Here is a 72,089-nt window from a genome sequence, read left to right on the forward strand (position 1 = left end):
AGAAGGCTTACACAAGGCTTGTGTAAGATACTTACAGAACGCGAAGAAGGCTTACACAAGGCTTGTGTAAGATACTTACAGAACGCGAAGAAGGCTTACACAAGGCTTGTGTAAGATACTTACCGAACGCGTAAGAAAGCTTACACAAGGCTTGTGTAAGATACTTATTTACAGAGGGCTTGTGTAAGAGTCTAACAAAACGCCGAAGAAGGCTTACAGAAGGCTTGTGTACAAGTCTTTACACAAGGCTTGCTACAGAAGGCTTATTTGAGATTTTTACCGAAGACTTGTATAAGAGTCATTACTGGCGGTTTATGTAAGAAAGGCTTGTGAATCGCTTAGGGTGTTCTTTAAAGACTTGTGTAAGACTCGTTATACCATGTACAAACGCCTTCGGTATCCGTCTTTAAAACCGTTTTTCTACGCCATTAAAGTCATCGATATTGGGGTTCTTTGCGATTGTAGTGATAAATGCCACTTGCAGAGCAGGGAGCTGTTGGCGATCATTTGTCAACGATGATTGTTCGCTCCGTCTGGAGGAGTTTTCCTTTTCTTCCTTGACTTTTTTGAGAACCTCCCAAGATAATGATGATTTTGTCGTTTTTAATCCTCCCATGCTACCCACAACATTAATGATACGTTTATCTGAGTTCATCTATGAGACTTTTTTTTAAAACTTCTACAAACAAAAAATAGCAGTAAAAAAAATTGTCAATAATCGGTGAAGGATTTTGCCCAAGCTGCATGCACGGCTTTTCCATATTTATTGAGTTTAATTTTTGTCTGTAACTATAAAGCTTCGGTATCTAAAAAATCACGTAAACGGTAATAAATGTTTCCCTTTCCACACTCGTACCTGACTGATTTGTCGTTTATTCAAATTTTCATCTTCTACATAAAAATAATGTTGGCACATCGATAAATTCAATTTCAACAGAAATCTAATCTAAGACTCATCAATAAGCATTCCAACTGTCTGTGAGTAACATACTGATATCAGCAATTAACTACAAATTTGAGCATACAATTCAAATCAATGATATAGACAAAGAGCACCTTTAATCAGCCCATGCTATGATTTTCTACTATCATTCTGAGTATTTTCTATCCATAATTTTTTGGCTGCCAAGGTGACCCTTCTTTTTATGTCTTTGCTGCAAATTTTTACAATTTAAACCATTGAAAACTTAGGCATTCATCTTTTATCAATTATCGGATGAGGTTTTTGTGATGTCTGGAATAATCAAGGCCGCGGTAAGGGTTATCAGCCGAACCGAAGGCCGGGGCTAATAACACTTACCGAGAGCTTGATTATTTAGGATATCACAAAAACCGAACCTAGTGATTATTGTACTTTGTGTTGAAGAAAATAACAACAAACACATCGTTACAAGGAACATGAATTGATATCGTTTTTGGAAATCTGGCACGCAGCGTAGACCCCTGAGGCACCCAACGCAACAACGGTCGCTTTGATGACATGCCCTCTTCTACCTTAACAAACTGTTGGCGGGAGGGTTAAACCAGGCCAATACAGTTCCGTTCACCCCAAAACGGTTAGAGAGTCGAGATATTAGTATTGCATGATCTTCCGTGTCAAATGCTGCAGAAAGGTCTAATAAAAGTAATATGGTCGTCTTGTTATGATCCAAAGAACACAAGATGTGATTTTGTACTCTAAGTAGTGCTGTTTCAGTTGAGTGAAATTCTTTGTATGCTGACTGAAACGTCTAGTCAAGATGGTTGGTCATAACATGTTTCGTCAGTTGAACTGCAACAGACTTTTCAGCCAGCTCAGAAATAAACTTTAAATTTGAGATAGACCGAAAATTTGGGAACTGCTTGAAGTCAGCAGTTGGTTTCTTTAATGCCGGTGAAAGCGAAGCAATCTTAAGGGCATCAGGCATAAAACCAGTTGTCAATGACAAATTAACCATCCTGGTAATAGTAGGTAGGAGTACAGAGAAGCAATCCTTAAGTACTGATGGCTGTAGAGGATCAAGACAACAGGACTTGCTTAAAGGCTTATAAGCAAATTCCTTGACGTCTTCTTGACTGACCTCATGAAAATTATTTAATTCAGCAGCGTTGGTAGGCAATTCAATGTCATCCGCTAGCAATAGATCTATGTTTCATGCCCTTGATTAAAATCTTTTCAACTTTGACAGTGAAAAAGCCAGCAGATGAATCAGCAAGTAAAGCATTCGTAAGAGAAGGTGGATATCGCGTATCATGAGATTTTTGCATAAGCTTGTTTACAGTTCTAAACAGCACCCTTTGATCTGGGGAATGCTCTTTAATTATTGATGTATAATAACTAGATTTCAATGAACTAATCAAATCGTTAGCAGCGCAATACTGATACTTATCAATCTTTCTTTTGCCTACAGCGGTAGTGAAACGTTGATAGAATAAACACTAAGGCTCTAGTTCAGAACGGATCAAAGCACCTCTCTCTTTAAGAGGTGCAAAATGTGAACGTTTTGATAGACGTTATCGAGCAATGGTCAGTGAAGCGGTTCCTGAGTTCTGCTGAACAAATATTATCCTTAAAGAATATTGCATTTGAATCAAAGATCTATTTATTTGGAACTTTTTTCAATTTCTGTAACGGGGGCGAAGCTGCACCTTGCAGATCTCGAAAGGGAGGGTCACATATCGGATAAGTTCTGTTACCACACTTTCGATGCAGTGTGAACAGGTATTCGGACCATAGCGGGAGTCAATAATTAGGAACGAGGACTGGAACGCACTGAGTATTCAGGATTGAAGATTGGGATTGAGAGCAACAAATTCTCCTCCTCTCGTCCAAATCGCTCCAGCACACATGCGATGGGTGTGCCGAACGACTTATTCCAGTACCAAGCCGTTGCTTTTCATACTTTGCCCGGTTTGCTTTTCTTGTGGACACGAAGCTATCCGCTATAGTTTAGACATTGCTTTATTTTGCGCTGCGACTGTACAAATGTACGTGACTGATCGGCCGTTTGAGATGCAATAAAGAATAAATAATCGAGAAATGTATATCTGTTAAAATGCATTCTTGTAATGAGGTTACGGATATAATCTTTATGAAAATTCGACCAGACTTAAAACATGATCAATGACGCCACCTTCGGTTACGGTTACGTTTTCCTGTAAATCCCTGCAATCGCATCACGAACAAGACGCTGTGGGAGCGTATATTTGGGTGTCGATGTACTAGGCGTGTGTGAAGGTTTTTAAATGTGTATTAGGAATGTGCGAGTGGTGCAGTAGCGTTGCATATTTTAGGGGTTGGTTGAGAGGCGTGAAGTGGAAGGCGTGGAGTTGTATTGGACGTGAATTGGTAAGATAATAGCCATAGTTTGTTAATCATTGAAACTTGTTTTTCGTAGAGTTTAATACATGTATGAAGTAACAAAAATAATTATTTTGGGAGGCAAAAGTCATTTTAGGTGTTGCAGTGAGGTAGTTGTGGAAGTGCTAATTTGGTTATGAAGTGTAGGTACATGTAGGTACAGTGTGTTGAAATGAAGTGGTGGTTTTGAAAAGTCTTCTCAATAGTCGAAAGAGAAGAGGGTACGAAGATGTTGAGGGAGGAAAGCTGAAATTTTGTGTGTGTGCTCGAGAGCTTTGAAAAATCGGCGTAAAAGCCGGCCCTGGTTACATGAGCCGGGCTGGCTCGCTTTGCAGAAAACCCGGCATCTTAGTTAAATACGCAACAAAAATCAACTTTGCGATTATATGACAACCGAACCAGCCCGGTTAGCCGGGATCCCAGTATTGTGATGCAGGGATCCCGGGTGAAATTTTCCAAGTAAACACGCTGCCGGGCGGCCCGGCGAATGAACTAAGCGAAAAACAGGACAGCGGGGGTGCTTACCATTTGACAGAAAATGTCGGAAATTCCGGATGGAAGCTAAATGGTAAGATCACTTTTCGGAAATTCCAACCGAAAATTGAGGAGTACGTTTTGAGGTAGTCCCTTCATTCCGGTTGGTACGAACCAAACGGAATGTTGCTTACCATTAACCAATTTCTTGTTCCTTCTCAGTTCCTGACTCACGCTACACAAATTTGCCCTTTTTTTTGAATTCAAACCCTAATGTGGCATTTCTACGGTAAACTGGTAAATCGCTTACCATTATGCTTTCGACACCCCAACCGGATTTTTCTGTCAAATGGTAAGCACCCCGGGTAACATACTGTTTGTGCGCATTGCGTCCCCGGCTCGTGTAATCAGGGGCCCGTTAACTAGAAAGTCCCGATAATTAACGGTCCGTAAAGCTGTTATTGTTTACATGTAAGATAGAGGTTAGAATAGTTTTGCATCTAACTTGATAAAACTATCAGTTAATGAAACAAAATGGAGTAGTTTGCTAGCCAGGATTCGTGCTCTTATTCTTTATATTTCGGTTTGAATATTTGATTTCGGGCCCGAAACGTTACCGGGACTTTCGAGAAACGGGTCCCAGGTCCTTACTCTGAGTTATATTGTCACGCAGTTTGCTTGTGAAAGCTTTGGAATTAGCTGCTTTCGTGGTTCGTGTATGAGAGAATACGACTTAATCTTACTATAACCAACCGGTTGTAAAAATAGAAGGCAGTTTGCACGTGAAGATGTTGGTCTCTGCCCCATTTACGGTTCGACCGTGAAAGAATACAACTTCTTTACGAGGTCATCTTGCTCAATAAGATTTTAAGAAGTCACCTCCTTCCAAAAATATGCAATGAAGTTATGTATCATTCAAAGTTAACCTTAATTATCTCATGCACGAGATCATGGAATTTTGCCTGACATCTTTGGCGCTCGACAACTGAGAGCAAAAATATTGTCAAACTCTTGGCAATAACCAAACCATTCACACCTTGTGCTACGAGGACGATTATTTTAGAAAGGGAAAATTTAAATTATCTAATAGTTTGTTTCACTAAGTGTACCTTGTCCAAAAAGTTTGTTTTCTATTGCAAATTTGTTTGCCGTGCGTTATCTGTGGGACGTATGAAACGAAGATAGAAGCTGTTTTGTGACACAGCGTGCGGCAGATATTCGCGTCGCTTGGCTTGTTTATTTTCGAACGTATTGCGTGCAAATTAAATTGCAACTTTGAATCAAAGCAAACGAACTCGATTACTCTATTTGGGCGACGCCCAAATAATAACATATTTCCTTTGCTCTCCGTGCTTGGAATAATCAAATAATATGTGGATTTAGCTAGGACTAAGAGGAAGCTCTCGTTAATATTAATTGTTTACGCAAACAAAATATAAAATCGTGTAATTCTAAGTGGCGACCGGGCAACAAAAGCGGCAAAAAAATCAGTAGGTATAATTAGCAAAAAAAAGAAAGAAACAAACAAAAACAAAACCAATTATGCCCATGAGGCACACTTTTTTGCAAATTTCTTTGTCGTTGTTTTGCAAGACTACAACGAGAAACTTCCAAAAGCTTCTTAGTTACAATTTTTGTGGAGGAAATCTCGTATGTGTTCCTGTTTACTTAATTTTTCACGACGGCTCGCTTTCACTTTGGTGGCCGCTGTAAAATTTACGTGTTTTTCTTTCAAAGAATCTCACCCTAGCTCTTTCTCTGTTATCCTCCTCAATGTAGACTTAAAAATTAAGTCGAAAGAAAGACTCAGCTTTGTTGCTGTTTTTTTCTTTCTTTCCAAAAGTCCAGGTGGCCGTGCGATTTCCCGCCGAAACGCGCAGGTGCTTGAAATGCGAAATTTCAACCTGGCTTACATGAATAGGTGGACGCACGTACGAACGATTTTTTCTTAAATGCATAGATGACCAAATTTTCTTACTTATGGTGCTCCGCTGCTAGATAGCGCTTCGAAAATTCTCTCTCCCGCCATAAAATGAAATAGATAAGTTACTTCGCAGCCCTAAAAAAAATTAAAATTAAAAGAACAACAGTCTAAATACTGAATATAAGGACGGTGTAATTTTGGCTATCGATTATAATTACGTTTTTTAAGTAGTTTCATTTTCAAAAGCATACATTGAAAACAATTTGTTGTCTAAAGGCAACGGCTCTCCCAGATTGTCGCCAATTTTGGACCAAATGATCCAATGACGTATCGTATTGTATCCATATTCAGTTAGTCAGCTTCCATTTCCGAGTATGACGCTAGTCGTACGGCGTTTGGCTCTCATGGGGAACGATGCGGCCACGCCTCTATGGGGTGTCTTTTTTCCCAATTTATGACGCGTCCTCGCGACCTAATTAAGTTGCTGCGTTTACCTTGTTAATGACATGATCGAGCCAAATCACAAGAAAAACTTTACATTGAAATAATAGTTCCAGTACTATAATTAAGATACGAATAAAAAAGATGCCTACAATTGGGCCAATTATGAACCCTTCATTAATCCTTTGCAAAATGTTTGTTTTTTTCTTTTTTCACAGGTACGGACCATGAAGAGCATTTTCGTTTGGGCCTTCCTGATAACTGTTCTTTTTCAGCATGGTGTGTCAGATATATACTTGCATTGTCCACCAGGATCCAACAATCGACTGAGCGGTGAAGGTGCAGCAGTCACGAATGCCAACAGACTGTTTGATTCACAGGTAGATGGAACTGCACTGTTTATCCGCATGATGCTGCGAATAACTTGAAGCGATTTCTTGTTACTCGCCCTCCGCGCTGAGGGTCACTCATCCTCTAACAGGCAATTTATGTACGGTTTCGCTGGTTTGCCTCTCCCTTAGTCTCCCTCGCAGCCGTTTTTAGTATCGTCACGCAACGCTCCTCCCCACAAACGGCTGCTCACATTCAAACAACATTCCTTTCCCTTTGTAGTCTTTGCGCCAATCAGATCACTGACATAGTTTAGTATGCGACCAATCAAATCACAGAATATTGTAAACAACGTGGTTTTTCCCGCGTTCTCAAATTCTCACGTTCTCGAGAAATGCCCACATTCTAAAAAGATCGGAGTTTTTTTCAATGGGGGATACGCCAAAGAAAGTGTTGCAAAGCGATCGTTGCTTCATTCGTTCCAAGGAAATTCCAAAAAAAGAAAAATTAAATATTTGGTAAAAGCTCTTTCGATTTTCCAGACATAGTAAGTTCCTGTCTGGATGTTAATGTGAGCTGCTATTCAGCGACCAGCGAATTGGCAGTTTGTAAAGCGTGCTATAGGCGACTTATCAAGTTCAAAAAGGCCTCTGATCACCTTGAAGAGTTGAAAATTGAACTAAAACAAATCTACAAGGATCGTGAACTTCCGAGAGCGAAGCGCTTACTTCGCGTTGAGGACGACAGTGGAGAATCCCCAGCCTCGTGCCGTGGGAAATCCTCGAAACGTTTATTTCCCATCGCTACCACTTCTACTTCTTGTCATGCTTCAGCCAATTTTACCGCGACTAGCCAGCCTATAGGTGTATCTCCGATTCGCAGTCATCCTTACGGACTTGTGCTGCAAGCTTTCCCTGGTCAAATTTTGACAGCAACACCTCCGCCTTTGCCGATGTTTACTTCGACTCCAGTCGCGTTAAAAGGTTCTTCCAATCCTCGTGATAAATCAAGTGAAGCTACAAAGACTGTACTGACCGTCCAGTACCCGAGTAAAACTTTGAACAAAACCCTGAGTGGAAGTTATCAGGCCATTGGAAAGGCTTTAGCGCATGGGGTTCCTTCGCAAATCGCAAATGCGGTAATGAAAAATCCGACGATCAAGAATCACATCATTGAAAATACGTTAAAAACCCTGTCAAAAGAGGTAGAGTCATTATGTTCGAGAAATAATCCTTCGCTTTTGAGAAAGTCAAGCAAAGAGGATCTGGCCAAGTTCGACTTCCAACTTCTATGCAACGAGTGGAGACAGAGAGCACCACTGTTCTTCTCGTTCTTGATGACTTCGGCAGTGAACAAAAGGACTAAAGAGTATTCATGGTTCTCAAGCGTAGCCATAGCGGGATCAGTACTTCTAAAACAGAGGAGTGAGAAAATGGATGTCACTGAAGTCTTATGGAAGCTTATATACAGGGTCGTAACGAGGTATATTTTCTCCCACCTGATCCCACATTTCGACTTTAAATTTTGATCCCTGATCCCAAAATTGCTGCAAATCTTGATCCCTGACCCCATGAAAATTTTTTGATCCCTGGATTCAATCCGGGGTTGGATTAGCTGCATATCATAGAAAAACTAACGCCTCTAGTCGTACATCACCATCTAACTATCCTTGTAGACTACTCATACTAATGTGCGTAGCTTCAGGGGCGTAGCTCGAGATCTTGAAGTTGTACGATGCGCGGTGATGAAGATTTGCAGCACCGAAGGCGGCCCAGCCTAGGGAAGTCAGGAAGCATGCTCCCCTTTTGGGAAGGAGCGTTGCGTGACGATACTAAAAACGGCTGCGAGGGAGACTATTGTACCACGTGACCAAGTTTTTCCTTAACTTGTGCTTTACTGTTCATTACTTCTACCCCACAATTAGTAGCTTCACGTTGCGTTTGTCTATAACAATTGTTTTTGACTGGCTTTAGCTGCACGTTTTCTATTTTGAGAAATTCTCAATGAACTTGAATCTGAAGTTTGCCGTTTGCCGTAAACGTCACTCTAAATCTCTCAAATAGCAAGGGCTAATCTATGGCGAGACATGTTTACGGAGCGAATTACAATAGTGAAAGAAGAAAAAGAAAAATTATAAAGCCGGGAAATTTTTAGAGAAAACAAAACCCATGTAATGACTTTACCTAAACATTGAACAATGATGTAAATCTTATCATTTTCATTTCCTTTACGTAGAATAATGGCAACGCTGGATACAACGTTGGGGACAAGCTGGGTAGTAAGAAAACTCCCCTTCCAGAGACTGATCAACTACCACAGGTAAGTTCATTTCTATCACTGGGAAGAAAATCGCGTGTATATTAATAAAGCTACTCAACAGTTTTCATACACATAGATACAAATGCGATCATAACGTATCATAAATGTGATTCTTCTTTCATTTTGGGTTCGAATTTAAATTAAGGGCTTATTTGATTGCTGATCGTTTACGTGTTTAGTGTTTTTTAGTGTGGTTATTACTTATTCTTTAAATTAAATGGGCTTAAAAGATATTTTTTTCCAACACTACCGCAGGAAAGCATCTTTTTCGTAGTTTTTATTTGACTGGTCATACTCAAGGTGTAAAGTGCAATTTTAAAGTGCGAGAACTCCTTATGAACTTGACCACTTGTTGTTTCGTTCCAAATCGAATTGAAATTTGGAGTACCCTGAGAAAAACGTCAGCCATTCCTTTTTCATTTTGCTAGCAGCGAGGAACGAGGGGAAACGGCTGCATTCGTGGGCTAGGCACCGAGACATACAGCACGTTGCCGTATCAATTTTTAACTTCACATGTGAAATTAAAACTTTTAATTAATTTAACGCTGAAATTTCACGCCAAAATTAAGGATGTATTTGTCACCCATACATACATTTTTTGTCAACATGAAATTCAAAGTTTTGTCGTTTTACTTAAATTTATGATCGAGTCATACGACTTTAGCTTTTCTTTGAACATGTGAATAATGTCTGAGTGGCCCTTCATTGTTTCAATTAACAGGAGTTTTACATGAGTGGGTTTAATGACAAAGCTAAAACTGAAGTTGAAATCATGTGGACAAACCAACACGGGACCGGAAAAAAGGCAGATCACTTTGTAGAGTCACAAGTGATTCTACAGTATATGTGTCAAGAATTTCCTGATGGAGAGGTGCCTTTAGCGAATATCAACACACAGTTTGAGTACCACACTATTCGTAATGGGGGAACTTCTAGCACGCAAACATTTAGAGCCAACCAAAAAGAAAGTTCTGATGTTAAGCTGACCCTTGGACTTCACGAACCGTACAATTATTACCAGTCGTATCTCCGCCGCGAGCGAAACAAAGGTAGGACGTTCTATATACGTCTGGAGGGTACTCAACAAAGCCTTACCCCTTACCCTTTTACCTGTATATACGCTTTTGATAGAAGAGTAGCCTGTTCCAGGCTCTCAGATAGTGGGGGAAGACGCGAAAGAAAAAGGCGCGCGAAAAGTTGGCGGGGCGGGAAAAAGGAAAAGGCCGCCCCTTCTCTCCCCAGTTTCCTCCCGTTTTATTTTCGTGTTTGCGCTTTCTCAATGCAGCGGACCCGACTATCTCGGAGCCTGGAACAGGCTAACAGAAAAGGTCCTCCTTATCGTCTATTGGAAAATGGTAGCCCTTTCCCATACCTAGCAGGGCTTTCAATAAGCACCGACAACCGACGAAACGCGTCGGCTACTTTACTCAGAGCAGTCGGCTACTTTTCTACCCGAAAAGAAGCAATTAGTTTTAAAAATATCGTGAACAAAAATAAATCAGTAAATCTGAATTAAAACGTAAGTTAATTATGATATGCTTTCAAGGTCCACTGATATGAATGAATGAAACGTGAATGAAAGCTATATTTTCTTGAATGAGAAACACAGTGTTTTGTTCTCAATTTAGTTCCCGTAACACTGGAAATCACTTTTCAGCGCTCTGAAACTTTCCAAACATTTTCTGGGGAGCACGTCCCCAGACGCCCTCAGAAGAAGGGGACTACGGCCCCCTCGTTGATACAGTCGGTTACTCTATTCAAACCTGCTGGCTACTTCAATTATTATTGAAACCCCTACCTAGTTTAAAACTTTTCATCCTTTTTAAGTAAATGAACTGCCTCTTAAATATGAATAAATTCCCCCAAAACACGAGCATTTCTGTTAGCCCTTTTGGGATAAAATGAAAGATTTCCCTACCATCAACTAGTTAAATTCTCAACCTTTCATAAAGCTGAAGTCTTAAAAGAGGGTATATGCACTCAGAATTGTGGGTGTTGAAACACTTGTAGTCTTCGCTAAGGCTCGTTTGCATAAAGCTTTTTTTATGAAGCGCACGAATTTTCTACAACAGTTGCTGTCTCCTTTGTGCCAAGTCTGAGGAACTTTCTATGGTCGCCTTGGGTTTTCAGTACCTGTTTATCGGCATTTGGCATATGTCATTTGGTGTAGCTCATTTGGACCATAATGCGTTTTGTTCCACAGGTTTGTTTACCGCTGACCAAAAGCTTGCCGGTGATTCACCAATTTACACGCGGCAAAATAAAGCCGGAACAAGGAGGGGATATGAGGTTCCTGAGGAGCGTGATTACTATCCATACTGGGGCCCCAGTCCTTGGAAGGACATTGCCATCATGGTCAGCGATGTGAAGACTTTTGATTTGATGAAGAGGCATGTTAACAGCTCTCAATACGGCTACAAATGTGAGTGTATTCTAGTTAAGATTCTGTTTAGAAATATCACGGGAGGATTCATTAAGAGTTGGAACTACAGCCTATGAATCTCTCTCTACAACGGACAAAAACCTTGCAGAGAGTTGTCCGTGACATGACGGCGAAGGTAGCGAAAACGTCTCTGATAAATCTAATGTTCACTTGAGTTTTAGCTGATCCAATAACGGTACCCTATCTAAAGAGCATACCGGGAACACAACGTCAACAATTAAGGGCTAAAACGATACCCTATTTAAGGATGGAGGCCCTGAAAAAACTATACCCTATCGGGCGGCACATACCTATCCAGCCCATATTTGGGAGTACTCCCCAGCGTACCTAGAATACATCCACAACATTGTGTGTTTCTTTTCTTTGTTTCAAATTACGTTATACAGATCTGTGCATCATGCGGGGCAAATCAAGTGATCAATGCCCCAAAAAGAATGATGGCCTCCCTGGAGAAAAATGCGTTGCTAAATATCTCACCGCAGAGGCTTGTAAGAAGGCTGGTGGGAAGTGGACACGATTCATCACAAACGTTATGGAGAGAACGCGTGGCGTCCTAAGTACGTGCCATGGAATCGACGGAATGAAGCTGAAGAGAGGCGTTCCGTATGAACCACATAAGGTCGCACAGGGTGGAGATCTACTGCAGCAGTATGTCCTTGTTCAGAAGCCACCCGAAGTTTTGTATGCGCCTTCCACTTATATCAACCACAATGGAGTAGGCCGCGATGGGAAGTTTACGTCATACAAATGGAAAGTCCCCTTATTTCCTTCCAACGTAACACAACGTTGCGTGTTACGTATAAGGTTAGATTCAGTAAAATCATAGTGATGGGATTTGTCTAAACTCTGAAATAGAGCCAAATTCTGTATGACAACAAGTAGTCGTTTATGTTGTTGAGACATGACGCAGCGACAAATTTGCGTTCAGTAGATACACAGGAACATGACGATCCACACAATCATGTCCAATATACACAAACGGATACGATTCGTCAAACCGATTGTCCATTGGTACCAATGGTACGATTGGTACCAATAGAAAATGATGTCAGTCCAATGGTTCTATTGGTGAATATGCATCTCATGATAGTAATGACAGAGTGATTTACTAGACATGGAATGGAACCAAATCTTATACCTTAAACCTCCCACTTATAAGCTCCCACGTTATAGGCCTACTACCTCTTCCATCTACAGGAAATTAGAGCCGGTTATAAGCCCCCCTCTAGCTTGTATTGGAATAAATTCGATTTTTACGACGTTTTAAAGGTTTAAAAAGTGAACAGATTCAAAAAGTATTTTGATAAGCACTGTTATGTGGCTTGTTTTTGTTTTGAAACGCTCTTTTTAGTGCGGTTAGAAGCTCTTCAAAATATAAGCCCCCTGTTTATAAACCCTTCTAAAACCCCTTACGAAGTTGTCTAAGCCCAAAGCTTTTATAGCGGCAGTTTACGGTATGACAGCCTGTCGTCGTGTATGTTGCGGAAATGGTCGCAGCGACAAATTTACGTTCAGACATGAAGCATGGGTTCGAAACAGTCCTGGAACACTGATCTCCCTTTGCAGTCATCAGTGCACAAACACATTCAAACAATTCAGGAACACTTTCTCGCGGTTATTAGCGCCTTTTTAGCAATTTGTGCCCATGACATGCCCAGTGTTCGTGCGACATGTCGTAGCGAAAAACATTGCCCGAAAATTAGCGTGTTGCACAAATTAAAACGTGTAGGCGTGTGTGGCTGAGCAGTAAACACCTCGAACTCTGGATCTGGAGGTCTGGGGTTCAAGCCTCACCGGTCACGTTGTTTCCTTAGACAAGGAACTTTACTTCACTTAGTCTCTCTTCACCCAGGTGTATAAATGGGTACCGACGACATACTGCTGGGCGATAACCATGCAATGGACTAGCAACCCGTCCAGGGGGGAGTACCAATACTCCTAGGTGCTTCATGCTACGGAAACCGGCATAAGCTCCGGCTGTTTGGGCCTTTGGCTCGTTTGCGCATTTACCTTACCTTATACTCACTCAATGATTTGTTAACTCAAAGCTAATCTGTGTCTGTAGCAGGAAACTATAAAGGGATATGTCTCCCATCTGCGCCGCGCATGTTCTCCGGCTCAGATGGCGAGGGCAGTAGACTGGATACCTTTAAGGCTCCGTCCACGCTAATCCTTTTTCGTTTGAAAACGCACTCATTTCGATGCGTCTACAATGAGGGACAAAAGTGTTGACACACTTCCGTAAAATGGCCCCTTTTTGCATAGTGAATATACTTATCCCCTTCCCTGTTCTACCCCAACCCCTTCCCCCCAAAATCAATGTTGAATTTTGGACTCTCAAGTCTTTTTTTTACTTCAGACAACATTGATTCGGGGGGTCGGGGGATTTACGGCGTTTAAAAGGAATGAAATAATAAATGAATTAAATGTTTGTTAAAAGCACCCGTTTCAAACAAGTGTGTCAACTACTTTTGTCCCTGATTGTCTGAAATATGTATCTGTGTTTTCCGGCGAGATTTTTGACGCTGCTGAATTTTTGTGCGCTGACATTACTCTGTGGGCCAAATTGTTTGTTTTTAAACATCAATTTATAAAGTTTCGTCCTGATTTGTAGTATACGTAGAGTAAAATGTAGGAAGCGTATGTCATTACTTAATGTTGTGCTCCCGCGCGCGTTCCTGATACCCTGTCGGGTCGAGACGAAATGATTTGTGTTCTGATCAACGCCGTTGCTGCGGATGTAATGTTTTCACAAGTATTATCAATAGTGGAAAAAGGATGGAAACACTAAGGTACAATGAAAATTGTTCTGGTAAATGGTTAACTTAAGCGAATGAAGTACTGCAGAGTAACAGAGGGGACATGCATTATTTTTGACATTGACCTTTGCCATTAGTGAAAGGACGTGAACAATATACAGGTTATGAACCTCATAAATAATGGGCCAGCCGTTTGTGCTATGCCCTATATATAAATGTGTTTTTTTTATTTTTTGGAGATCTTTTCTTACCTAACTGATCCAAACCTTTAGCGTAGGAATGTACTTTTGTGATGATTTTGCATGACCGCCTGCCATTTATTCAGTGCCATGATTGTTTATTGATGATGGACGGACAACTATTTCATTTCCCAGCTCGTAAATCACAGAATGCCAAAGAAATTGTTTTCAAGATAGACACACCAGTTTGTATCATCGCCAAAACAGCAATTACTTTGGCCCAGAAGTTCACTTGATGACAAGCAAAGCGGGATAACACGTGATCGATGATGGCAGGGCGCTGGAAAATTTCCTTTTTTATGCGCTAATTCCTCACAAAAGGCAAAAGAAGATTCCGCTATGTAGAAAGTACTTCGCAATACGTATTCTTGGCGAGAAAAATTCCAGCGATGTGGTGCAAATAAGGAGTTTCAACGGTTAACCACGAGAATACATATCCACATTAAGAGGTCATAACAGACTTATATTGTTACTTTCCGTTTGCCGAAACGTGGTTAACCGTTGTAACACGAAGGAAGCAGTGTTTTCCTCAGTTTGAGCTGTCGTTTTCTTTGAGAGTCAAATACCAGTTCACGTTTCAAAGCTCTCTTTTTCATTTTCTCTGCCGACAATAGACAAAAACACAGGGTTTCGCTTGAGAAATGCAGTCGATATACACAGACATATGCGCTTATGTCACGCTATTTGCGTTGCGTTACCATGTCACACAGGATGTCACGAGGTGGGATTAAAAGTAATTGTTTTCGTGTACACTTGCAATGGTTGCTACGCTGTCCTTAGTTTTTTTATTGAATTAGCTATGAATTTACCTTCACTTTTCCGTAGTTTCCATATTGAACGCAGTGACGGCCGCTCCTCACTAACGCTCTATATTTCCGTGGTCGGCCAGTGACTATCCCCACTACGTGTCAATCCTTACCCTATCCGTGATTGTTTGGGCCTTAACAATCGGATAAAGTGAAGAACGAGAAATATTCACTTTATAAAAATATTTTCAGTACGCACCCCCTTGAAATTCATCAAAAGTTGTACGTGTGCGCGAGTTTCAGCGTCAGTTTTTAGCTTGTAAACCATATCGACGTTAATTCTGGATATCGCAGCCCTTTTATTACGTCGTCGCGTAATTCGAATTGGCCCTATAATTCGGTCGTGAATAAGTCAATGTCACCCCCAGCACCAATAACATAATTATGTCATTGATTCCTTTGATTTCAGTTAAAATCAGTGTCATGCACGGCTCAACTTGTGTGCAGTAGCACAATTTTGCATTCAGACAATGAGGGACAAAAGTGTTGACACACTTCCGTAAAATGGCCCCTTTTTGCATAGTGAATATACTTATCCGCTTCCCTGTTCTACCCCAACCCCTTCCCCCCAAAATCAATGTTGAATTTTGGACTCTCAAGTCTTTTTTTTACTTCAGACAACATTGATTCGGGGGGTCGGGGGATTTACGGCGTTTAAAAGGAATGAAATAATAAATGAATTAAATGTTTGTTAAAAGCACCCGTTTCAAACAAGTGTGTCAACTACTTTTGTCCCTGATTGTCTGAAATATGTATCTGTGTTTTCCGGCGAGATTTTTGACGCTGCTGAATTTTTGTGCGCTGACATTACTCTGTGGGCCAAATTGTTTGTTTTTAAACATCAATTTATAAAGTTTCGTCCTGATTTGTAGTATACGTAGAGTAAAATGTAGGAAGCGTATGTCATTACTTAATGTTGTGCTCCCGCGCGCGTTCCTGATACCCTGTCGGGTCGAGACGAAATGATTTGTGTTCTGATCAACGCCGTTGCTGCGGATGTAATGTTTTCACAAGTATTATCAATAGTGGAAAAAGGATGGAAACACTAAGGTACAATGAAAATTGTTCTGGTAAATGGTTAACTTAAGCGAATGAAGTACTGCAGAGTAACAGAGGGGACATGCATTATTTTTGACATTGACCTTTGCCATTAGTGAAAGGACGTGAACAATATACAGGTTATGAACCTCATAAATAATGGGCCAGCCGTTTGTGCTATGCCCTATATATAAATGTGTTTTTTTTATTTTTTGGAGATCTTTTCTTACCTAACTGATCCAAACCTTTAGCGTAGGAATGTACTTTTGTGATGATTTTGCATGACCGCCTGCCATTTATTCAGTGCCATGATTGTTTATTGATGATGGACGGACAACTATTTCATTTCCCAGCTCGTAAATCACAGAATGCCAAAGAAATTGTTTTCAAGATAGACACACCAGTTTGTATCATCGCCAAAACAGCAATTACTTTGGCCCAGAAGTTCACTTGATGACAAGCAAAGCGGGATAACACGTGATCGATGATGGCAGGGCGCTGGAAAATTTCCTTTTTTATGCGCTAATTCCTCACAAAAGGCAAAAGAAGATTCCGCTATGTAGAAAGTACTTCGCAATACGTATTCTTGGCGAGAAAAATTCCAGCGATGTGGTGCAAATAAGGAGTTTCAACGGTTAACCACGAGAATACATATCCACATTAAGAGGTCATAACAGACTTATATTGTTACTTTCCGTTTGCCGAAACGTGGTTAACCGTTGTAACACGAAGGAAGCAGTGTTTTCCTCAGTTTGAGCTGTCGTTTTCTTTGAGAGTCAAATACCAGTTCACGTTTCAAAGCTCTCTTTTTCATTTTCTCTGCCGACAATAGACAAAAACACAGGGTTTCGCTTGAGAAATGCAGTCGATATACACAGACATATGCGCTTATGTCACGCTATTTGCGTTGCGTTACCATGTCACACAGGATGTCACGAGGTGGGATTAAAAGTAATTGTTTTCGTGTACACTTGCAATGGTTGCTACGCTGTCCTTAGTTTTTTTATTGAATTAGCTATGAATTTACCTTCACTTTTCCGTAGTTTCCATATTGAACGCAGTGACGGCCGCTCCTCACTAACGCTCTATATTTCCGTGGTCGGCCAGTGACTATCCCCACTACGTGTCAATCCTTACCCTATCCGTGATTGTTTGGGCCTTAACAATCGGATAAAGTGAAGAACGAGAAATATTCACTTTATAAAAATATTTTCAGTACGCACCCCCTTGAAATTCATCAAAAGTTGTACGTGTGCGCGAGTTTCAGCGTCAGTTTTTAGCTTGTAAACCATATCGACGTTAATTCTGGATATCGCAGCCCTTTTATTACGTCGTCGCGTAATTCGAATTGGCCCTATAATTCGGTCGTGAATAAGTCAATGTCACCCCCAGCACCAATAACATAATTATGTCATTGATTCCTTTGATTTCAGTTAAAATCAGTGTCATGCACGGCTCAACTTGTGTGCAGTAGCACAATTTTGCATTCAGACAATGAGGGACAAAAGTGTTGACACACTTCCGTAAAATGGCCCCTTTTTGCATAGTGAATATACTTATCCCCTTCCCTGTTCTACCCCAACCCCTTCCCCCCAAAATCAATGTTGAATTTTGGACTCTCAAGTCTTTTTTTTACTTCAGACAACATTGATTCGGGGGGTCGGGGGATTTACGGCGTTTAAAAGGAATGAAATAATAAATGAATTAAATGTTTGTTAAAAGCACCCGTTTCAAACAAGTGTGTCAACTACTTTTGTCCCTGATTGTCTGAAATATGTATCTGTGTTTTCCGGCGAGATTTTTGACGCTGCTGAATTTTTGTGCGCTGACATTACTCTGTGGGCCAAATTGTTTGTTTTTAAACATCAATTTATAAAGTTTCGTCCTGATTTGTAGTATACGTAGAGTAAAATGTAGGAAGCGTATGTCATTACTTAATGTTGTGCTCCCGCGCGCGTTCCTGATACCCTGTCGGGTCGAGACGAAATGATTTGTGTTCTGATCAACGCCGTTGCTGCGGATGTAATGTTTTCACAAGTATTATCAATAGTGGAAAAAGGATGGAAACACTAAGGTACAATGAAAATTGTTCTGGTAAATGGTTAACTTAAGCGAATGAAGTACTGCAGAGTAACAGAGGGGACATGCATTATTTTTGACATTGACCTTTGCCATTAGTGAAAGGACGTGAACAATATACAGGTTATGAACCTCATAAATAATGGGCCAGCCGTTTGTGCTATGCCCTATATATAAATGTGTTTTTTTTATTTTTTGGAGATCTTTTCTTACCTAACTGATCCAAACCTTTAGCGTAGGAATGTACTTTTGTGATGATTTTGCATGACCGCCTGCCATTTATTCAGTGCCATGATTGTTTATTGATGATGGACGGACAACTATTTCATTTCCCAGCTCGTAAATCACAGAATGCCAAAGAAATTGTTTTCAAGATAGACACACCAGTTTGTATCATCGCCAAAACAGCAATTACTTTGGCCCAGAAGTTCACTTGATGACAAGCAAAGCGGGATAACACGTGATCGATGATGGCAGGGCGCTGGAAAATTTCCTTTTTTATGCGCTAATTCCTCACAAAAGGCAAAAGAAGATTCCGCTATGTAGAAAGTACTTCGCAATACGTATTCTTGGCGAGAAAAATTCCAGCGATGTGGTGCAAATAAGGAGTTTCAACGGTTAACCACGAGAATACATATCCACATTAAGAGGTCATAACAGACTTATATTGTTACTTTCCGTTTGCCGAAACGTGGTTAACCGTTGTAACACGAAGGAAGCAGTGTTTTCCTCAGTTTGAGCTGTCGTTTTCTTTGAGAGTCAAATACCAGTTCACGTTTCAAAGCTCTCTTTTTCATTTTCTCTGCCGACAATAGACAAAAACACAGGGTTTCGCTTGAGAAATGCAGTCGATATACACAGACATATGCGCTTATGTCACGCTATTTGCGTTGCGTTACCATGTCACACAGGATGTCACGAGGTGGGATTAAAAGTAATTGTTTTCGTGTACACTTGCAATGGTTGCTACGCTGTCCTTAGTTTTTTTATTGAATTAGCTATGAATTTACCTTCACTTTTCCGTAGTTTCCATATTGAACGCAGTGACGGCCGCTCCTCACTAACGCTCTATATTTCCGTGGTCGGCCAGTGACTATCCCCACTACGTGTCAATCCTTACCCTATCCGTGATTGTTTGGGCCTTAACAATCGGATAAAGTGAAGAACGAGAAATATTCACTTTATAAAAATATTTTCAGTACGCACCCCCTTGAAATTCATCAAAAGTTGTACGTGTGCGCGAGTTTCAGCGTCAGTTTTTAGCTTGTAAACCATATCGACGTTAATTCTGGATATCGCAGCCCTTTTATTACGTCGTCGCGTAATTCGAATTGGCCCTATAATTCGGTCGTGAATAAGTCAATGTCACCCCCAGCACCAATAACATAATTATGTCATTGATTCCTTTGATTTCAGTTAAAATCAGTGTCATGCACGGCTCAACTTGTGTGCAGTAGCACAATTTTGCATTCAGACAATGAGGGACAAAAGTGTTGACACACTTCCGTAAAATGGCCCCTTTTTGCATAGTGAATATACTTATCCCCTTCCCTGTTCTACCCCAACCCCTTCCCCCCAAAATCAATGTTGAATTTTGGACTCTCAAGTCTTTTTTTTACTTCAGACAACATTGATTCGGGGGGTCGGGGGATTTACGGCGTTTAAAAGGAATGAAATAATAAATGAATTAAATGTTTGTTAAAAGCACCCGTTTCAAACAAGTGTGTCAACTACTTTTGTCCCTGATTGTAGGTCTTTCGGTAGAAAACTTATCAAATTAAAACGATGACTGAAAATATCGCAGGGGCGTTTGTTTCTACTCATATGCATAGAGTTCAACTGACGTCACAACGTGCAGTTCTACCGTTGTCGAACGTTTTAGTGTTGAAAGTCGAAAACGCATCAAAACGTTAGTGCGGACGGGAATCGAAGCGTTTTTGATGGAAACGAAAACGCATCCTTCTGAAAAAGCATTCTTTTTTTCTGTGGACAGGGCCTAAATCCTTCTCTAGCTCCGTTTGTTGTTATCATGTCCAGTGCGGCATTCTGTTCTTTCTTTTTGCGGTGTATTTGTCCATAGGAAATATCAATTTCATTTTTATTGTAGATATAACATCACCAGTGACGATGTTCCACGCGAATTTGATGCCAGTGATAACGATAAGTAAGTGAAAATTACATGGGAAATAATAAATTAGAGAGATACAGCTTTACTTAGTACTAATGTTGTTAAGGGAAAGTTCATTTAATATGACAAGGGGGGGGGGATGAAGATATTGAGGGGGGGCTCCGAAAATTTTTAGACACCCGAAGGGGGGGCTCTGAAAAAATTGTTGCGCTAGGAAGGGGGGCTCCGAAAATTTGTATACTTCAAAACCAACACATGATATCATCATACAGATCGGATGGTTTTCAACTCAACAATTTAATGACCTGTGCAACTCAGCTATATCACGTGGTTTACAGATATAACAAATGTAGTCTCAGTAATTATTACACTCTTGTTCATCCCAAAAATGCTTTAGAAAATTGTATCACAACTGTATCTCAAGTTTGTCATAGTATAAACCATTGAAGACAATAACGGTAAATATATTTAATACAGTCTAGCGATCTTTTTTCAGGGGAGCAAAGGAATTGAAGGAGGAGGGGGGGGCTCTGAAATTTTTTCGACTACCAAGGAGGGGGCTCCTAAAAAATTGAACCGCTAGCGAGGTGGGCTGCTAAAATTTCAAGCTTCGAGTTTCAATATCTTCATCCCCGCCCCCCTTGTCATATTAAATGAACTTTCCCTAATTTAGTGTATCAGAGGAGATTCAACAAACCATGGAGGTGCAGGACACTTAGTCATTAGCCCGTTCCATGCGTTCAGATAATAGAGCACGTCGGTCAGATGGTGGGGAGCGAGTTAAATTGTATAATTTTTCTTGTTCTTTTCTCTTTTTCACCCGCCCTCTACTATCTGAACGCCTGGAACGGGCTACTTAGTCATCTGTACGGCTAAAAAAGAGAACAACATTCGGAATGAAAAATAGTAAAAAAAAGTTCACGTTATTTAGACTGGTCAGCTCCTGTAATCACGTCAAACTTAAAACATTCAAATCGTATTCAGCACTTTAATCGATATGCAACCCCCTCCTGTTTTCTATGGGAAAAGCTCTGAGGGCTACCTCGATTAATATGGCGGCCGGCATATCGGTGTTCAACAATCTAATTTCCCGTTAGTATAAAATTTTGTGCTGCTTTTCAACAGTTGTATTCCTGATACTATTTGACGAACACTTTTTTAACCCCCGTCCTGATTATGCAAACTGAGGTTCGAAAGAAAAAGTTGGATGTTTCCAGCTGAAAAACCATGTTATTTGTGAGGATTCGTATCAACGCTAAAAATAATTCACGCAATACAGAGGAATAAAGAACAGTCTAAGCCCCAAATCATGATAATTGTTCCATGTGGTTTTGCCTAGCCCCAAAACAGTAATGTTGCCTCTCACCCATCCCCTGTTTTTTTTTTTTTTTTAATTAGAATCCGTCATTGTGGTGCACAAATTCTTCCCAGCACACACTGTACTTTGATGACCGTTATTGAAATTGAAACGTACATCACGATCTCGCCTTTCCCTCTCAACTCACACCTCACTTATCCTCTTCGTGCCTCGTGGCACATAAGGCCTTCACCGAGTCCCTTCATTTATCTCGGTTAACCGCAATGGTCTTCACTTCCTTTCAAGACTGCCATCCTGCTTCTGCTCTTTCTTTTTCGATCGTTCGCCTCCAGGTGGTTTTTGGTCTTCCTCTTCTTCTTTTTCCTTCTGGTACCCTCTCTAGCTACCTGCACAATGTTACCATTGACTTCTGTACAGTGTACGTGTTCATGATGTTTTTGAGGTGTATCAGAGGCCTATTCAGCTCGGTGGCGTCCTGTTGGCTTTGGCTTTCGCGCATCATATAGTCACTCCTGTTGAGAGGACCGGCCACAGTCTTCCCTTGATAAAGTGAATTTTCTCTACTTTTGGTTTTTGTAATAACAGGGTTTAAAGGGAGACGCCGGGTTATCAGCCCTCAGCCCAACCCCCAACCTGGAGGACCACTCTGGTCTCTATCCTTCAACCTGTCCGGCATGGGTGGCCCTTAACCAGGAGTCAATCACTCCAGCCGACGTTGCTCTATGGGTCATTCAGACACGCAAACCACTCCATGGTAAGGTGGTGGTCCCTCTGGAGCAATGCCGTTCCCTCTACTCGTGGTTAAACTACTCACAAAAATTCCCCGTTGCGCATTTTGTTGTACAGATCTTATTGTCTGTGGCAAAAAATAATCTTTTGTCTTTTAGAGTTAAGAACAACCCGAAAACTAAAGTTACTGATGGCCTAACAGAACTTCAGCTTGCCTTGAACACCGCTCAGGTTGGACGAACATTCCAAGACAGAACTCACGTATTCCTGCTGAAACCACGGAGCGTTCTCTCTGAAAAATATCAGAAATCCACCATAAAGTACATTCATGGGATGGGAAAGAGAGGCAACATTGTCCAGGCGTATCCTTCCATGGAGTATCGCTTTTTTCCTGAACTGCTTCGTGTTACAACAGACGATGTGGTGTGTTTCGTCTGGTCTGGTAAGTGACTACGGCTGAATGATCAAATCAAAAAAGCTATATCTTTAAAGTGCTACTACGATCAAAATTTAATGTCAAGTTTTTCACAAAAATGCTTTCTTTTCAGCTTATCAGAAGTGGCTGTACCTGTTTCGGTCATTGAAATGAACTTTGGCGCCCTCTAAGTGAAAATATTGAGCTTGAAAATGTAGGTTTTTCGCGTCCGCCATTACAAATTTATGTTCCAGTGACAAAGCTATTGTTCTCTGATTGTGACGTCATTTTCTGAACACGCCAAGAAAACAAACCTGAACCGTGAGAAAACAGCGAGCGATTCTCAAAGCTTCGCTCGTCTTCGCCCGATTCTGGAATTGTGAAGGAGGAAATCGTAGATTACGATGACTCTGTAGCACCAGCACCGACTGAATATGAGAAAGTCAAATACTAAGGGCAGCTAGCCTCAGAGAAGGAAAAAAAACACACTTCACCAAGTCGCAGAACACGCCAAGAAAACAAACCTGAACCGTGAGAAAACAGCGAGCGATTCTCAAAGCTTCGCTCGTCTTCGCCCGATTCTGGAATTGTGAAGGAGGAAATCGTAGATTACGATGACTCTGTAGAACTAGCACCGACTGAATATGAGAAAGTCAAATACTAAGGGCAGCTAGCCTCAGAGAAGGGAAAAAAACACACTTCACCGAGTCGTATTTTATGCAGTTTGTGCCGACGGAGATTCGGACTACTGGTAGTATTTGTATACGTACTAGCTATATAAATAATAATACAGAGGCAAGACGATCGAGAGTCCGCACCAATTTCACCTGCCTTCTAGCCACTCTCGAGTGCTCATTTATCCAAGTGTAGATAAAGTTTTGCTTTATACCTCTTCAGGCACAGCGAATCAGAGTGGGTACAGTTTTCAGTTCAGCTAAGTTTCAGTTCTAAAGCAGCCAGCTCGTTGTCATATGCATGTGTTTTTTTTTACCATCTTAAACGGACTGCTGTCCTTTATTATTGAAAATTTAATTGTTACTTTAGTGTTACGTATCTGAGCTGAGGATTTTAAAATTAGATCTAATGTTAAGTTCTCTTTGTCAGAAAAGTTAATTTACTCATTTTCAATATAAATAGATAAATAAGGGGATCGCTCGCTCTTGATTTGGTATATCAATTTAATAATTTTCAGTGCTGACACTAAAGACTGTCACATTCTTTGTAGCTCATGTTTTTTTGAAAAGGCTGTGTCTGCTTATACCTACCCTATCGATTGACTGCAGATCAATATAGCAACTTATAAATTGCAACGCTAATAAAAATTCAGAGATTTCACCTCATCCAACTATTGTCAATGATATCCCCTTGTATTTCCATAACTTTTATAGATAACTTTATGAAATTGTTGTATGTGACGTTTTTTTTTAAATTTATTTATTATTCAAACCCAGGTGTGCATTTTTTGGATGCTCTCTTTACTGGGGCCAGCTTTGAAGCTTTGGCTAGACAAGAAAATATATACAGTGGAACGGTTAACACAGACATGTTATGATGGCTATATTATATGGGTGTCCGTATTATCCGGGTGTCCATATTAAGTTAGCTCTCTGGAAAAAAGTCACAGACACGTGATTTATTTGATATATAGCATAAAGGAACAAGGAGGAAGAAGGGTAGGAACAATGACTGTAGCAAAAAGCCAAGGACGTGAAACTTGTTGAGTAGGAGGCAGAAAATTTATCAAAGGACTACAAACAGGGCAAGAAAGAAAGATGTATCAAAATCAAATGTGTCATGCTATTTGGCTGCAGATGTTTTGGTAATAAAATCTTATTAACCCGTGAACTTGGTACAATGTCTACAATTGGCACATCATTGTGACAAGAAAAATAGAAAGTGCCTGGGTAACCAGTGTCTGTAAAGCTGGATTAAGAATATATAGGAATTTCTGACTTGAAACACAGAAAAGTGGTTGTTGTCCACATTAACTACTGTGCTAACTACTGTGCGTACTAAGCCAGTTAATTTTAAAGAAAAAATCTATGCTTTTCCTCAGGACAAACAAAACTGCCTGTTATATATGGGTGTCCAATTAAGTGGGTGTCTGTAGATCATAGAGTACTGGGTTATCACTGCATTAATAAATTATTATTTGCAACTAACATTATGTATTGAAAAACTAAATGGTTCAGTACATCACTAGGTTGCATGATTCTGCTGATAACACAGTGGAAATTATGTTTATCATGGAGGCCCATCCTTGATTGTGCTCTGTGGGTTTTTCTTGCTGGTTTTTTCCATTGTAAAATATTATTAGAAACTAGCATTTTTAAGAGTTAAAACCCCTAGGAGGGCCTGCGAAGCAGTTTTTAATGTGCGCGGGACGGTGACCACCTACATTAAGGTGAGGGGGGCGGGGAGAGCAAATTTGGCTGTTCTCTCTTTGTGGCTGTTTAGAACTGTCAGATTACTGAACCTTTCTTGAGTCATTGTTGAGCAGTCATGTTCATAGATTTCAAGCCGCTAAAAAGTACCTTTCTCCTGCTGAGGGTGATTGCACATGCTGAATCCACCACTAGAAGTTTGCAGATCATGATATTACACTGTAGGTTCCTGTAATGCCTTCAATTTGTCTAGCATGTCATTGAAATGTGCCAGAGACCACATCATCACCTGATATAATTTGTTTTAAGAAACCGTAGTTCATGGAGTCGTCTTCAGATTTAATCAAGAACCTTCATCAAAAAAGACTATTCTGCATTGTTGCAAATGCTACATAGCTTTGCTGGTTTGAAAATGCAGAAATCTAGGACGATTGACTTTTTAAGGCTTACCACACATCAGACTGATGGGATCAAAACGGACCAATAATAAATTTAGATGCTGGAAGATTCTTATTCCAACAAAGATACTATTCATATGAAAATGTATATTACAATGGAACCTCTATAACAAAGTCCTCAGTCTAACAAACTATTTTTTTTACTCCAGTAATAGTAAAATATAAGGCAAGATGAAAAAGAACCTCGATAAAAGTTAACAAACCTTGTTAGAATAAACATATTTTGCCAGTCCCTTGGCCCTTCGTTATATCAAGGTTCCACTGTACTTAATTTTATTTATTTATTTTTCAAAAAGTGGGGAAACCCCTTTGCCCTGCATGGGCCCTGCCCTAGCTTGGCTTAGGCTATATAATACTCCCAAAATAGACTATGCTAAATCAGGCAACGAAGAACAATAAAATTGCAGCCTTTAAACAGTATTACAGCCCTTGGCTTGTTTATTGTAATCACTGGTATGACAAAAAAATAATGGATTTGTATATTACACACGGTACGTAAGACCTAAACTTGTCCTCCAGGTTCTTAGCTGGGGCCTCACATTTATCTTGTGATCAACAAGTGTGCAGATCAATTGTTACAGTAGGGTGGACAGTGCCTTTGTATTTGGTAAGGGGCCATGAAGCTTCCTCATTTATAGGAATAACATTAGTCTATCCCATACTAAAAGATACACCAAGGTTTTTGAAGTAGCAAGGCTGTGCTCTAAGAAAAATTGAAAGGAGCCCAGTGCTCCAGACCCGTGAAATCCTGGGTGCCCAGCACATGATTTCTATGAAAAAATTTCCTAGTTGCCCCGAAAAAATAGTTAAGCACCACGGGCCAACTGGGTGCTGGTAGAGTACAACCTTGAGTAGTCAAACACAAAGCAGCAGTGATGAGCAGGGGCCATGAAACTATCTCATACATGTACATAACCCTCAGTTGCAGTAAATATTTCAGTGACCAAGCCTTGGTGATTATTCATTTTTAACTTGCAATCTGTCAGTCACATCACTTCAGTGATTCAGTGCATGAGTGCCCCTGAGTTGGAGTTTACATCTCAAATTATGATATACTATAATTATAATTATTATAAGTATTCAATGCAGGGGCGGATCTAGGGGGAGGGTGCAGGGGGTGCACACCCCCCTCTCCCCCCCTGAGATGACCTGCGGTTTTCTAATACAACTAGTATTCTGCCAAAAAAAAACTATGTGGTTTATTGGTGTTGAAGTAAAGCAAGAGACGAGTGCACCCCCTCCTAAAAAAAAATCCTGGATCCGCCCCTGCAATGCAAGATTGCAAAACTTTTCGTTATTCACTCAAAAGAATAACAATACACAACATTCAAGATAGGATCACAATTTTATTTTAAAGACCACATCAGTAAATGGTAATAATTCTTGCTGTATTTTACAAAATTGCAAAAACAGTTTTTTGCAATACACTTGTGTGGGCTCTCTTGCTTTAGCTTGTGGTTTGAACTGACAATGTGTCTGTGCAGTTTTAATCAGGCTCTGAGTTTTGGGAAGACTAAAATTGAAAAAAGCATACCTTTTTGTTTAGTGAGGGTTATGGCGACCAGAATGTTGGAAATACTAAGGAATTTACTGTAAATTAAAATATCATACCATTCAGATTGCACCATGATCCTGATAGATTTTAATATTTTATAATAAAAATTTACAAATAGAGCTTAAAACTTTTTATAAAAGCTCGAAGGAATGTTAATAGTGGTAACAGAAAAAATAGTACACTACAAGAGCAAGGTGTGAGCAATAATAGTGTTTACAAAACTAGAGGGCTCTCTGTGATCTGTTGCCTTAGGGCAAATCTTTTTGAAAGTTTCCTAAAAGTTTCGTAGTCGTCGCGTTCCAGTCGAAGAAAGGTCTAAGAGAAAATTTATCTTCGATGACTTCGCCAGTAGTAAAAGCAAAAATCACCACCCGGCGATATAAATAAACTTAGCAAGTTTTGCGAACTGTAAGCTTACCTCCATGCGCTCCCTCTTTATGCGAAGATTTCTTTCCGGATTCAAGATCTGTCGATTGATCTTTCTTCCATATTCTAGCAAATGATCCAAGTTTAATTTTCCGCTACTGATTTGCGTTGAAAGCCCCGTAAATGCTATTGCAGCACTCTTCGAAGTTATCAAACCCAGAAAACAGCGAAACTGCCAGCTGGAAACAAACGTATTCCTCGAATCTCACATTCAGTTGGTCAGACTCACGTGCAGCACAATTCTATCGATTGAAGCGGTTGCTGCACACATACGGAGCCTAATGTAGTAAGATCGAAAGAGTCTTCCTAAACAAGAACGCATCGAAGTGGGAGGAAAGAGAACATTGTTGAGCAAAGTTCTTGGAAGAAAATTGTCATGCTGTGTGTACTGCGTTAAGTAAATGACGTTGAGGCGGCAGAACTGCCTCAGGACCTTACAAATCGATGAGGCGTACAATGTAAACACAACTTTAGTTTAATCCACAGAAATTCATGTACACGCTGTCAATGGCTACCATTGATTTTCCTTGCAAACGATTCCTTGTGAACAATGTCTTGATTCGGTGATACGATAATGCGATGTGAACGTGATAGTGCAATATAGGCTTAACTGATGCGATGCGACGCGATGCGATGCGATGCGGTAAAGAAAACTAAAGGAAGAAACAGAAAACTAGCATTACAAAGGCGAGCTAGGGGCGATACGAAATTACAATACAATAAGGTAAAGCAGTAATTCTGAAACTTACATCTGTGTCCTTGTTCCGTTATTGACATAAACCTTAGTCCTTAATCCGTTCCTTGATTCCTTTTAACCGTAGAATGTTCAACTTAAAAACTAACACAGCGAAAAGCGTTCCGAAACGTTCAACTAGCGTGGTCATCCGGGACCGCTCGGTCCCAGGCCACCGCAACGTAAGTTTCTGTCATGTCACGCAGTGTCACGCGCAATGCTGCCGTGACATTCCCGGCCCCTAAACGTCCGGGGGGCGTTTACTTCTCCTGATCTCCTTCCTGTTCCTCTTTGGGCAGGATTAGGACAAGCTTGTTGATTGGTCTTCTAAGCGTAGTTTCTCGTGTTTTGACGACAACAGATCTGATAAGGCCCTGGGCGTCCGGCTCTACTCGCACAACGCGGGCCAACGACCAGGCATTACGTGGGACGTTCTCTTCTCGGATTATCACGACATCCCCTTCTACCAGGCTTCGCTGAGGATGTTGCCATTTGCGCCTTTCCTGCATCACAACGAGGTACTCCTTCTTCCACCGAGTCCAAAATAGATTTGCCAAGTATTGCACTCTTCGCCACCGACGACGCATGTATACATCGTTCTTCTGGAACTTCCCTGGGGGTGGCAGTATCACATTTGACTTGGTCGTCAGGATATGGTTGGGAGTAAGCGGTTCAAGATCGTCAGGTTCTCCAGACACTGTCGTCAAGGGCCTAGAGTTGATAACAGCCTCAACTTCACACAAGAGGGTGCGGAATGATTCTTCGTCCAAACAATGACCGTACTCATCCATTAGGCCAGCAAGAATCTTCCTTGTAGTTTTGATCTGACGCTCCCACACGCCGCCCATGTGGCTAGCGGTGGGTGGGTTAAAGGTCCAATCAATGTTCTCTCTCTGTAGCTTGGCTCGGATTTCTTCATGATCCATCTCTTGTATAGCTTGGAGCAGTTCATTGTGTGCGCCAACAAAATTTGAACCGTTGTCGCTTCTCATTTCCCTCACCGGACCACGTCGTGCTATGAAGCGCCGAAGTGCTTGAATAAATGAACTTGACTCGAGGGTACTTGCGACTTCAATATGGACTGCTCGGCTGACCAAACATGTGAAGAGGGTACCATACCTCTTCACCTCCCTGCGTCCTTCCTTAATTAAGAAGGGGCCAAAGTAGTCGACGCCCGTGTATGTAAATGGTGGTGCTGGAGAGATGCGATCCCTGGGTAGATCAGCCATCTTTTGCTCGCCTGGCTTGCCATGGTTGCGGCGACAGAAGACACACTTTGAGGTTACATGGCGCACTGCTGCGTTAACTTTGATGATCCAATACTTCTCTCGAAGGGTTGCAATGACGTGGCTACGTCCAGCGTGGCCCAACCGTTTATGAGCGTGACGGATGAGAAGAGTTGTAACATGACTCTTCTTTGGTAAAATGACTGGGTGCTTTGTCTCAAATGGTAAATCTGCACGTCTGAGTCGACCTCCAACTCTGAGGACACCATTGTCCAGGAAGGGATCAAGGCGACGAACAGGACTGTCATTCTTTATACCTCCTTTCTTCTGCCCTCGCAGCTTATTCTTCTCGCCTTCCTTGAGAGCGTGGACTTCCTTGCCAAAGGCTGAAGCTTGAACAAACTTCAGAATAGCCAATTCAGCTGTCGCTAGATCTTGTACAGTAAGAGGCGAGTGTGGCTCTTCGGCACTCTTAAACTTGACTACCTTGGTCGTTGCAGGCGATCTCTGGTCTGCAAGGTTTCTGTCGCCACTTGTGGTTCCATTCTTGACATTTAAACGATTGTTACGCCGCTTTCGCAAGGTCTCTTTAACTCGCAGGAACACAGCTACGGCCCTTCGCAAACGATGCCAATCAGAAAAGCTTTTGATCAGCTTGTTTGTGGTGTTATCCACCTGATTAATGCTGACCGCACTGCTTGTCGTTACCTTCCTTACTTCTGGATCATCATCTGGGACTTGGCCCAACGTGGATGGTTGTTGCGGCCACTCGTTCTCGGGTTTCCATAAGAATTCTGGACCTTCTAACCAACGCTGCCCTTCTAAAAGAGCAAGTCCATTAAGGCCCCTTGAAGCATCATCTGCCGGATTCTCCTTAGTGGCTACATACTTCCACTGATTCGGGTGTGAATGGTCGCGGATGAGCTGCACCCGGTTTGCAACAAAAACATGAAACCGCTGTCGTTCATTAGCGATATAGCGCAACACAGTGGTGGAATCTGTATGGTACACAAACTCTGGGTCGCCATCCACCTCTCTTTTTAACATTTCTCCAACTCGGATGGATGTGGTAGCAGCAGTTAGCTCGAGACGCGGAATTGTGACTGACTTGATAGGGGCGAGACGTGATTTCCCCATTAGGAACGTACAGTGAACGCGATTGCTGTCATCACACAGCCGTAGGTAAGCAACAGTTCCATATCCCATGGAACTTGCATCAGAGAAGAGATGTACTTGCTGGGACGTCACGGTTCCGAACTCTGGCGGCTTGACACACCTGTTTGCCTTGAACTGCTCTAGCAGAGGAAGCTCGCTTAGCCACTTGGCCCATCTAGTTTGGTACTGATCAGGAATGGTGTCATCCCATCCGATATCTTCACGACAAAGGTCCTGAAGTATCTTCTTGGCCGGAAGTGTGAATGGCGCGGCAAAGCCGAGTGGGTCATAAATTGATGAGATAACAGATAAGATGCCCCTTCTTGTTGGCGGCTTATCATTAATAACTATACGAAACTTGAAGACGTCAGATTCTACGCACCATAGCACCCCAAGGGCGCGTTCAACAGGTAGACGGTCGTGACCCAGATCAAGGTCTCTAGCTTCCTTAGAACGCTTCTCCGTTGGGATGGATTCCAGAACAGCACGACTATTGCTTGTAAATTTTGTTAAGTTGAAGCCTCCATGCTCACATGCTTGGCATAGACCTTGGATAAGCTCAATGGCTGTCTGCTCGTCTTTAACTGAACGAAGGCAATCATCTACATAGAAATTTCGGCGGATAGTATCCGCTGCAAGTGGACCACTTTCGTGTTCCATGTCCTTAGCAGTCTCCTTCAATGCAAAGTTGCAACAGCTTGGGGATGAAGCCGCTCCGAAGAGGTGCACCGTCATTTGATATTCCTGGATGGGCAACTCCAGATTGCCATCGGGCCACCAGAGGAACCTGAGGAAGTCACACTGGTCATCGGGCACCTGAACCTGGTGAAACATCGCCTCTATATCCGCCATGAATGCCACGGGCTCTTGGCGAAAGCGTATAAGAACTCCAATCAGAGAGTTGGTAAGGTCAGGGCCTGACATTAGTTGGTCGTTCAAGGAAGTGCTTCCGTGTCTAGCGCTACAGTCGAAGACCACACGTATTTTCTGGGGCTTCCTAGGGTGGTAGATACCATGGTGTGGCAGGTACCATACTTTGCCAGGGCCAGCTTCCAGACGGTCATCTGGCACTCGTCGTGCATAACCCTTTGCAATCATTTCATTCACAAAGTTGACATAGTCATCTCGATAGCTCTCGTCACGTAACATCTTCTTTCTCTGCCAAGTTGCTCGTTTCAGCGCTTGAACTCGGTTGTTTGGCATTGTCACCTGAGGGTCTCTGAATGGCAATGGTATCACATAATGGCCGTCGCGAAGGTGGACGTTTTCCCTTATCCTACTGATGAACTTCTTGTCCTCTTGGGAGTAGCCGTATTCATCAGGGCTAGACTTGTGATCGTTGAAATCTAGTTCAAACATTTGCTGTATGGCTTGGGGTGATATCACCTCTTTGACTGATTCCGCTTCCCGTACCGTGATTCTGTGACAAGTAACATTGCCAGGACTTGAAACGTTCTCCACATACAAAGGCCCAGACAGAGTCCAGCCATGGCGCAATCGCATTGCATATGGCCCCTTGACATCACTTGGTACAACCTCTAGAGGTTCTATAGCTGCAGGACAATTACTGCCGATTAATAGGCCAATCTCCAAGTTCGGTATAAACTCTGGTATCTTCTCAGCAACACTGCGAAGATGCTCCCACCGTTTGACTCCTTCAGGGGTAGGAATCTGCTTTTCGGTCACTGGTATCTCGAATCTCGTGTAAGACTGCGGTAGCTCAACTGGATTCTTGCCTTCCATGTCCATCACCAACAAGTCAGAGACAACAGTGGTGGATATCAGGCTTTGGCCATGCATAGTGCCCAGCTGTAACTGCGTCTTTTTGCCATCAACGCTCATCTTCTCTCTAAGACTCTCAGTCAGAAAGCAACCACTGCTGCCATTCTCGTAGAAGGCATAAGTGGTGACGGTCTCGTCGCTGCCTTTCTTCTTTACACGTACTGGTAGGATGGCATGAAGCACAACTGATTCTGCAGGTCTAGCGGTACTACAGGAGGTAGATTGAAGGTTGGTACAGGCATTGCCCACTGCCTTGTCATTCTCTTGTTTACTATTGTCCCTTGGTGGAATTTGGAATCCACTAATGTGAAGGGCTGAGGGATGCAGTCGTCCACAGAATTTACATTTCCGTCTGTTTGGGCAGTTCCTTGAGATGTGGTTCGTTCCGTAACATCCAAAACACATGTTCCTTTCTCTCAGGAAGGCTCTCTTAAGTTCTGGCGTCTTCTTGTTGAATAAATCACAGTCATCCAAATCATGAGCAAGGTTGCAAAGGTGACATGGGGGGCGACCATAGTTACTTGGAGGCCCGGCCCCGTATACAGCCGGAGGCACGACGGCTCCAAGTGGTGTCGTCACAAAACTGTTTTCCTTTGGTCTCCATGGAATTCCCGGTTTCCTTGGTAGCCTTTTTCCTTTACCGGGCGGTTCCTTTTCTTTGGGTTTAACATCTTCCTTACTCTTGCTAAGGGCCTCTTTGCCGAACACCGGGTCATTGGCAGACTCTGACGCATACTCCACAAATTTGGCAAGGTCTGCGAAACACGTTACACCGTCCTCCCTTCTCTTCTTCTTTAACACCTGATCTCTCCATTTAGCTTGCAAGTTGGCCGGAAGCTTGGAGACCACCGACTGCATGTTTGGTGCATGGTCGAGCACACGCATGTATGAAATACTCTTCATAGCAATGTTACACTTTGTCAAGAATATTGACAGTCGCTTCAAGCCTTGGTTGTCATCATATCTAACAGGAGCCCAGTGGATGATTTTGTTGAGGTAAGCAGTGGAAATCTTGTACGGGTCACCGTATTCTTTCTGAAGCAGTCGTCTGGCTTCCGTGTAACCTGCTTCAGGGTCCATGTGTAGACATCCTTGAATAAGGTCTGCCGGTTCACCTTGAAGATGCTGATTTAGATAATACAAGAGATCAGAACCGGTAGATGCTTTGGAGCAGATACGTGTATCAAAGGCCATAACAAAGGTCTTGTACTCGATTGGGTCACCTGTGAACTTAGTTATTGTTGGTTGAGGCAGTGTCATAGCAGCTGTTAACTGTTGGTGTGTTGCAATAATTGTCTCATTTTGCTTCTGCTGTAACTCGATAACATTCTGAAAGGTACGTTCTGCTAACTGAGGTGATCGAGCTTCAGAGACTCCATGACTGCTTTCCTTAGAAGTTTCCCGGAGACCGTTACCAGTCAACGGTGTCGATGAAATTCCATCTGCAAACAAGCCAGGGCTGAAATCTGCGGCCTTGGGATTCTTGGGGGAGCTGCTAACCTCCGTATTTATAGCTGGTGTCATCTCTTTGGTGGCAGAGGAGCCAAGCGGGTTGCGACTCACAGTAACGTTGTCAGGTGACGATTTTGCTGCAGACTTTAACACAATAGGTGTAAAGGAGGCAGCCACTGAAGGTGGACTTGAGCCAAGTGGAGGTGGGGGAGCCTCGTGTTCCTTATCAATTTCACTCAATGTCTTCTCCCTTGCTTCGGTTTTTGCTATTTCCATTTCAAGTTCCAATTCTTCTCCCGCAGCACGAAGAGCCTGTTTCCGCTTAAGCATCAATCTTTCAGCCTTTAACTCTGCTAGACGGACTCTCTCTCGGTCTCTTGCAGACAACCTTGAACTTGCCTTAGACGATCGTTCAGATCCTTTGCTACTTCTTCCATCTAACTGATCAATCAAGCGGGCCTCAGCCTGTGATATCCAAGCGTGTAATGGGTGTAAATATGCCATCATATCTTCGACCTTATCCTTGTAATGGGCATGTTCATGGTCTTTATCCTTTTCCTGGGTTAACTCTTCATAGTAAGCTGAAAAGGCTTCCCTGTACTGTTCGATAAGATCCTTCAAGATCATTGTCTCGTCCTTTACGAGGTGCAAGTTGTTAACATCAACCATTAGCTGGGATATCTCAGTTCTCTTTCTGGATACAGATCGGAAAGCATTTGCGTATTGCCGTTTTAGTCTGTTGCGCTTTTCTTCTTGACCCTTTTCTGTCAAATTTCGTCTCCGCGGGCCTAGAGAATCTGGTAATTCGCCAGTGTTTGAAGATTGACTCAGAAATGGTTCTTCCATTTTTCTGTCTGTGTTTTCTTCTTCGAAATCCTCAAGGATGCCTGGAACATTGAAGTCGTCCGTGTGATCCTGGGAACTAGTTTCGGCCATACGTGAAGCGAATCAACCCGCCGCAATTCTTTCACAAATCCAGTAAAATCCAAACAAAGTTAACGTAAATTAAGCAAATAACTCCTTCGAAACACGCAGAACGCCGATGTACAGATTTTTCTTTACGAATGAGGCGGCAGAACTGCCTCAGGACCTTACAAATCGATGAGGCGTACAATGTAAACACAACTTTAGTTTAATCCACAGAAATTCATGTACACGCTGTCAATGGCTACCATTGATTTTCCTTGCAAACGATTCCTTGTGAACAATGTCTTGATTCGGTGATACGATAATGCGATGTGAACGTGATAGTGCAATATAGGCTTAACTGATGCGATGCGACGCGATGCGATGCGAAGCGGTAAAGAAAACTAAAGGAAGAAACAGAAAACTAGCATTACAAAGGCGAGCTAGGGGCGATACGAAATTACAATACAATAAGGTAAAGCAGTAATTCTGAAACTTACATCTGTGTCCTTGTTCCGTTATTGACATAAACCTTAGTCCTTAATCCGTTCCTTGATTCCTTTTAACCGTAGAATGTTCAACTTAAAAACTAACACAGCGAAAAGCGTTCCGAAACGTTCAACTAGCGTGGTCATCCGGGACCGCTCGGTCCCAGGCCACCGCAACGTAAGTTTCTGTCATGTCACGCAGTGTCACGCGCAATGCTGCCGTGACAGACGTCACAAAGCAATTGCCTTGTGTTCTTGGTAACCAGGCCACAGGAACATAGCGTTTTAATGGCGGACGAAAATTAATGGTTTTTGAGCGCCAAAAAATACCACTTTCCTTAATCGCATGAAGCTATAATTTGCACACCATGTACTTCAAGTACTAAACTGCCAATCTAGCGAAAAAAAATGGTAGTCAAAAATTTGATCGTAGTAGCACTTTAATGGAAACCTCAGAATATTCTACGTTACTTAGGTTTAGTTAGACTACGTTTTTAGTCCCTGGGTTACTCCCTGTAGTGGCCTAGAGGCGGAGGCACTGCTCGAAAGGGGTACCTTTTTCAAGCGTTTCAGGTTTTTAAAAGAGTAGGGAATGTGGTGCATTAACAGCAGTTTTGAAAGTGGAACCATGTGTCAATAGAACGAATAAAGGGGTATAACCTTTGTTGTGAAAAATGGCACATAAAAAGGTGATTAAGCGTCGGACCTCAGGGTGGACCCTCTCCTTACAAAATCTTTGTTCAGTGCCTTCCTGGGGGTTTAAGTAACGGGCCATAGAGACCTGTTTTTTTTATTTAATATCTAATTTCCTTTTTTTCAGGTTCAAACCATAATCCCAGGGGCCGTGCCGGCCAAGGGACAGATCGTAAGTTCCCTGTCTGTCCTATCTTGTTGTTTCTAATAATTGGACTAGGTCTTAATTTTCGCGATTACAAAACCACGAAGTTAACGATACGTAAAGTTATAACCCAGTTCTTTACTTTCTGAATTAGTAATCTTATTAGTAGAAATCGCTACTTTCCGAGTTTCGTTATTTTCAGGAGTAAAAAGAAGCTGTTACCATTTAGATGATCTAAGCATGTTTGGGAGAATGACGCCGTACAAATGTAGTTGCAACAATTTATTCCGTGAATGTATCACTGGACGAAAAAACGGATTTGCTTCAAATTTGCTCAGCGCAAATATGATGCAAATTTGTGCAAACTGGGGAATAAATCTGAGCAAAGGTGGTAAATACCGAATTTGCATACCTATTTACACCCCGTTGTAAAAGGTATGTAACATCGGCATTTACCACCTTTGCTCAGATTTATTCCCCAGTTTGCACAAATTTGCATCATATTTGCACTGAGCAAATTTGAAGCAAATCCATTTTTTCGTCCAGTGTATGAAAGTGAGAATCGGATCGGTATCTGACTACAGATGACTTGCTTTCTTCGGATCTCTCTTTCCCACAGAGTCTCCCGCTGGGTCGCAAAAATGTTTTCCTTCCTATCTTCCCCGTGCGCTTTCTTTTTACCCTCTCCCCAGCCTTCACACGACACAAAGAGGCCTCTGCAGAGGAGGGGGACTAAAAACTAAAATAAAAATCATTGTTTTTGAAAACATGTATTAAATCACGCCGTTGTCGTCCATACTCCAGACAATGACAATTTCCAGCTGACTCAGTGTTAATAAAATCTTTCTTTTGACTTCTGAGAAAAATCGAGGCAAATGATGGGTATTCCCACCCCTTTGACATGAGCACCGCCCCCTGCCCAATTCTTGACAATTCTTCTAACTGCCCTTTTGATCGGTTAGTCACATTATACTAGAAATTTTAATCTTCATGCTTTTGAGCGTCACCCTAAACATAATAGTACTACATGTACAGCGAAAGTTTCTGTCGCAAAAGCATTATGCTCAATTAATTCTGGGCAAATTTTTGCCTTTTTCCTGCCCCTTACCCTGCCCAAACAAATTACCTCTATAGTAGGTTAACAAGAAAACGTTTTAATGTTTTTGGTACAATGCACGCGGCAAAAACAAGTTCTCAATGGCCCTTAATTTGTTAGGAACCTGGCTTTATGCCGATAGCCAAGCCTTGAAATGAGTTTTATACTGAAAGAAAGCTGTTGCAAAGAAAATTTGAGACATTTTTGTCATAGGCTTTTTTTTATTTTTTTTAATTGAATTTAATGTATCAATATGCTAAAAATGCCCACTATACTGGCATCATGCTTGATGCTCTAACTCATGCCCAAAATCATGCTGATATAATGTTATAAACCTTTTAGTTACTTTTGATGTCCGTATTAAGGAGGTTTCAGCACTGTTTGTAAGACGAAAATAAATATGGTTGATGTGGAAACAATAGTGGGCCTATGAGCGTCTTTGTTTGCAATTTAGAAACGGATCGCACCAACGTGTGCTTTGTGGAGGAAGGATGCAGTTCCCTCAAACCCCCCACTTGTTCCAGCTTGCTTCTTGATGTGGTTGATCATGTGAATAAATTTGACAGCGACAAGTTGAATCTGCACCTCAATAAAGGCTGTTACACCGGTTCCGCCTCATTGAACGCTGAGCTTAATAATGCACCAGCTTCCTGTAATCCACCATGTTTCCGCATCATGTTGCCTGGGGAATACTGTTACATGGGCACGCGCAATAATAACTTCTCTAATCGTCGTCACATGGGAAAAATCATTGTGACCCAAGGCACCGTTTTTCCAAAGCTAGATTACGGGGGAAAGTCATACCCAGGGAAATCGTGTAAAGATATCAAAGATATCAGGGACAAATTGAAAGAAAAACGTGCGAATGGAATCTACTGGATTACGCTGAAACACAAAGGTTAGTTAGACTATACTTCTATACTGAGCTGTTCTGTGTCTCAAAGTTATTGTTCCTAAGATGTAATTGTTCGATGAACAAACCTTTAAACTGCATCAACTCGGTTTTAAGTTGGTCACTACTATTTATAACTCTTAATTGAGGGGGGAAGTACAGGAGGATAAATCTCCCTCCTCTCTACTTTTTCAGCCAATTTCTCTTTCCTCCCTACTCTTTGGGGCAATTTCTTTCTCCTCCCCAAACTTGGTTTAAAAATTGGCGGCGGGCAACACACAATTCCTGCACTTAGTCGTAAGGTAAGTTTTCTGACCTTCAGAGCTTTGCCTCTACACCAACATACGGCACGAAGATTGCGTAACCACCATATGTCATGCATACGAAGATTTTTATGGAGAAAAAGCCCTCTGGGGTACTCCAGGGAATTCTTGTTGGTGGTGTGCCGCCCCGATCTCCAATTTCTGACCCTATTTCAGACCAAAAAATATCGTTATTCACGCCCGTTTTCAGACCTGGCCTCTAAGAAATAGTGTCATCATTACCTCAGTAATGCGATTTAGCGCCTTCCAAAAAGCGCCCCCGTTAGAGTGTGTTTTTGTTAATAAGTGCCCCTAGTCTATTAGGCGCCCCCATTCCAATAAGCGCCTCCATTGTTATAAGCGACCCCGTTCTATTAAGCGCCCCTAATCTAATATTACAATATTAGAGTAAGGGTATGTATCAACTGAGGTTCATTTTCCTTTAATTGCTCACAAACGTACAAAACAAGGACGACGGGATCATCGAATCGGACATCGAAGAGAAAGCTTTCATTTACGGTATTGATGTAAGTGACACTGTCAAAGATATCGGCGTAGAAGAAGATCAAAATTCCCTCACGTTAACTTAAAATTACATATATCTGGATTTTTGAAAACCGGGTTAGCAAAAATATCAACTCTTTCTACTACTTGGCAATTTAAAACAATAAAACTCGTTCAAAGGCTGATAAAAAGCCTTTATCTGACGCCGGGCAGTAAGTTCATGGTCCCTCACGCAAATTTTAGAACATTTATTCAGTAAACTGACTTCGCGAAGTTTCAAACCGGTGTCATTTCAGTCTAGAAATTTTTAAGTTGAGTGAGCTGCAGCGAAAGAGTGCCTGGTTAAGGCTTGCATAACAACTTAAATGTTTAGCAAAACACTACTTTTTTTCGCGGTTCGATAAACAACAGGATTCCGCATGGAATAGACATAACTGAATGAAACGTAGTGCACAAGTTATCACTTTCTTATCTTCAAAAATCGGCCTATGGTTCAGTGCCATAAGAGCCCACTGAAACTAGACCTAGATCCAATTTTCTTGAGTCGAGAGTCGCTTTTCCAAGGCACAATCAGCTAAGCTAAACCCGACGAAACAATAATTAATATTGATGGCTGGCCCAGAATATTTTGGCCATACCGCAGTTCAACCACGCGATCACATACCTGTCAACACCATGCGGAAATCACGCAATCACACACTTTCGCGGCACTGATAAGACTATCCACAACCATGCATAACACAAATCCCTAACCACAAAAAAAGCAAAAAAAGAAAAAACGACATAAGCAAACAACACAGTAAACAAGCTATTAGACAGGGAAAGTTGAGAAAAATTACAAAATGTTTGCTAACCCGGTTTCATAACTCCAGGTATACATATTTGTTACTGTTACAGCTTCTGTTATTGTTCCGTTTTTAAAAAACATTAAAGTTTTGTTTTGAGCATTTGGTCGTTTCTCAAAAGAGAAATAAGCGCCCTGCCTCGAATAAGAGCCCTACCTTGATCAGAAGGTACCAAAAGTAAATATCAAGCGCCCGGGGCGCTAAATCGAATCAAAAAAGACTTGTTAAAATCCGTTTCGAATTACATATTTCTCCATCTGTCTTAGTCATTTGAAACTGAAATGATAAAAACGTTCATACAATCCCGTAGTTCCCTCGAACACCATACCCGACAGGTGGCTGGACGATTCCTGATAGTGCCCACAAATCCCTGCCGCCTTGTTCTGCGATTAAAGTTCAACCGGCAAACTTGTTTTTCTTTCTGGAGATTTGTTAAGGCTCAGAAATCGGCTTGAGATTTTTTGGGGGTCAATTTTTAGTCAAGGGGTTTTTTGTGGGTTTTGTTGAAAGCCCTAGGGCTTTCTTCGGGTTTTGATTTTTAGCCCCATTCGAGCATCCCTGTCCCTTGAAATCCGGAGTATTCCCCCTGGGCAAAAAACCCGTCCCTTTGGGGCGGCAGATGCCTAGGCTTATATATGGGAGTAACCCCTCCCCCTCCCCTGGGGGAAAGCCTCTATACCTACCAAGTATTTAAGAGAAATACTCTAACTTATATTGACAGAGAACGCGTTTCAATTTTGCAGTAGCAACTACCTACAGACCCATGGAATTGCCATGGGAACAAAGATAGCCGTTGATTTTGCAAACACATTACAAACCAACAGAAACTTTTCAGTACACGAAGTTCTACTCATGTCACGCAACAGGTGTGAAGAAAGACTCTCCGGTGAATTAAGGAATGGGTCAGAGTTACATGAGGGGTTTTATGACTTGATGTTGTTTTTTCCAGTATCTTCCTTTATTTTAATCTTAGGCCGCTGTGTTTAAGACCAGAACCACTTTGGACCTTAAACACTCCTTTTTTTTAGATCACGTGACCAGCCACGCCCATAATTATGCAAAATTTGGACTTTGCAGATTACACCAGTTTACTGAATGTGACAACAATCGTTTTTCCTTCCATAATATTTCATTTACATTCAGATAGGCTTAATTAATCGGGGATTTGTGAAATGATCTATTCCTTCGTAATTATTAGATATTTTTCTCTCGTCCCAGTCTCCCTCTTAACAAGAAACGTTATAGATTACAAAACGTAGATAATTTGAGAAAACCCCGATTAATTCCATAAACTTTGTGTCAATAGTCATTGACAAAAAGTGAATTAAATTACAAGTGTTATTTATAAAGTGGTGTAAATTTGGATTGAAATAAAAAGCCAAAAATGGGTGTGGCAAGTCACGTGACACAGATAATACATTAGTAATAATGAAAAATGAATGCTTATGGAGAGTAGAAATTGAATTTAAAATATTAATACGAAAGGTAAAATCCCTACTAAAACAGACCACCCCCCTCCAAATTTGCAGTGCCCCATTCCTTAATTCACCGGAGCTTCATTAAAGGAGAAGCGAAATACTAGTGGGGAAATTGCACATTATACAAAACCAACAACAGCTAATAGAAATCTTAAAGGAGCCTCCCCTCATAACATATCATAAGGGAAATACACTGAGGAATTATTTGTTAGAGCGAAGCTCTGAAGCAAGTGCATGAGTCGTGTGTTGCCCGTCGCCAGTTTTTAAACCTGGTAGCCTGAGATGTGTCAAGTTTGATTCCATGCTTTCTCGGTTAAGTCCTACCAAGGGAGTCAAAGGAGACCCAAGGGGATTGCCGTGTATGTCAATTTTTCCATTCCCCCCCCCCCCCCCCATCCCTTGTCATCACGCAAGTTAAAAAAAAACCCTAAAATTACCTTATTCTCACTACTTTACCACCTTGCGCATGCCTCCCTTCTATTTAACTGAAAAGTTCACGATTGTTCGGCGTTGTATTACTTTACTCTCTGTGTATAGCATGTTCAAACCCACTCGGAATGGAGAAGGGAAGCATAACCAATGCCCAGATCACAGCTTCCACCCAACATCACAGTCCATACCGATCTTACCATGCCAGACTGAATTCCAACCATGGCTCGTGGATTCCCAGAACTAACAACGGTCATCAGTGGCTGCAAGTGGATCTTGGTAAGAAAACCGAGGTGACAGGAATAAAGACCCAGGGACGATATAACGCGCATCAATGGGTTACAAGTTACCGTGTATCCTACAGCAACGACGGCTCCACCTTCCAAATCTATAAGGAAAACAATAAAGTTAAGGTATGTATTCAATTGAAAATCATTGCAAGAGCAATTAAGTCAGCCAATTACCGTAACTGCTCGATCACTGGCTTCCCCTTCTAGTAAACAGCTCTCCGCCCAAGAAAGAACAAAACGGAGATTGTGTTTCACGTTAGACGGCCTGTTTGACACCTGTGCATGACTGATTATAGTAAAACAGAGGTTTTGAAAAAATCGTTCGGTAAGATAACTAAAAATAAGTAACATCATGACTTAAAGGTGAATTGCAAATGTGTACCAAACTCATTTTAAAATTTGTGTTTTCAAAACAAAAATTTTAAAATACTAGTACTATTGACACTGATACGTTAAAAGTCACTTGAAATACCGGTGCATTCGCCTTAATTAGAATATTAACGAAAGAAGTGCCCCCTCTCGCCTCAGAAAATCAAAGAAGCACCCCCGACGCTAATCACTCATTCCCAGTTAAAGTAGCCAATGAGATCTGCAAAATCGAGCAAAAAGATAAGTCTTCATGATTTTGATTTTGATTTCAGTAACACAAAGCTACAATACTTGTGGTCGTTGCATCTTAAAAAAAATTCCATGTAATCTTAAGTATTTACGAAGTTATCGCATTTTTAGTATTGCTATCTCAGTTAAAAAAAATAATCGAGATTTTGCACGAATATCAGGGTATTATTTAGCAATTAATAAATTCGGCTTTCGTAGGATATGAAGAATTAAGCAGATCGAGGAGGGTGTTATCCACAGCGGCCGAAGGCCGAGGTGGATAACAACCCCCGGGATCTGAGCTGCTTAATTCTTCATATTCTACGAAAGCCGAATCCATTAATTGCTTTATTATTCATTCAAAATAATTCCTGTTTAAAAACAGCTAAAACATGCTTACCAGCATCGATGTTAAGTTTATCTTCGATAGTGTACGTTTAGGTTTGTCCAGCTCCGCAAGTATTCTCCAAATAGCAGGTGTCGCCCTCCGAGTTGTCTTCTTGCTGTTTTTGCAATGTTTTTTAGCCATTATTTCACCTAGTTCCACCTGTAGTACTTACTCTTGAAACGAGTGAAGTGTCCGCCATTTTAATTTTCACAACGAAAACAACTTAACCTCGTCCCCAGGTCTTCTCGGTTAACGATGCATTAACCTCTGGAAGGCTGCATTTTTGACGTCATTTCCTCGTTAAGCACAAAATTCTTCCAAATTTGGTCATCAGTAACTGATTATGGTGAAGTATGCGTGTGCTTTTAGCCAATCAGAATTGGGGAAATATTTTGAATGAATAATAATAATTTTTCAACCTCGGATAATGAATTTCTAGCATTGAACTGATTGGCTCACTCAATCTCAGTTTATCTTAGTTTAGTTTTCCTCCTTAGTTTGACCTCATATGGAAAAACAACAAAATTTTTCTAAGACAAAGCGGCGGAAAAAGTAGATTTCGCGAGCTCTCCACCGACGAAACAACAGGAAAAAAAACAGAAATGCCATAACGGCAGCGACAAAAAAAGCCACAAACTTTGGTTTGAAATTATTTAATGGTACTCCGAAGTTTCCTTAGAAATTTAAAGAAATTACAAGAATAATATAATTCTTCCGTACGTCGAGCTGATTTTGTAACTACAGCAACAACAACAACAACAAAGTTTACCTTAAAAATTTTCAGAATGGTTTGCATTAGTCCTCGCAGGAATAAGTTTTTAAAACAATTAGCAGATTTTTTGCGTGTTTGAAGAGCTTTTACACCTCTTAATACTTTCGCAAGTCCATAACGGACCATAACGGGCCTCAAGTGAATCCTACAACCAGCGACTTTCCATTGAACAACAACAAAAACAAATTGATTAATGAAGCCGGGTCTTTGTGCAGCTGCGATTTAGTGGATTCAGTGGAGGAGGAAAACGAAATTGAGCAATCAGGTCGACCTATTCAGGGTCAAATTCCACAGTCACAGAGAGGGAAAGCGAAAACAGTACTTGTCGAGAATAATTTACGCACAGCGTCTTTTCCTGTCAGATTTTTCATTCAACTAAGTTCATAAACGGCGCACATGCCATGTGATTTTCCCTTGGTTTACCGGAAGTTACTTTAATATCCGGTCGTTTGTAACATTTAAAATGAAATTTACTAAAATTCAGTTGCAATAACCGGAGGTTTGGAGTTTAAATTTAACAAAACAATTATTCCATTCGCGCTTGTTACTCTGCAACGCGTTTTCGCATTTTTGTTCCTATTTTATACACAAAAGGGGGGGCCATTTTGTCAGGCGTTCCTAGCGAAGACCGTGGAAACTGGGACTAAGAATCGTTGCGTGATCGAAGTCACACATGTTTAGAAAAGATTAAATTTAGAGCTTTTCCGGAACGTGTCGGTCCGCGAATTCTATCGCTTCAAAGCGTTGATTACTTTGGAACAAGTGAACACTACTGAGTAGTTGAAGAAAAAAAAAGAATCTTAATTAGCAAAACTGCGATGGTCGGGTGTTGTAAACTTTCATTGTATGCAAATGGCTCTTGTGACGAGAATGCGGTTTATTTTCGATGAGGATTCGAAGATACCCTGAGCACGCAGAGATACACAGCGAAATCAGCCGAATTTCCTCCGAAGTGTTTCGGATCACGACGAATCTATTTTGTTGTAGCGTAGCAGTTGTGGCGTCAAGATGTCGTCATGTCTCTTCGCACTTGTTTGTCTTCTTTTTTCTGCGGTGCATGGTTGAGATGTTGGTGAATGCTGGACAAGAAATGGATTCTGCGAGAGGCTGTAAGTACAAATTTAGTATTAATTTAGTAATGAGAAAGCCTGAATATCGAAGAGATCCCGTGAATTATCCTTTTGGTATTCAGTTTATCTTACTGTTGAGCATACTTAGAACTCTCAGGCATAAGTGGTTGTCAACTCGTTCACTTCGGATATATTTTTTCTGTTCGTCCGTCTTAACTAGTCTTCTTCTGCTGTTAAGAAGACTACAGAAAACTTCAAAAAATTAGAAACCAACGCTAAAAATAGTCAGATCTAATTTTATAACTAGAGCATAATTGTTTTTTGTTTTTGGCATCTTCGGTCATATTTTTTGCACTGGTAAGCTTACTCTGCGAACTGAAGATGATCTCAATTTTGCTGCATAGTTTGACTGTTGTTTGAAAGACAATCATATACTTATATTACGATCACTTTTGGAGACAAAATAAAATATCCGTAAATCAAATGCCAAAATCAGATTTAGATTTCGCTTTAAAAAAAAGAATGAAAATGTTGCAGATGTCAATGCAAAGTTGTAAAACGACTTAATATAAAGCTTTAAAAGCAGTCTGTGGATGTGCGTTTAGGTCCAGAAAACTAATTTAAAATTTCTTTTTGACGTCTCATCCCAGCAAAGACTTATGCCCTGCATTGCTTGTCTACGAGTGTTCTACAAAATGCTTTACTACAGCAAGCCTCTGAGAGGCGATTCTGATAAATTTATAGGACGCTAAAATGCAAAAAAATCTAAGCTTACTTTAACTTAAGCTAAAATACCTGGCTGGGTCCGGGTTTTGAATTACAAAATGTTCACGTTTGCCCGCTCTTCTTTTAATGAACATGGTTTTTGAAATGATTTGGTATTTTCTTGATCCAAAAATTATCATTTGGTTATAAAACTTTTAAAACCGACCAAAACTAAGCTAATAAACATGTTCAACGTAAAAAAATAAGATTTACTTTCTCTTTTTTAACTTTGCTTTTGTGGGCCGAAAAATTTAAGTTACCTTTACGCAAAAATAAAAGCAAACAACTAGGCTTTTATTCGACATCACTAGCATTGTTTTCGAATTAGAATTTTCCTAATTATATAACCTTTTAATTTTAATTAATAATTTTGATACTAAGGCCCGGTTCAGAAGCCGAACTTTTCGTGAGCCGAACCTAATATTCGAATTAAGGCCGACCCAAATTATTTAGACCGGCTGATTTGATTCAGACGCTGAATTAAGTTCAGAAGGCGAAAAATGCTCAATCGGGCCAACTACTTACAAGGTACATGAAAAGTTCGGCGTCCGAATCAAAGCCGTTCCAGAGTCGCTCCAAAGGCGAAATTTCCGGCCGGGCTAGGCGAAAAGAACTGCTAAGCCGTTTCATAATTGAAACAGGCGTTCCTAAGTGATTCTGACGCCGAACTTTTCATGTATTTAATTCATTGTATTCGGTTCGGCTCATGAAAAGTTCGGAGTCTGAAACGGGCCTAAGCTTTTTTTATACACTTCTCATATGGTAGTTTCACTTTTTCATACACCGATTGAGAAACAAAATCGCTCTCGTTAAATCCTATTTTAAAGTTTATGGCCTATTTGTTACAACTCTACTTAGGTAACATGTAATATGATGAAACAGGACAGCCTTTAACCTTTAGTACTAATTTATTTTTTCTTCACAAACCCTAATCAGTTGACGCATCATGAGGGAATATCGTCACAAAGATGAGAAAACTTTTCACTGAGTTTCCTTTACATATTACGGGTTTATATGGGTCTACACCTTACCTGCAAAAGTATAAAACTGTTGTTCAAGTGTCAGTCAAGCTCGGAATAATGGCGCCTTGCAAAACCGAATGCAAAGGCTTATTTCACACTGGAAAAGCGTGTAAACATCATCGAACATTGACGCTACGTAAATTGACCACTTCAGAAAATACCATAACATACCATAGTTTTCTTTGTTGGTCGCTCCAAAATTTTGCATATAAAGCATTGTCTTCAGTTTCTCTTGGGAGTTAAAATGGCCCCAGGAGAAACTGAAAACAATCCTTATGCGAAATTTTGGAGTGAGCAACGAAGAGTATTATGGTCTAGTATTTTCTGGAGTGGTCAATTGGTTAATGTGAAGCCATGTTTCTTTTACTTAATTTACCATGCATTTATGTCAATTGCACACACTTGTGAAATTAACCTCAGACAATTAGTTGCGACCTTATGTTAAGAGAAGCTGAGCTCCTCCACATGTTCTATTTTTTTTATATTCTCATTCGTATAAAAGCCGCCGCGTGACGATTTAATCAACTAGATTACTGCGTGCTCCCTTGGAAAGCAGTCTATTGGTCCTTTACGATCCCCAGGGAAATTCCCTAGGCCTTTTATACGCCCTAGCAAACAAATTCGCCGTCTTCTCGCAAGTCTACTCTACAACGGGCAAGCAAGTTTCCCCACCCTTCTCCCCTTCAGCGGCGATGGCAAATTTTCTCTATCAGCCCACCCTATGCCTTATGCAAAATTTTTCACCCATAACTTATCCATCAAAAGGCATAAGGTGGCTTTTATGCGAATGTGAATTAGTTACTATATTTTCTTGCATGTATTAACATTCCATTTCTTTTTTGTCACAGATAGCTGTAGTTTCAAGGAACTAACCTGTGCATTTAAAACACGCCAGAGACTGATTTTGACATGCCCGGCAAGCGATAAAATTTGTCATGCCCGGCATGCCAGAAAATTTGGCATGCCCGGCATGCCGGAGATTTTGGCACGCGGGGCATGCTGGGTATTAATTTCTTGTTAGAACCTAGGCTTCTCGCGACGCTGGTGGGAAGGTCACGGAACCTCAAAATATGCTCATAGGGCATGCAAATTTCTGCTGCATGCCAATTTAAATGCAAAAACACTCTGGGGCCACCCCCTCTACTACCAGTGAGCAAATCATTGACGATAGGTATGGGAAAAATCCTTGCATGCTAACCAAAATTGTAAACGTAGCAGAAATGTCTTCAGTTGCTGAGTCATGCCCTAGGGGAGGCTTTAAAATACAGAATATATTTAGGCTCCATGGCCTGAAGTGACGCAAAATTCATGCCCTAAATGATAAAAGTCCCAAAAAGTCCTCGAAATTTTAGTTTCCAAGCCGTTTTCACTCTTTAGGCTATTTTTTCTAGGGATCTTTGGAGTCAAATCCTTCTCAATTTGATCCTCAGCTAATCTTCTTTTCGGAGCAATATCATGAAATCATGCGATTAAAACAACAACAACAAACAAACAGAGAAGAGTGAGTATTTACACACACTATACTTTATTATCATACACATCATTTTGCCAAAATTTGGAGGACCGTTGTTCATAAAAGGTCTGCAATACGATGTTCTTAGGTTTCTTTGGTATTTTCTTATTTTAGAGATGAAAAAAGGAAAACGCTAAGAATAAAAATCATTGCCGAGACTGAGAATTATTACTACTATCTCACTACTATTATTGTTTCTTAAGATGATGAAAACCTGTTTGCTATGAATGTCGCCTGTCTTCTCCTTATATTACATGTCACATTCACCGCGGATATTTAGTCAGACGAACCGGCGCAGAGTATACATAAAAGCCTACTAAGGAAGCTAATACGAGATAAACTAGTGGAGAATCAGTTTGTTCTCTAAATTTAATAACAGAGCGAATTTTTAAGTTCCTATTTGAAAAATTTAAGCTACAATCACAAGTTCTATTCGGTTACAACTCAGTTTGGTTTGGCCGTCGGACGCCATGTTGAACTTAAAACTGTTGCCTTAGTAACACGTCACGTGAACTTGAATCTGAACAGCGATTGGTTATTGGTTTGTTTTGGTCCAGGTTATCAAATTTGATAACCATTCCGGACTGTTTAAGTTGTCAGGAAGTTCAGTCGGCGGAAAAATATCAGATATATCACTAGTAACTACCGTTACTAATTGCGTCTTGGCCATAATGTTTTGTCCTCTTTTTCGAGTAATATCACTGTTTTATTGTTATTTAACAGACTTACAGCTACTGCACCCTAAATTTCCTACAGTTATTGAGGAGAAGATTAAGTATCTCCGGTAATAACCGATAAAAATGTTAGAAATCATATTCATATTTCAGTGTACACATGCAGTCCAGTGATATAATATCTGTTTACTTTAATTTCGTCAACAAATGGTTGACGTTGTAATTCAAAAGAAATAATGAAAGTTGGCAACGGAGGTTTTGGGCAACTCACTCGGGTAACCCATTTTGACTTTCGGGGCAAATTTCTCACGCAAAATAAAATTTTCACACTTGTCTTGCCCTTACCCTAAAGCAACTCAGGAATAAATGTAACAAAGCACACAAATGGATAATATCGAACGGTTAACGTACCATGGAAATATTGAGGAAACGAGTTTACGCTTTTATCCATAACACCTCGGCTAAAACTAATATTGATAGCAAAAAATTTCAGGAAAATATTTTGGCAGAAAAAAACTGGTTTCTATTCGATAAATTCTGCAATAACAAAGAATAAATTTCAACAAACCCTTTGTGCCAATTCTGTTTAATTCCTACATTCATGACATGTCTATGAGTTAAGGTAACGGAGGTTATTACAAAATTGTGGACAATATTCCTGAGTTCATGGGCTTATTTGAAAGCTTAGCTATTTCCCATATACAAAGGCTTGCTCTATCCCGAGGGGTATCCCGAAGCTATTGTTGTTAAAACTCTAAAATATTTTGTATATGTATGCAGCGGACATTCCAAATTGGCACTTATTAGGGCTTTCTCTTATATTCTAAAATAGCAGAAATAGTAAGCATCTATCATTGTCTAAATGGCCGCCGTTTTCACACTAGAGACGGATGATCCATCTTCAAAATCCGTCAAAATTGACGGATGAACAGACCGGGATAAAGTCAAGCGGATTGTTCATCAAAACTTAAATCTGTTCCATTCGAATTACCTGTCTGGTGCGAATTATCCAACGGATAACCCGTCTCAGACGGAATCCGCCTCTAGTGTGAAAACGGCCAATGCTGCGTTATGACAATAGAACCGTCCTATGCGTTTATTAATAACTTATAGAACAACACCCGCACGGTGAAATAGACAAATAGACCGTAAAACATCTATTTGTTACATTTTACTGGGAATGAGTGTAATTCCAACATTTACTTTAACTAATTTTACAACTCACAGCATTCACGCGCAGTTTCTCCCGTCCAGTTAACAGAGTTAAACTGACGACACGCAAAACACATGTGTAAAACCTGTATTATGATTAGCATTTCATATACCGTTACAGATCTTCCAGGCAAACCGGAACCGTCACACTGTGGTTTTGAACATTTTGAACCCTGCCATACACGCACGCTACATTCGGATACTTCCTTACACATGGTATAGTCATATTTCTATGAGGATAGAACTCTTGGGATGTCCGTCTGGTAGGTGCTGTTTATTTACTTTCACTTCAATCAACATACAGCCTTTCACTTTCTCACAGAACTTCAATTTATTAAGGCGAAGCATTTAACCGATCGTAGAATTATAAACGTGTACAGCGCAGTTTTGGCGAGATTTTGGTATGATCTATAAGAAACAGCGTAATGATTTTTAGCCTGTTAGCCCCTCACTTACCTAGGCCTTTAATCGTAATTAAGGCTTAGGCCATTGATGAATGACACATGACCTGTCAAAATCAAATCAACGAACTCACAGTTTTTTGATTAGCAAAGAAATTTGCAGGTGATGAACTCGACTTTATCGGCCAATCAGAGATGATTTTTTTTCGGATTCTTCCAGAGGTTAGTGATCCTTTTAGCTTGGGGCTGACCAAAAGGATCGCAGCCTCTGGGAACGAGATTGAAAACATGGATGTCCAATATCAAGTTAAAAACAGGTTATATATGCCTTGGACTTCAAAGCTAGTAAGTGTGACGTTTTACACCCGCTTACATGGAAAGGTAGACAGGTTATTTTGTCACAGCCAAAATTTTTCAGATATATAGATAACCAAATTTTATTACCCACGGTGCTCCGCTGCCTGCGCTTCCGCTGAAATCAATGTATTTGGTCGGCAAAATTGTCTCACTGAGCACTTTTACCAGTTTACAGCAAAGCTCGGGTACTGGGGCGCCGAGTAGAAATTGTAAATTACTCACCCGATTTGGCGTCATCTTCAGGAAAATAAAACAAACTGTTTCTTTTACAGAAATATTCTTATACTAAAACAGTGGATAGTGTTTTTCGCGCGCTCTGATTGGCTACTCAATCAGTGAATATCCTGCACTATTCACTGATTCACCTCCAGTTCCTCCTAGCCAACGACGCCAAACTCCCGTAAGTTGCAAGCAAAATGCCTTCCCGGTTTGCTGCCGTAACAAACTAAGAAATTTCACAACTAATCAAGCAAGCTGTTCCCGAAACACACAAGGAAGGTGACAAAGTTCGGTTGGGAAGTTTTAACAGGTGAAACAGTTTTTTGCTTACAAATGCAAATCAAGCTTAAGTCTTGTGTTACTGTATTTAGTTGACTTGTTCATAAATAAGCTTAAAACTAAATTGAATAATCTTTTTTTGCAGAATGATTTTAAATACAAAAAGAATTCACAACTCCTTTGGAAAAAATTTCCCCGAAAGAGCTAAACGAATGCCTTCAAAAGTTTTATTAGTCGGCAAGAAAAAGCGACGGCCGCTGCCGTTCGGTCATTATATCGTAATCGTTGGCAATAGTATTTGAGTTAAAAATCAGTGTCGGTGGCTAAGTGGAGTTAAAAATCAGTGTCGGTCGCAGCTCGGTAAATGGGCATAAGTGAATAATTGTTATATAACCCGGAGTATCTAAAACTCCGCCCAGCTGAAATAACAAACCTGAATATTTAACCAGAACGACAAATATATTAAAGTTATGACACGACACGGCTGTGAAATATTTTCAGTGTTCAGATACTGTGATGACGTCAACGTTTTCAAAATGTTTTATTCCGTCCTGGCGACTACGGCAAACTAGCGTTTTCAAAACTTCCTCTCTGGAAAGCGTTTTCTAAAAGTTGCGGATTCAGTGAGCGTTTTTTATCCGTTATATGTAGACGAAAAGCCAATCCGCAACAAAATGATCGCGGATTAAAAAAATCTGGATGTGGAGGAAATGAACATACAGTATGTTGTCTTCTTTAATGATCACACACATATTTTAGCGCCAACGTTTGGCCCGCACACGCGTACATTACCCCGTGAGTAATACAGTCGACTCTCTCTTAACGGACACCTCCATAAGACGGACACCTAGAGTTGGTCCCCGCCTTTCTTTACTCCCTTTATTTGACTCTCTATAAGACGGACATCTCTCTAAGACGGACACTTACTGCCGGTCCCAAAGGTGTCCGTCTTAGAGGGAGTTGACTGTACACTCTAAATTCATAAGTTCCTTTTCAACCTTTAAAGTACCAGTGTGCGAGGGCCCATATATTCTTTTGTTTTTTGTTAATAGTTCCAAGAACTGCATTTCCAGTTTTCTGTGACATGGACGCCGGAGGTAAGTGACATAAATAAACTATTGCTTTAGATTTGTTACTGTCAGCGGCTGTTTTTATTTTTCTTCTCAGATGTCTTATAATTGTAGTTGTAGTCAAGGTAGCAGATTATCGGACGAGGTTGAGTGAAGTGTGAGGAATGAAGGATTATAAAGAATCAGCCGATGCCAATGCACCCTCCGAGATCGGAATAAAAATTGATGTCAAACGAAAGCCGAATTTAGTAATTATTTTGTTGTTAATTTCAAATATTTCCTAATGCAAAAATTCTTCCTCAGTTCTCCGGACAGCCTTTAGTGGGCAAATTTCAGTGCTTTTTTGTGTTATTTTCCTGTGTATCTTTGCTTCCAGTATTTCAGTTATTTTGTCTTCCCCTTTCTGAATTCTATCGGAAACTTAGTAGGCTGCAAAACTAAAACTGCCTTAGTTTTGAACTGGCTCGACGCAAAGTTTGGAGCGTCCAACGGTGCTTCGCGCCTTGCTGGCAGCGCTCTGATTTGAGAAAAACTAAGTCGCTTGTTTTGCATTCCAGCCATTATGGCTCTATTTCCACTGCCAAAGTTGCAACCTCGTTTCCGAGGTGTCTCCGTTGTCTCTTTTGAAAAAGGTGCGAGGGCTTGGAAACAACGCATGGATTAGCCACATTGTACTAAACTTATAACGTCATAGTTCTTATGCGACCCACTGCTATTAACGCTTTCTATCTAGGCTGGACGATGGTATTTAAGGCTGTGGGCGGAGTGGACAAAAATGTCTATGAGGTCTATAAATCTGATCAAACCTCTTCCGAGGATAAGGTGGAAGCTCTTGACGTCACTAACAAGTACCGCGATCACTACAAGAACAGGATAGTTTTAGCATGGCAAGCATTTGACGCATCTGAGGTACTTTCTAACAAATATTATCATCCTTCATCAAACAGAGACTGCCTCAGTGCTAAGGCAATTTTAAGTAACCTCTTGAAAAAAGGCCCTCCTAACTCCCATTTCTTAGATAAATGCCCTATTTATACCTGGAGTTTCAATGGGATAGTTCTTGTCCGTTTTGTAACCGTGCGTGAGTAAGATGTTACGGGAGTCAAGACCAGCCGTGTAACTGCTTAATTAAAAATGGAAAACTACTGCAGAAAATGTCTTGACCTTGGGTGCTTAAGTGAAATTAAAATATATGTTTCATTACTAGGCTCGAGTTAGTCTTTATAAAGGAGGAAATTCGACAGTGGAACTGAAATTCAGCGCCAAGAGAACGGACAACCAAAACTGGTTTAGCGTCTCCAAACTGACTCAGAGCAGCCAGTGGTCTGATATCAAAACAGAGTCAAAGAACTACTTTTCAGTAAGTGGAGACACAACAAAGAAGCGGCACTTCTTCATCAACCGGGGATATGCAGGAAATTGTGCTGGTGATACCGGATGGATGGTAATTGCTGGAAAAGGATGTGACTGGGAAAGGGGTCACCAAAACAAAAACCCCATACTGTACAGCAAGCTGTCTAATTACACTAAATGGGAGGAGAAAAGTGAGTTAACCAACACATAGTGTCTGTATGGCATTAATTCAGCTTCCACCACTATTCACCTCTCCTTCAAGGGATAGTTGTATATTATTTCTCCTCTAACTCTTCTTTATTTTCTTTGTTTTCTTTCAGATGACGTAGGGGAGGCAGACGTCTTGGCAGTGTTCTTGCGTTAAGAAGGAAACCAGGAGCCTTAATTTGTTATTAGACGAAACGAGACGATGGCCTGAACTTATTATTCCCTCTTCTGACCACTTTATAGCATGTACTTAGACTGGTGTAGTGGGCAGGTACAGTTTTTACATAGCTCTGATAGTGTAGTCAGCTGTAGCAAATATAAAATAAAGCATCTGAAGAGCAAAAAGTGTCTCACTCTGTGTATTTTTAAACCATAGAGATTAAAGTCACTATAGAATGGGGTCGGAGGAGCATCCAGAAAACGCCTCACATTTTCCCGATAACGCACCCAGGCGCGGGGGCTACGCATAGGGAAGCCCCGCGACGCCCATGTATCTGCGAGGGAACGAATCGTGCATCTCTGGTAAAACATCCATGTTAACTGATGAAAGTGCTATTTTGCCTAGTTTTCCCGTAAACATTGGAAACTTCTTCGGATCATCGCTTGTGATATGTTTATCATTTATTTGAGCCAATAACGGGTGGTTCCACATTAGGCTGATTTTAGTGGGACCATGAACAATCGTCCATTGTTACGTTAGCAATTAATAACAGATTATGCAATGGCTGCTCGCAGCCTGCAGTATAATATGGATAATAATATAAAATTACTCAATTCGGATTGGGTGAGAAAGGAGTGCAGTTCTCCGGTAACATGAATCAAGGGCTTGTGCACTTTTGTTGGTCTTTGAAAAATGTACTTGTGCTTTTTATTCCAAATTGCACTTGAAATCATGTGATTACCTATGCTAATACGAGGAGACGACAGATAGTCGTACCAAAGTGTAACCATCTTTTATTCGCTCCCAACAACGGACTTAGAGCAAATAGAAAAAGAAGCAACACTATCAATTGGCCAGTGGTCAACTGTCAGCGGTCCCTTTGTTCGGAGCTATCTTAATTAGCGGATCTTCAAGATGAACAACAAACAAACAACAACAATTTGAAGGGGGAGGAAGGGAAACTGTTTATATGTTGTCTCCTTTTTTTTTCGTATGATCCATATTATACTTTAGGCTGCAGGCAGCCGTTGCATAGTCCGCGATTTTATTACAATGGTACAGCCAGTCTTTAGGCAAATCTGTGCGCTCTGGTTAGTTCTTCGATTCCTCGGTCGGGATTTTGCAGTACGGACCGTTTCCATGGAAAAAGTCCAAGTCGTGTATTTTTCTTTGGACCAGAGCCGGTAAATTCAAAAATTTGGACCAAGCAGCGAAGAAAAGTGAATATTGTCATTTTTCTCAGCGAAACTACCAGAAAAAGCTAAAAAGATTGAAATTTTACCGAGATTTCAAAAATGGATGAAGAAGACAAACATTATCCGAGTGAGTATTATTATCCTGAAGATCTGGAAACGTTTGATACAGAAACTGTAACAGGCTTCACCGAAAGCCAGGAGGCTATAAAAGATTTTATCAACCAACAGAAAAGTGCAAACACAAACAAGAAGACGGCTTCTGATATAAACACTCTTTTCCACTACATGGAAGCTTATGGTATACAGCGCAGTATACAGCGATGCTTAAGTTACAAGAAATATTCATTTAACACACTTAAGGTTAATGAATTCGAAAAATCTAGAAATTAGTCCTTGCAGCGAAGAGAAAGTCACTTCACGAGCACGGCAACGGGAAACAAACAGCAAGCTGTTCAGGCCATCGACGAAGACGAAGAGGATGCCCTTTTTGAAGCACGAGAATTCTACGACTCCAATCCAGCTAGTTGAACTTCAAAGAGCTGGGACGAAATTCGTAAGTTACGCTAGGGTGACGTTCAGCTCCAACCGCAGAATGGTGGCCAAGAAGTCTTGGTTTGGTTGGCCGGCCGAGCTAGGAACGAAGACCCGACATTGCCAGGAAAGAGGACACCAAAGAGCGTTCCAACCAAAGATTTATGCCACCAATACAGCGAGATGTCCTGTCAGTTTTTACAAAAAATTCCACAGTCACCAACCAGTGGAAATGAACGCATCAGAATCACCATTTTACTCGGCGGTCTCCGGCATAATCAACGCTCAAATGAAGAAGTTTGGTATGTGAAGGCACCGCTCGGAAAAGATAAAATACAACAAGTAGGAAAGTTTCTGACCACTGCAGAGAAGAATGCTGGCCTTCACAGAGAAGGAAAAAAAATAGCCAATCATTCTGCGTAATGGAATTTGTGATGATCAAAGAGTTAACGTACCGTAAAATTCCGAAAATAAGCCCCTGCAAATATAAGCCCCTCAAAATCGTAACGCAAAAAACCCTCCGTTAAATCGCCCTCCCAAATATAAGCCCCCCGGGGCGCTTGTACATGGAATTTGCTTTCGAATACAAAGTAAAACAAAGCAAAAAATATATTTTGTAACGTTTTGTTAGTTTCACAAGAGTATGTATATTAGGTTGCATAATACTGCTGAAGTATTTAAGGCGTGTTTGTAAGGAGTCTCAAGGGGCTAGTACACTATTTAAGATTTGTTAAGTTATGCAAGAGCCATTCGAGGCATCTTTTTCAACCCTAGTTTTTATGCCATGCCGGGTTCTGAAACAGCGAGCGTTCCTCAAGCGTCTTTGGAAGCTAACAACACCGGAGACTCTGCTCAACCGAGTGCTCTTTCCTCGGATACGTCCTTATCAAACGCTGAAACTTTGCAGTTATTTTCCCAGCTTTTGGACGTCAAATTTGATCAAAAGTTCGCTGCCTTTAAGCGCGATCTCGAGGACAAAGAAGCTGCCACACAATCGCAGCTTAAGAAGCTGAAAACCGAATCGAAAGCGTCAAATTCCTTTACTTTCAAGGGCAACAAAGTACAGTACGAACTTAACATCTCTTTGCACGACTTAGTGGACGGTGCCATTAAGAACGTCTCAAAAGGGAACCTTTCAGCAGCGATTTCCGAACTTGAATCGGTAAAGACACTTATTACAAAACGAAACAAGCTTATTCGCTTTGCGGATAAGAGTCCTGCGGGCTGGACAGCCGTTGAAGAGTACGAATCAGATGAGTTGGCGGAGGATTCTGAGGATGAAAAGAGGCTTCGTTCAGCAGAAAGACGGGCATTGGCCAAGATCCGCGAGAAGAAGCGTAGGAATTCGTCTGTCCGACCTAGCTATACAAGTACCCGTCAGCCATCGAGTGAAGCTTCTTCTGTTCGTTCTTCCAATACTCTTCCTGTTAATCAGCAGCTTTTTCGTGGGCAGTCCTTTCGCGAGCGTCGACCTCAACCTTCGGACAAGTGCTTCAGTTGCGGACAGAGAGGTCATTGGGCAAATTCAACTTCCTGCCCCAGCCGCCTTAGAGTAACCGTTGCAGTCCCTTCAAGTAGCAAGGCCGCAAACTGACGACAAACGCAATGTTGCATTACAGAGATTAGGGAAAGATGAGTATAATTTACTGAATTTGGTTACATGTTTAAATGACTTTGACCCAGTGGAACTTGTCGAGAACTCTGTTGATGAGTCTGATTTATCTAGTGATGTAATAAGTCCCGAATATCAGGAGGGAGTTCCTATCGTTAAAGTTAAAGGTAGTCTTAAGCGCAATATAGCTTTTTGGGAGCATATAGGTGCTTCTCGTTTCATTCGCGATACCATTGTATATGGGTATAAGATCCCCTTTATTTACACTCCACCCGCAGCTAGCTTTGGCAATAATCGATCTGCCATTCAGCATAGTGAATTTGTGGAACAAGCTATTTCTGATCTTCTTATAGCAGGCTCAGTGGTTGAATGTGGGTGTGCCCCTACTGTGGTTAACCCCCTATCCGTTTCCATTCAGGCTAATGGTAAGAAAAGGCTCATATTAGACTTACGTTATCCGAATCAATTTGTTAAGAAATCCAAGATTAAATTCGAGGACGCGAAAACCATGCTTTATTCCTTTATCGATTGTTCTCAGAATTGGCTATTTTCCTTTGATATCAAATCTGGTTATCATCATATTGACATTTTTCCCCCAGACCAAGAGTTTTTAGGCTTTTCCTGGTCTAAGGATGGGGTTATTCGATTTTATAAATTTACTGTTTTGCCATTCGGTATTTCTACCGGGCCGTATATTTTCACAAAAGTTCTGAGGCCCTTAATACGTTATTGGCGTCTCCAGGCAATTAGAATTGTTGTTTATTTGGATGATGGCCTAGGCGTATGTCCTACATTTCCTGACTGTTATTCCCAGTCTATGGCCGTGAAATCAGATTTGTCCCAAGCGGGCTTTGTAGCTAATAGTGTTAAAAGCATATGGGTTCCAGTTCAGTCTCTCAGATGGTTGGGCTATCAATGGGATTTAAAGCTTAATTTGTTATCTATTCCTGTGGAAAAAATCAACAGGCTACTAGCGAGTATTGACATTGTGCTCCTTCAAAGTAGATTACCAGCCAGGCAATTGGCCTCTTTGCGCTCGCAAAGAGTTAGAGTTTTGGAAGAATAACGTTTCTAACCTGAATTCTAGGTCGTTTCTCAATACTGTTCGTAAGCCATCTCGCATTGTCTATTCAGATGCCAGTGCTACTGGCTGTGCTGCCTTTATTGCAATTGATGATACGCCTGTCTCGCATATTAACTGGGATTCATTACAGATGAGCCAGAGCTCTACCTGGAGAGAACTTCACTGCGTCAGTTTTGCTCTGAAAAGTTTTGCACACCTTCTCTCAGGCTGCGATGTTAAGTGGTTTACTGACAACCAAGCAGTTCCTTCGATTGTTCATTCTGGTAGTATGAAGGAGCATTTGCATATCTTGGCGCTCGACATATTTCAGACCGCCAGAGATAATAAGGTTGACATTGAGGTTGAGTGGATACCTCGTACTCAGAATGAGAGAGCAGATTATTTGAGTAAGATTGTTGATTATGATGACTGGACAGTAAAAGATTGCTATTTTCATGCTGTTTCCTCTGTTTGGGGCCCCTGCTCAGTAGACTGTTTTGCTAGCTACAAAAATCGCAAGGTTCCCAGGTTCTATTCCAAATACTTTAATCCAGATTCCTTGGGTGTCGATTCGCTCGCCTTTAGTTGGGTCGGCGAAACATGTTGGCTTGTGCCACCTATTTCGCTAGTTAAGAAGGTCGTCCTTCATGTCTGTTTGTGTCATTGTCGGGGAATTTTGGTAGTTCCTTATTGGCCGTCAGCCCATTACTGGCCCCTTTTGGTGGAACGCGGGGGTGTTTTCAAGTCATTTGTTGCAGATTGTCTCTACGTTGAGAATGGTAAGGATGTTTTTCTCCATGGGGGGAACAAGAGTTCCCTTTTTGGATCAGAGAATTTTAGTACCCCAGTGCTTTTTCTCGACGGGGCGGTACCGGAATCTGTATAGATTGCTGTGGAGTTGTATGCCGCTTGGCCGCTAGGCCGCTGGGCCGCCCGACCACTAGGCCACTGGGCCAGTTTACGACGAACGCACTAGTTTTTGCCAGTACATGAAGATTGTCCGTTTTTACGCCACTGGCTGTCTGTGTGTGACCCATTTTGGCTGGTTGACTTTTTTTTTTTTTTTTTTTTTTTTTCTCTTTGAGGCTTCTTGTTTTCACTTAACTTGCTCAATCGTTTGCTCATAATTATTTTTCTTTCTTATTATGTTTATGTTTCTACAAGGTAGACGTGCGTTTGCTTTGAAGATTGCTCATCTAAAGGATCCAGAGCTTCGTAAGTTAGCAGCCGATCTTCCCTTGCGTACCATTGAAGCGAAGGCTCCTTCGACGACGGACCGTTACTCAAGAGCTTTTCAGAAATTCAGGGAATGGTCTTCACCTTATAACGAGGTCGTTTGCCTGCCATCGGACGAGATATCAGTTGCTCTTTACTTAGAGTCCCTGATTCAGGGTGGTTCCCCTTATTCTTCCCTTGAGTCTGCTTGCTAGATTCTCTTCTCTCAGTGTCTAAAAGTTTACATATTTAGTTTGCCATTTCTCTTTCTTTATTTTCGAACGCGGGCATCAATAAACGAGATGCCCGCTCCTATTCTGTGTTTTGTGATTATTTAGATTAGTTACAAAATATTTTATAATCGTTTCAGTGTGATTAGAATATAATTACCATTATATTATGGCAAGGGGCAGTATAGCTAAATCAGGGTATTTCATAATTAAGATTGTAAACAAACTCCCAATTTAATGAACGCGGGCATCAATAAACGAGATGCCCGCTCCTATTCTGTGTTTTGTGATTATTTAGATTAGTTACAAAATATTTTATAATCGTTTCAGTGTGATTAGAATATAATGGTAAATTTCCTTCCCGCTACAAGCTAACCCAATCGATTTTGAAGCGCAAATTTCCCTCCGTACATGGCCCCTCCAAAAATAAGCCTCTCAAAAAGGGACTTTAAAAAATATAAGCCCCGGGGGCTTATTACGGTAGTTGGCAAGCAATTTGTTTATGAAATTATAGCATAATTGTAATAACAAAGGTCGTTACGGTCGTTTGTGTTTAGTAAAATGGAGTTTTAATATATTCATAACTGTCTGTTGGTTTGGCACCCTCGCGATTTAGGCAACAATTTGCTTTTAGTTCAATTCAACAACTCTACCCTGTGACAGTGATTGTAAATTGCCTTCTAAGAAAGTTGAAACTATCTTAATGGGTTTAAATACGTTCAATTCAGGGGCACCCAACGACTGTTTTCTGTGAAACAGCTGTTCGGAGAAGCAGATATTGCCTAGAATATTCTATTCCATGAGAAAGGCTTAGAAATTCTAGATGACCGTTCCATTCATGTACAATTTTCGAAGCTTACCTAATCAATTCCCAACGATTTTCTGCAGTATTATTTTTCTTATTTTTACACAAGCTCGGATTCCTTTGTTCTTTTTGGGTGGAATATATATAACCCCCGAATCAACTGTCTGAAAAGCTGGGTGCGGCTTTGATTGTTTGGAGGGAAGAGCGGGGCTATCAATGAACAGCTAATTAAAATGCGAGGGGATTATATGTGTATTAATATGCATTATCCCCCTTGCATACTGATAGATAATTTCCTCGCATTTCAATTAGCTGTTCATAAAGAAAAGCTAAGAAAAAATTGACAAATGTTTATTAGGAATATTAAACACGACGCTATAATTACTAAAATTAAACTGAGCAGCGTTTCTTTTGCGCCACATTCACGGATTTTATTAGTTGTTGGTTCATCGATTTCCACAGCCAGAACGACAGTCCGAAATTGAACAGTGTCTTTAATATTCTATGGTTCCACGAAAGTGTCGCTGTGAGCAGGGTAAGGTGTGCGCCCTCGGGCAACGCACGAGGGGAATAAATCACATAACCCCTCGCTTCAAGCCGATAACTCTTACATATTTCACTCCCCAGGTAACGCAATTTTTCCTAGAAAAAAGGAACCTAAAATTTTCGAATTCGAAAATGTCATGGAGAGAGGAATGAGGAAAATTTTCATTTTCGTTGAACTATAACTTGCATCGAAAATTTTCGGGAAACATACTGAAGCCCGGTAAATTCGAAAAGGCTCAAGTTGCCCTAAGATGACCGAACAGATACAAATGTTATACACTGTAAATTAAAAAGAACTGTTTCAGCCCGAAAGTGTCAATTCAGCCCTGCAGGCCAAAGTCTGATTCAGCCCTTCTTGGAGCCATTTGAGCACTATTTAGGCCAAAAAAGCTCTATCAAAAGGCTATTCCAGCCCACGGTAGGGCCCATTTCAGCCCTGGGACCAAATCAGCCCTAGCTAATTGGACTGTATTGGCCCTGATTTAAGGGAGCCAAATTAGACCCAAAAATAGGACTGTATTTTACTCACCGAAACGGCCCTGTTTTTAGGGCTAAAACAGATCTTTCTGATTTAGAGTGTAGGGCGCCTTAGCTTGGAATGCAATTCTACAGATCTTATACTACTCTAGATAGCCTATTTCAGTACCTTTAAAGTATTCAAGGGTAAACTGTCGTTGGGTGCCCCTGTCAACTGACAAAACTAGAGAGAAAAAAGCTCCCGTAATTGATATAACTGTATTAAGATTAGACAAAAGAGGATAAAGAGCAGATATATGTATGCGTTATGAATTCTGTGCTTAAGTACCGAAAGTATCTACCGTCACAAACCGGGTTCTGTTATTTTGGTCTCAGTCCCTTGTGGAGACCAGCCCCCGAACTTGGCCATACATGAGGGTCTCAATGGGGTTAACCGATAGGCGTAAAACGGCCAAAAATTTAGTCGATAGCCGTAAAAATTGAAAAATTTTAACCGTTAGCCGTAAATAGGGCAAAAAACAGTTAACCGTAAAAGAAATTGTTCCCTAGATCTGCTACTTTTAGGGAGGTACTAAACTCACTTATGGTTGCGTTTTTTATTTCCCGGCTAGTGTGACTCCCAATACGCACGTTAGGCGAAGCGACCTAGGCTCCATTTGCGCCACTCTCTCGGGAAACTAATTTTTTCCATAGTGAAAGTGTGGCTTCTTACTGGGGATTAATATTTGCGATTTTCAGGAGGTCATGCCCTCGAAACACTAGTGAAACAACACGCGGAGACGTCACTGTTGTAAAACACGTTCCCGATAAACAGCATTTCCTTGTTTTTCTCTGACGCTAAGGTAGACATTGTCATGCCTTGTCCCTCTACGGTGTCTTCCCGTGCACGTTATCTTGGTCAAGGCATTTCGATGGCGAACTCATTCGGACCACGTGACCCGAAACACATTAGCCGCGCGGAATAATGAGGCCTACGGACAAGGCAACGGCAGACAGTCGTTCCGTTCAGTCCTTCGCTATCATTAAAAACACTGAACACGGGAATTTTGTTATTGGCCGTTTTCACGCTAAAGCTAGAAATGGATTATCCGTCGGAGATTAGCCTGTGTATAGCTGCGCCCTCCCTACAGACACCCCTTCTCCGATTTTTTCTGAGGGGAGGGGGCCGCTGTAGAGAGGCTATCTGGAACGGATAATCCCGTCTTAAAACTGTCCGTCGAAATTGACGTCAGGCGGATTGCTCATTCAAAATTAAAACTATTCCATTTTCAGATTAAGAAGTATTACCTATCTGACGCGAATCATCAAACGGATAACCCGTCTCACACGAATACTCCGTCTCTAGTGTGTAAACGGCCATTTCTGTTATAATGAAGTCACGTCCCGGCCTTGAGTTGGGCGTTTGCGTGTCTGCTTGTGTCTTTTCACAAAGATTGTTTTTAAATTGACTATTGACGTTTCTATGTGTAAAATAATATTAGAAGTGGAATACTTTATAAAAAGTATGATCTATCAAATGTTAAAATTTTTCAAAAGAATAGCTTGTTTCATCCCGAGATGATCCGAAGACCTTTATTTTGATTTAAAGATACAAAAAATACAAGTTAATTAATATTTAACTTTTTGAAACAAAAGAAGTTAATTTTTAACTTTTTTGTTAACCGTAACTGAAGAAAATTAACCGATAGCCGTAAAAGAGCCAAAATTTTAGCCGATAACCGTAAAAGCCACCACCCCATTAAGACCCTCATACATTGCTTATCTCATGCTTTGCTGCGCGACGTTTTTTACAGGTGATGTTTAGTTACCTTCCCAGAGAAGTTTTCGCTTGCTATTAGCGTACAAGAAAATATTTGATCTATTTGAGAAAAATTCACGTCATAATGTTATCACTCTCAGTGATTCTTTGCAACACACCATTTTCCAAAATTTTTATTCACTGCAGTTGAAGTGTTTCAAAATAACCACAAGATGATTAAAGTTACTCTTCGTGCCCTGTAGATATTTACGGTAAAATTCCTAAAATAAGCCCCGGGGCTTATATTTTTCAAAGGATTTTTTTGAGCCGGGCTTATTTTTGGAGGGACTTTATATATTCGGGGGAGGGGGCGGTTATATACGGAGGGAAATTTGTGTTTAAAAATCGGCTAGGCTTATACTTGGAGGGAAATTTTTTTCTCAAAATCGATTGGGCTAGGAGATAGGTGGAAGGAAATTGCATTGATGTCAAGGTATAGTAATTGATCACGGTATAATATGGACCGAAGAAATCCAAGCCAAGAGTGAAGAGTGAACTAACTTATAAATATAGTTATTTGGTAAATACAAAAATTAGTCGGAATTTTACGGTAGTTTGTAAACTATACTACACTCAGATAAGAACTGACTGATTTTATCCCGCTAAATTTTCTTTTGCAGATATACGGGAAACATTTCAAAGCGGTTCCTTTATAATTATTTTGTTTCTATTTTTTACAGAGATGTCGACTAGGGAATGCTTGGTTGTCCGCGATCAGATGATATTTGTGAAATCCGCCCACACTACGTACGTGCCTGAAAAATAGCGACAGCAAAAATTCGATCATCCACTGACAGGAAAAACATCACCATTTTATTATTACTTTTATATATATTTATTATTGCTTCTGTAGTGTGCAAAAAATAAATATAGTCTGCGACACGTTTAAGTTTTTGAACATGCGTAGCAATTTCGTCTTTATTAGCCAGCATAAGCGGACGCATGACCAGCCACGCACCGAGAGGCTACGCAGTCTTTATTACAAAGCGGACGCTGTTGTGGCTAAATAAACACTGCAGCCACTTAGGGCGTCCAGCTTCCTACTATGAACTTCCTTCCTTTTCAAGACCGTCTGCGGTACGCCTTTTCTGTTATCATTACTAAAACGCCGAGTTACCTCCCCAGCGAATACCAGGGTACTCGTTCCTTGCCAGTGAAAACCACGATCCTTAACTCCTTTGCCGCGTTAATGTGCTCATAGGTGCGGTTGATAAATTAAGGCTGCTCGCAGTCTCTTCCCTCTTCATTATTGCCCTTTCGAGCATAACAAACATATTGACACGGACATAAATTATTTTAAAACAAGCTACTTTTGGGCCGGTCGATATTCCTGGTTTTTACCGCTTCAAGAAAACAATCTTTTTACGGTACGCATCCTGATTTAACGTCTCATATATTGAGCCGAGGGTAATGCATAATTGTTATGATCTGCCAGTAAATTATAGCAAAGAAAAGAGAGGAAGAGAACGAGAATTCCCAAAACGCATCCATATCACCGGGGTCCGTCTAGGAAGGCAAATCGCTCTGATACAGCACTCTTCTCGAAAGAAGTCAAGAACTCTTCGTGACCACGACGAAATGAACTGTAATTCTTCTTAATTTCAAAGTCAACGAGTTCTTTTCTATGGTCATCAATTATTTGACAGTTTCTGATTTTTCTTCTTCTTGTAGAAGTCGATGTTTCGAATTTTCTAGTTCGTGGAAATGCAATGAACTGAAAAGGAAGGTTAATTTGCAAATTAGATAGTTCGTAACTCAGTGAATCAACTGTCATCATTTATCATGTTTTGCTCTGTTGATGTTAATCTGCAATATAGGGCCAACTTAATTAACTAACTAGCTTCTCGTTGCTTAACTAGTTTTCCCTTGTCCATGACTGTCTTGATCACAATGAGTTGTGTTTGCATAATTGCGGTTTGGGTGAAGAAGTTGTAACTAAGCTAAGGCGGCTTCATGCTTGCTACCATACGAGCAGAGGTTTCTCTCTTGTATGCTTTTAGGTTTACGAAGTCGTTGGCGTGGCTTTTTTGTCCAGTGGTTGGCTTATGGGGCAAACAAACCAACTACGCGACAGACAAGCCATGCCGACGACTTTGTAAACGCTAAAAGCCATGCAAGAGAGAAACCACAGGGTAACGCTTGCGGGAGTATGCTAGTAATTAAGAAGGGATTCTTAGGGGAATTACCTCTCCTGATCTCGTGTTACAACAGTATTCTGGAAGATGAAAGTAAACAAAAAGCTAGCATTGTAGGCAATGGTAGGTGTTAGTCATAGCGATATAACAGCCCAGGCAATCACGCGGCTTGCAATAAAAGAATGAGACTTTAGATATGATGCCTAACTGTTTCGTGTGGGTTTAGCTGCCTAACCGTGCAGCGTTTATCGCCGGAGTCATCAAAGTTCATCCTTAATAGTGCATTGAGGTCATTCACAATTGAGGCAATCGTTTCTACTTGGCTAGTTTTAATAACGCTTCTTTTGTGCCAGACGGACATTAAAATGCCTCAGTTCTAATGAGCCAGGGTGAAGTTTTAAACTTTGGATTCTAGAACATCCGATTAAAGACATACGTCATAATTCTTACACCCTTCTATGCTATGATCTACGGTCAAAGTTCTTTACCTGACTCATTTACTGACTGGTTTTGCTTTAATTACTTGTTTCATGTAAGTTTTTGTTTGTTGTTATCATGCAAGAAATCTTATTTGTTTACTTCGAGAAAAATCATTGTGTTGTAAATTCTTTATTTTACCCTCTATGCTTTGCAGCATACCATCGAATGAAATTATTTTGAAAATGGGGGTTCCGTTTCATGGAGCAAACCACAAGATGTCTAAACAAATCACTCAAATTACTCAAACCACTTTAGAAGAGCAAAACATGTCCAATATACACAAACGGATACGATTCGTCAAAAGAATACAATTACCCTGTGTAAAGATTATTATTTGGCCTAGGGACATAAATTTTGTTATAAAAAGGCGCTACTCTTTAGTCGTGATTACATGTAACTACGTTTTTTCGGACCTCAGTCTGCAACTACATACTAAAGGTAAGAACTCTTGACCGTCCTGTTTTAAGCAAAAATTTTCTTTTATATGTTGAAAATGTTTCAAACCATGTTTCAAGTTGTTTTATTTTTAGTTGGTACAGCCGATATCCACTAGGGAATCAGTTCGGTTTTTAACTTGATATTTGAGTGAAATTCACCCATTCTATTTTCTCTCACGGAAAGGTCATCCACTGGTGCTAGTTGTATATCTATTTACAGAATTTCATCCGCGTCCTCTAGGATCTTACTAGTGCTAAATGACGGTCTTGACCTCCTCGATGCCTCCATGTAAAAAGCCCCTAAATTTTTACAATAGCCGACGATTTCTTTTCAAAAGCCATCACTTAGTTGGCAACTTGTTTTTTCCTTGCGCAAATCCTATGGTCCCAACTGATTTGGCTAGTTGTAAAAAATATATTGATCCGAGAACTGAAATTAAAATTCAGAGCATTTTCCCAGAGAAACCAACGCGCTTCTTTCACTGGGTGGAGGCGCATCTGCGTCATTATCAAGAATAGTGATCGAAGAGGTAAATCCAGTCGCTGTTGCCGTACACACTGTGTTTTGCGCAATACAGAAAGGTAGGAATGCTTCATGCAAAAACAGATTGTTGCACGTTTTAAAATGTTTTAGAGCCTTTTTTTACGTTAATGTGATAATTGGGGTTTTTACCACACTGACATGAAAAAGATAAAATTAGAATGCTCGCAGTCTATTCCCTCTTCAGTCAGTTGCCCTGTCGAGAAACGAGGACATATACTGACACGGACATTAATTATTTCAAAACAAGCTACTCACTGGGCACGCATTATAACCTGAGCCGAGGGTAATGCATATTTGTTACGTCTGCTAGTAATTTATAGCAAAGAAAAGAGAGGAAGAAAGAATTCCCAAAACGCATATACCGTTCTGATGCAGCACTCTCCGAGGAAAAAGTCAATGCAAGCGCTCCTCCTGACCACGACGGAATGCAAACTATAATTCTTCATAATTTCAAAGTCGACGAGTTCTTTTCTATGGCCGTCAATTAGTTGACAGTTTCTTATTTTTTTTTTCTTTGTGTAGATCTGTGTCGATGTTTCCAATTTCTAAGTTAACGATAATACAATGAACCGAAAAGGAAGGTTACTTTAAATTCTGTGCATGATCAATTTCCTAGATAAAGTCGGACCTGCGATCCACTTAATCCACTGACAAGGTTGAAAATTATTCATTGCCACGAGGTAAGACCAACTGTAAAATCTAAGGAGTTTTTTTTTTTGATACTGAATTACTGCCATTAAATTCTTACTAGTTCAGAAATATATAAAACGGACATTTCTATTTGTAGAATGGATTCAGACTCGGCCAAATCCACATGCAGTCTTCTTTGTTAACAGTGGTTGAAAAAGAACATATTAAGTAGTTAAAAGGGAAATTTTCCCAAGCATATAATAAACAAACTTTCAAAGGCAAATTAGACAGTTCCCACCTTGAATCAGTTGTCATCATTTATTATGTTTTGCTCTGTTGATCAGCTGCAAATATTGGGCCAACTTATGACATACCCTGTCCGAGGATCAGGAGTATCCAGCTGATTTACGATCGGTCGAGGAACGTTAGAACAAAAATATGAATAACAGACTCAGCTTTTCGTTGCTTAACTAGTTTTCCCTTGTCCATGACTGTCTTGATCACAATCAAGTTGTGTTTGCATAATTGCGGTTTGGGTGAAGAAGTTGTATAACTAAGCTAAGGCGGCTTCATGCTTGCTACCATACGAGCAGAGGGTTCTCTTTTGTATGCTTTTAGGTTTACGAAGTCGTTGGCGTGGCTTGTTTGTCGAGTGGTTGGCTTATGGGGCAAACAAACCAACTACGCGACAGACAAGCCACGCCAACGACTTCGTAAAGGGCTAAAAGCCATGCAAGAGAGAAACCTGCTACTCTAGGGTTACGCTTGCGGGAGTATGCTTTAATTAAAAAGGGATTCTGAGGGGAATTACCGTTCCTGATGTCGTGATACAAATAGTATTCCGGACGATGAAATTACACACGAAAAGCTAGCATAGTTGGTGATGGAAAGCGTAGGTGTATATAGGGAGGTGTTAATAATAGCGATACAATAGCCCAGGCAGTCACGGCTTGCGAGAAAAGAAAGGGACTTAAGATATGACGCATAACTGTCTGCCGGTTTGGCTGCCTAATCATTAACAGTTTATCGAGTCATTAACACTGATCCAAGTTCACCCTTAATAGTGGATTGAGGTCATTCACAATCCGGAGGCAATCGTTTCTACTTGGCTAGTTTTAATAACGCTTCTTTTGTGCCAGTGACATTAAAATGCCGCAGTTCTAATGAGCTAGGGTGAAGTTTTTAACTTTGGATTCTAGAACATCCGATTAAAAGAGGGTATGTCATAATTCTTATCACTTTTCTGTGACCCTACGGTCTATTCATTGCCTCTATCAAAGTTCTTCGCCCGACTCATTTACTGAGTCTGACGGGTTTTGCTTTTTTTAAATTAGTTTTTTACTTCCTTCTTGGAAGTTTTTGTTTTTTGTTATCATGCAAGAAATCTTATTTGTTTACTTCAAGAAAAATCACTGTGTTGTAAAATTCATTATTTAATAACCCTCTATACTTTGCAGCACACCATCGAAATTTCCAGTTCTAATAAAGTGTTTGAAAATGGCGGTTCCGTTTAGAGCAAACCACAAGATGTCTATAAATCACTCAAATTACTCAAACTACATACTCAAAACATGACCAATATACACAAACGGATACGATTCGTCAAAAGAATATGATTACCCTATTTAAAGACTGATTATTATTTTGCCCTGCAGATATAAATTTTGTTATAAAAAGGCGCTACTCGTTAGTCGAACCGGTCAGTCTGTTGAAAGTCCTGTTTTAAGCAGAAATTTTCTTTTATATTTTGAAAATGTTTCAAAGCAGTTACTTAATGTTTCAAGTTGTTTTAATTTTTGTTGGTACTGCCAATTTCTACTGGGGAATGTTCGTTTTTAACTTGATATTTGGGTGGTTAAATGTGTTGTTTGCACATCTATTTACAGACTTTCACCCTCGTCCCCTAGAATCTTACTAGTGCTGAAGGTCTTCCTCAGTCTCCATGTTAACAGCCACTAAATTTTTACAAAAGCTCACGATTTCTTTTCAATAGCCATCACTTAGTTAGCAACTTGTTTTTTTTCCTTGCGCAAATCCTATAATTGTCCTAAATTGGCTAGTTGTAAGAAATATATCGATCCGACAACTGAAATTAAAATTCAGAGCATTTTCCCAGCGAAACCAATGCGCTGTGATCAGTCGCTTTTTTGCCTGGGTGGAGACGCATCTCCGTCACTACTGTATCAAGAATAGTGACCGAAAAGGCAAATCCAGTCTCCGTTGTAACTCTGATTTGAACATACTGTTGCCTACTATAGAAAGGTAGGATTACTTCATACAACAACAGATTTTTGCGCGTTTTGAAATGTTTAGGGCTTTTTTTACACGCTAAAATTATAACAGGTGTTTTACCGCACACTGACTTGAAAAGATAAAATCATAGACTGCTCGCAGTCTATTCCCTCTTCATTATTGCCTTGTTGAGACATGAGGACATCTTGACATGATGACAAACATACTGACAAGGACATTAATTATTTCAAAACAAGCTACTTTTGGGCACGCATCATAACCTGAGTAGAGGGTAATGTATAATTGTTACATCTGCTAGTAAATTATTAACAGCAAAGAAAAGAGAGATAGAGAAAAATCCCAAAACGCATCCATACAGGCCGTCTAGGAACTAGGCGAATCTCTCGGCTGATGTAGTACTCTCCTTGTAAGAAGTCGAGCGCTCTTCCTGACCATGACGGAATGCAAACTATAACTCTTCATTATTTTAAAGTCGACGAGTTCTTTTCTATGTGGCCATCAATTAGTTGACAGTTTCTGAATTTTTTTTTTTACTTTCTGTAAATCAGTGTCGATGTTTCCAATTCTCAAGTTATAGTGATAATGCAATGAACCGAAAAAGGAAGGTTAATTTGAATTCTGTGCACGATGAATTACCTCGGTAAACGGACCTGTGATCTTGACTTAATCCACTATGATGGACAAGTTTGAAAGTTATTCATTGCTATGAGACAAGACTAACTGTAGAATCCAAGGAGTTTTTTTTATATTGAATTACTGCCATTAAATTCTCACTAGTTCAGAAATCTCAACCGTAGCTTTAAAGGCCTTGATCATATATCTATTTGTGAATATTGATTCAGACTCGGCCAAATTCACAGTCTTCAGTCTTCAGTTGCTTGTGGAACAAGATCATATTAAGTAGTTAAAATGGAAATTTTCCCGAGCATATAACAAACTTTCAAAGGCAAATTAGATGGTTCCTAGCTTGAATCAGTTGTCATCATTTATTATGTTTTGCTCAGTTGATCAAATGCAAATATTGGGCCAACTTATGACATACTCTGTCCGAGGATTAGAAATATCCGGCTGAGTTACGATCGCTCGAGGAACGTTAAAACAAAAATATGAATAACAGGCTCAGCTTTTCTTTGCTTAACTAGTTTTCCCTAGTCCATAACTGTCTTGGAATATTGGCGATTAAGATTCAGGTGGATTCACGCTTGCGGGAGCTCGAGTAGGCTAGTAATTAAAGGGATTCTATGGGGGGATACCTTTACTGATGTCGCGTTTCAACAATAGCACTCTGAACGATGAAATTAAGTTAGCATAGTTTGTGAAAAAGTAGCTCTATGAGGTGTTGATCATACAGTGTAGCAATATAATTAGTTCCAGGTCACGGCTTGTGATAAAAGAATGGGATTTTAGATATAACGCATAACTGTCTGCCGATGTGACAGCTTTTTATTTGCTCACCTTTAATCAGAGCGGGTTGAATTTTTGTTATAAAAAGGCGCTACTTGTTAGTCGTGATTGCACGTACGCGGTTATCTCGAACCTCAGTCTGCAACCACATACTCAAGGTAAGAACTGTTGACAGTCCTGTTTTCAGCAGAATTTCCTATGTTGAAAACGTTTCAAAGCAGTTACTTAATGTCTCAAGTTGTTTTTTTGTTGTTGTTCAGTGTTGATAGAGATATCAACCAGGGAATGTTCGTTTTTGACTTTGATTTTTGGGCGAAATTCGCCTGTTTTATTTGCTCTTACGGAAAGGTCATCAACTGGTGTTGTTCATCTATTTTCAGAATTTTATCCGCGTCCTCTCGGATCTTACTAGTGCTAAAGGTCTTACTCCCTCCATGTAAACAGCCACTAAATTTTCAAAAGCCGACGAGTTACCGCTTTCATGAATAGCCGTCATTTAGTCGACTATTTGTTTTTTCATTGCGTAAATCCTATTGTCCCAAATTGACTAGCTGTCAAAAATATATTGATCCCACATGTAAAATTAAAATTCAGGACATTTTCCCAGAGAAACAAAGGCGCTGTGATCATTCGCTCCTTTCTCTGGGTGGAGG

At 40.7% G+C, this 72,089-nt stretch overlaps 3 protein-coding genes across 3 annotated transcripts in view; 2 read left to right on the forward strand and 1 right to left on the reverse strand.

Annotated features, from left to right (window-relative positions):
- Nucleotides 1-6,401: 6,401 nt before the first annotated feature.
- LOC140941766 (protein DD3-3-like) lies at nucleotides 6,402-54,259 on the forward strand. The gene is made up of 15 exons (XM_073390782.1): nucleotides 6,402-6,559; nucleotides 8,745-8,828; nucleotides 9,550-9,877; nucleotides 11,032-11,250; nucleotides 11,658-12,075; nucleotides 20,300-20,356; nucleotides 22,526-22,809; nucleotides 36,168-36,212; nucleotides 37,736-38,179; nucleotides 41,840-42,144; nucleotides 50,156-50,297; nucleotides 52,343-52,387; nucleotides 53,094-53,269; nucleotides 53,568-53,904; nucleotides 54,034-54,259. Exons 1-15 carry the CDS (start codon nucleotides 6,407-6,409, stop codon nucleotides 54,075-54,077), a joined length of 3,081 nt encoding a protein of 1,026 aa, XP_073246883.1. The 5' UTR covers nucleotides 6,402-6,406; the 3' UTR covers nucleotides 54,078-54,259.
- On the reverse strand, nucleotides 27,806-35,567 carry LOC140941763 (uncharacterized). Its single transcript, XM_073390778.1, has 2 exons — nucleotides 28,355-35,567; nucleotides 27,806-28,258 (listed from the first exon to the last, which is right to left on the reverse strand). Exon 1 carries the CDS (start codon nucleotides 34,887-34,889, stop codon nucleotides 28,599-28,601), a length of 6,291 nt encoding a protein of 2,096 aa, XP_073246879.1. The 5' UTR covers nucleotides 34,890-35,567; the 3' UTR covers nucleotides 27,806-28,258; nucleotides 28,355-28,598.
- A 12,302-nt stretch (nucleotides 54,260-66,561) lies between the features above and the next one.
- The window catches only part of LOC140941764 (uncharacterized), a 32,311-nt gene continuing 26,783 nt past the window's right edge, over nucleotides 66,562-72,089 (forward strand). The window contains exon 1 of the mRNA XM_073390779.1: nucleotides 66,562-66,606. The gene's annotated coding sequence lies outside the window, so the exon portion shown is untranslated. The remainder of the gene's footprint in view (nucleotides 66,607-72,089) is intronic.

The sequence above is a fragment of the Porites lutea genome, chromosome 6 (genome assembly GCF_958299795.1).
Source record: "Porites lutea chromosome 6, jaPorLute2.1, whole genome shotgun sequence".
NCBI lineage: Eukaryota > Metazoa > Cnidaria > Anthozoa > Scleractinia > Poritidae > Porites > Porites lutea.

What these genes read in the sequence shown, in the direction of transcription:
- LOC140941766 (XM_073390782.1), top strand. Translation starts at nt 6,407, where the DNA reads ATGAAGAGCATTTTCGTTTGGGCCTTCCTGATAACTGTTCTTTTTCAG. An exon ending in CGTTGCGTGTTACGTATAAG is followed by an intron (nt 12,076 to 20,299) that starts GTTAGATTCAGT and finishes TTTTTATTGTAG; the next exon opens with ATATAACATCACCAGTGACG. An exon ending in AGGAAAACAATAAAGTTAAG is followed by an intron (nt 42,145 to 50,155) that starts GTATGTATTCAA and finishes ATACCGTTACAG; the next exon opens with ATCTTCCAGGCAAACCGGAA.
- LOC140941763 (XM_073390778.1), bottom strand. Translation starts at nt 34,889, where the DNA reads ATGGCCGAAACTAGTTCCCAGGATCACACGGACGACTTCAATGTTCCA.